At 55.6% G+C, this 60,948-nt stretch overlaps 2 protein-coding genes and 1 long non-coding RNA gene across 16 annotated transcripts; all 3 read right to left on the bottom strand.

Annotated features, from left to right (window-relative positions):
• Positions 1 to 932: 932 nt before the first annotated feature.
• On the bottom strand, positions 933 to 23,375 carry CBS (cystathionine beta-synthase). Of its 9 annotated transcripts, none has more exons than XM_027041517.2 (18): positions 23,217 to 23,368; positions 21,506 to 21,687; positions 18,774 to 18,990; positions 16,645 to 16,751; positions 15,572 to 15,706; positions 15,143 to 15,222; positions 14,926 to 15,060; positions 14,330 to 14,399; positions 13,033 to 13,124; positions 12,145 to 12,270; positions 11,441 to 11,525; positions 9,970 to 10,075; positions 8,356 to 8,433; positions 8,058 to 8,192; positions 7,440 to 7,548; positions 3,544 to 3,628; positions 3,105 to 3,146; positions 939 to 1,809 (listed from the first exon to the last, which is right to left on the bottom strand). In XM_027041517.2, exons 2-18 carry the CDS (start codon positions 21,669 to 21,671, stop codon positions 1,652 to 1,654), a joined length of 1,926 nt encoding a protein of 641 aa, XP_026897318.1. In that variant the 5' UTR covers positions 21,672 to 21,687; positions 23,217 to 23,368; the 3' UTR covers positions 939 to 1,651. The 9 variants fall into 9 exon arrangements, 8 of the variants coding, with proteins under 8 accessions (XP_053076482.1, XP_026897317.1, XP_026897318.1 ...); XM_027041518.2 differs by having other exon boundaries at positions 21,549 to 21,687; XM_053220503.1 differs by lacking the exon at positions 23,217 to 23,368 and adding an exon at positions 22,174 to 22,667.
• Positions 23,376 to 24,888: 1,513 nt separating this feature from the next.
• Positions 24,889 to 29,604, bottom strand: LOC128315092 (uncharacterized). The gene is made up of 3 exons (XR_008297498.1): positions 28,534 to 29,604; positions 27,026 to 27,263; positions 24,889 to 26,943 (listed from the first exon to the last, which is right to left on the bottom strand). It is a non-coding gene; the product is annotated as an uncharacterized LOC128315092 (long non-coding RNA).
• An 8,337-nt stretch (positions 29,605 to 37,941) lies between these two features.
• U2AF1 (U2 small nuclear RNA auxiliary factor 1) lies at positions 37,942 to 50,891 on the bottom strand. 6 transcript variants are annotated; one of them, XM_027041509.2, is made up of 9 exons: positions 50,000 to 50,325; positions 47,256 to 47,343; positions 44,340 to 44,406; positions 43,439 to 43,505; positions 40,031 to 40,080; positions 39,852 to 39,950; positions 39,219 to 39,352; positions 39,033 to 39,125; positions 37,942 to 38,228 (listed from the first exon to the last, which is right to left on the bottom strand). In XM_027041509.2, the coding sequence occupies exons 5-9, from the start codon at positions 40,058 to 40,060 to the stop codon at positions 38,081 to 38,083; spliced, it is 504 nt and encodes a 167-aa protein (XP_026897310.1). In that variant the 5' UTR covers positions 40,061 to 40,080; positions 43,439 to 43,505; positions 44,340 to 44,406; positions 47,256 to 47,343; positions 50,000 to 50,325; the 3' UTR covers positions 37,942 to 38,080. The 6 variants fall into 6 exon arrangements, with proteins under 6 accessions (XP_026897310.1, XP_026897307.1, XP_026897305.1 ...); XM_027041506.2 differs by lacking the exons at positions 43,439 to 43,505; positions 50,000 to 50,325 and adding an exon at positions 50,735 to 50,891; XM_027041504.2 differs by lacking the exons at positions 44,340 to 44,406; positions 50,000 to 50,325 and adding an exon at positions 50,735 to 50,891 and having other exon boundaries at positions 43,439 to 43,526.
• Positions 50,892 to 60,948: the final 10,057 nt, after the last annotated feature.

Raw genomic sequence — 60,948 nt, 5'->3', positions numbered from 1 at the left:
TTATGTGCCACCAAAGGTACAAGAAAAGAAAAAAAAAAAAGATAAACTTCATCAAAACTTAAAATATGCACTAAAAGTCATTAGCAAGAAAGGGAAAAGATACTCCACAGAATGGGAAAAAAATCACGTATCTGATAAGGATCTAGAAAATATGAAGAACTCCTACAACTGGACAACAGAAGACAACCCAATTTAAAAATGGGCGAAGAACTTGGATCGGCGTTTCTCCAAACAAGACACACAAATGACCAAAAAGCACATAGAAAGATGCTCAACATCACTGTCATCAGGGAAATGCAAATCAAAACCACTTCCTCCCACCATGATCATGAAGCAAAACAGAACCCCCCCCCCCTCCCCGCCCCAGAGAAAAACTGTGGACAAGGACCTGGAGAAACCGGAGTCTCTGTGCACAGCTGGTGGGAATGTGAAACGGCACAACCACTGTGGGACAGTTTAGGGGCTCCTCAGAGAATGAAACAGAATGACCACATGACCCAGCAATTTCACTCATGTGCATATAACCCAAAGAATTAAAAACGGGCCTTTAAACAAACTACTTGGACACACATGTTCATGGCAGCACAATTCCTAACAGCTAAGAAGTGGAAACAACCCAAACGTCCATCAGCTGTCGAAAGGACACACAAAACGTGATCCGTGCACACGACGGGGTGTTATTTGGTCATAAATAGGGATGATGTACTGACAGCTGCTACAGCGTGGGTGAACTTCAGATGCTGAGTGAAACAAGCCACAGACGGACGAGAGGCCAGATTGTAGGATTCTGTTTATATGGCGCATCCCAACAGACAAACCCAGGGGGTGGATGTGGGGGGGGTGGGGGTGCGAAGTGCATGGGACTTGGCCACACGAGGCGGTGGCTGCACGACACTGAGAACATACACTTTTTAAGTTTTTTTTTTTAATGTTATTTTTGAGAGAGCACAAGCAGGGGAGGGGCAGAGAGAGAGAGGGAGACAGAATCCGAAGCAGGCTCCGGGCTCCGAGCCGTCAGCCCAGAGCCCGACGCGGGGCTCGAACCCACGAACCGCGAGATCGTGACCTGAGCCGAAGTCGGACACTCAACCGACGGAGCCACCCAGGCGCCCCAAAAACTTACACTTTTAAATCGTTCATTTAAGGTTATGTGAATTTCACCTCAATTAAGAAACCCCCAAACACTGAAGTCACTGTAACCAGCCCCGGTACCCAGGAGACAGCACCTCCGTGTGAGGGCTCCAAACAGGCCCATCCTTCCCTGGCCGCCTTTCTGCTGCTCCCCATCGTAGGCCCTTCTCCAGAAGAGCACTTTCCTCCGCTTTTATCCACCCTGCTCTGGTCATTTGCCACGAGGGCTCACCCACCTGGCTGTATCCTGTTTGATAAGATTTCCTTGCTGAGCCGTTTTAGAAGAAAGGGAAAGAAACGCACATCTACTCCAATAAACCGTAAGCGGATTCACCGAGGCGGCCAGGTGTTAGTAAAAGGGAAGCTAGCGTCCACGCTGGCCCCGGGCTAAGCATCCCACACCCGCTGCTTGCTACCCGCTCCTGACGACAGCGCCCAGCGTCAGGCAGTTACAAATCACGCGTGTGGGTTCTGTGTTTACAAAAGGTAGAGCGCGGACCCCGGCGAGGCGAGGGCGTGGTCAGAGCTGTACCGTGGCCCCCGCAGGTCTGGGCTCCGAGGTGCTTCCTGACTTGGTCTTCCGGTCGCGCTCCCGAGCGGCCACGAAGTTCAGCAAGTCGATGGCAGTGACGACCCCGAACACCGTCTGCCTCTGACTGGACTTGCCGTTGCTGTGGTCTGCGGAGGAACAAGACAGCAGGTGTAAAGGGGTCTCCGCGCGGAGTCCGTGAGAGGCGGCCGCGCCCCGGAGGCCCTGCCCTGGAGCCGCCCGAGGTCCACGCAGGCCCAACACCACGTGCGGTCTCCTGACACGAGACGCCTGGGCGAAGCTGGCTTCTCCGCCCCGTGTCTGCCCGGCCGGACGCCTCAGGTTTCACTAAGCAAGCAATCCGAGCGTCCCCCTGGGCGCCCGATGCTTGAGTTTGGCAAGAAGTTCCAACATCTCCCACACCCGTGAACTACACCCCCGGCCTGTCTTCAAACCCCTGCCTTTCTCTCAGGCCTAAATGAACACCAGCCCCTTCCCACCGCGCTGTGCAAAGCGCAGAGAGGGTTTTTGAGACGGTTAATTTTATGTGTCCGCTTGACGAAGTCACGGGGTGCCCAGATATTTAGTCAGACGTTACTCTGGGTGTCTGTGAGTGAGATGTGATATTTGAGCACGGGGAGGAGAGAGAGGATCCTCCCTAATGTGGTGGGCCTCACCTAATCAGCCAAAGGCCCGAAGAGAACAAAAAGGCTGACTCTCTGAGTGAGAGAACATCGTTCCTGTCTTTGGACTCAGACTGAAACACTGGCTCTTGGGTCCTGAGCCTGCCCCTTCACCCTGCAGGGGACCCACTGGCCTGGTCACCCGGCCTGGTCACCCGGTTGGTCAGCCAACTCTTTATACCACAGCTCTTTCCCCACATCCACATATCCTGGTGACGCTTTCCCCCGAGAACCGTGACGGACGCACACAGGGCCAGGCCCCCCCTTTCCCAGCACCACACCTATGGCTGGCTGTCCCTCGTGCCTTTGAGGGCAGAGGTCCCGGCGAGTGGGGGGGCGGGGACCCAGCTGGCATGCTCGGAGAACCTCGGGAGAGGAAGAGGTACCGGGACGGACAGACGGCCGCACACCTCCGCAGGGGACGGCGGCCTCTAGCGGCCTCTCCAGTCTGCCCTGCAGACCCTCCAGGAGAAACCCGTCCAGAGCCCGGCGTGCAGGCTTTCTGGAGAAAGGGCCACGGGGTCTCTGCCATGACCGCTCGCCTCTGCCAGCACCGCAGGAGGCGGCCGGGGGAAATGCTGCCAGGCGGACTCTGAACTTGGGACTCTGGCCTTTTTCTGGTAGAAGTTCAAATGTGAGTCAACAGCCTAGGAGGAAGAACTCTCCCACTCGAGCCAGGACCCCAGACGCCCTCCTCCGCCCTCGGAGGCTCCGACTGTGACCACAGAGCCATTTCCGGCGGGGGGGCGGGGCGTACATACCTGAGGGCCCCCCCACCACGCCCGTCAAGGCCAGGTCCCGCGCTGTGGAGCCAAGGACGGGACGGGCGTTAGAGTCGGGGCACACCGGGCCCCAAGACCAGCCCCCGCCGGGAGGGTGGGCACTCTGGGCCCCTCCGATCCTCCTCACTTCTCCAGCCCTCATCCCCGCCCAGGACCGGACACATCCCCCGGCCCGTGGGGACCCGCCAAAGAGGCCCAGAAGGGGCTTTGTGCGCGGCAGTTCAAAAGCCCTGTGGCCTCTCTGGCAGGGCCCACAGAAGGCTCCCTCCGAGATCCACAGTCACAGGCTGGTGGGGGCTGGAGGTCAGCACCCCCTCCCCCCCTACCCCCCCCCCCCCCCCGACACCCTCTGAGGGACGAGGGCCTCATTGCCCCGCGGAGCTCCCGGCCCAGCCCGGCCCACAGCAGGCCCACTCACACTGGATCTGCTCGTGGACCACCAGGGCGAAGTGGTCCATTTCCAGGATGTGCGACAGCTTGCCCAGCGGGTCCGTCAGCCGGATCTGGAAGAGGACGTGCGGTCGGTCAGCGCTCCCAGGACAGTCCCGCCAGGCCTCAAGCTGGCGGAGCCTGAGGGCCACTGCCTGCCAGGCCTGACAGTGAAAGGAGCAAAGCAAAGGCTGGGCATCGCTCCAGAACATTCTCCTCTAGTCTTTTGCCGATTCAGAAACCGAATGCAGGACGCAGAGGGCGACACAGTGCACATAAGACGCTTAGATGAACCATGAGTCCTTAGACACAGGACAGAGCCATTTAGAAAGGCTTCCCACACTCTGACCCCAACTCTGACATTCTGGAAGACGCAAAACTAATGAGAAGCTCAGGGAGGGGTGCCGGGGTGGCTGAGTCCATTAAGCCTCCAACTTTGGCTTTCGGCTCAGGTCATGATCTCACAGTTCATGAGTCCGAGCCCCGCGTCGGGCTCTGTGCCGACAGCTCGGAGCCTGGAGCCTGCTTCGGATTCTGTCTCCCTCTCTCTCTGCCCCTCGCCCGCTCACACTATGTCTCTCTCAAAGGTAAACATTAAAAAAAAAAAAAGAAAACTCAGGGAGATACAGAGGGAGAGGGGTTTACACACAGTACCGGTCTGTGGGATACTGGAACAGCTACATTTGCCACAACCCCGGGGCCCGTGGAAGGCACAGACAGACCCCCTATGAGAAAACTAGCACTTATCGGTCACCTGCCCCAACAAACACCAGTGCAAGACGTGCTAACAATGGCGAGCTGTGTGGAGAAGGCAGACGGGGGTGCTCGCCCCACACCACCCGCTCAAGACAAACTGTGAGAACTTACAGTAAAAACAGGGTCCACCTTCTGAGGATCGACACCCGTGCCTCACAAGAAGTGTGCTCCCACCAGGTGGGAAAGGGAGTGTGGGAGACACAAAATGGACAGAAGACCCAGGAGGGAAAATCAGGATGGGGGCGCTGGAGGAGCGGTCGTGATTGGGGACCCTGGCCCTTGTGCGGCAGCAAGGCTGGCCCCCGGTGGCCCCCCGGCCACCAGGCCTGTCGCCCCGCTCAGTCCGTGGCTCGCCGCCCGCCGACCCGGCGCCCAGGTGTTCCCTTGCCCCCAACATCGCCAACGCCCGGCTCGGATCTCAGCCAAGACCGGAGATGGGCTTCGGGCACACCCCCAACACCCTCTTGGCTGACCACCTGGAACCCGGAAGTCACGGTGACCACACGTCCAGAGGGAAGAGGTCTGCTGTCAGCAAGAGGCCTAAAGGGCTCCTCTCTTTGTATCCATGTTCTTTGGGAAATCAGCGGAGGATGCTGTTCAATGAGTTCAGCCTCCCTGGCCCTCAGGGGGCTGTTACCCTCATGCCTAGCACTCCCCAAGAACAGACCCCCGTCCCCGCCCTGGGAACGCAAGTTTGCGGTAAACGCAGGTGACGTCTCTACAAGTTGAACTCATCTGAGGCCATACTTCCATTTGAAAGATCTTCCTAGTTTTAAATGACCCGCAGGGAGAGGCGAACACGGTGAGGTGGGGCATTCGGAGAATGGAGTGAGCCTAGCCCCCAGCCCCCGCCGGCATGTACACGGGCTGGGGCTCTACCTCAGGACCTCCTTCCCACCTACTCACACCGCAAGGTTCTCAGCTTAGTTACAGATGGGGCGTCAGCAGCCCAGCCGCGGGGGTCACCTGGTGTAAGCCACGGCACTCGGCCATCTCTTTACGCTCCCGGGAAAGTCTACCCCGGAGAGCCCTCTGTCCCCCCCGGCCTCCACTGCCATCAGCGCCCCGGGAGGGGTCACAGGGGCTGGCTGACCCTCTCTGGGGACACGGTGAGGGGAGTGTCCATCAGACGTGAGCTGGACGAGCCCTGGTCAGCCACACCGGAACCTAGCCCGGCGCCCTTCCTATTTGGACTCTGGTACTGGGGGCGGTTCCGTGGGAAAAGACCAGCGCTCACGGCTCAGGAGACCAGGGGAAGAGCCTCTGGGGGTGGGTCCGGGGGGGTCCAGCACGTCCACACCGGGCGCCAGTGCACGATGAAGTGTTCACAGCAGCGCCGGTCCACGGAAGCCAGCTTCCGCCAAACGCTTTCTGTAGGCCACGCACTGGATGTGGTCAAAAGACCACGGGGGTCACGAAGAACCAGGTGGTAAGGGAGCCACAGCGCACCCAGGTGGCCAGGCCCCCACGGGGCAGCAGGAAGGGCCAGCACCCGGCAGGGCGGCTGTGCCCAGATGTCGGGTCCCACCCAGGCTGTCTACTGCGGCCCCTGCGTTCTCAAGACAGGATCTGGAACGCGGAGGCTTGGAGCCCCTGCTGAAGGAAGACACCTGCCTCCCCCCACACCCGCCCCTGGGAACGCAGGGCAGAGGGGAGCAGGTGCACGGCGGCCCCCGACGCGGTCGGCTCCTCCGGCCCCGCCCGGCAGCTCAGCGGCGGGAACTGAAGTCCCTGCGCTGAGACCCAGAGGGGACCCGGCCGAGGGCCTGGCCGCACTCTGGGGGCGGAGGTGTGGCTGCAGGTGTGACGTGGCCTCTCAGGGAGGGAACAAGATACAGACTCGGGCGCCAGGCGGCGGCCACCGACTCTGCCAGCTTGAAGACAGACCCACGGAGCGGAGCCCCCACCGGAGAGAAGGCTCCCCCGACCAGGCCAGCTCGTGGAAGGCCCCGGCGCGGGCCAGCGGCACTCGGGGCGGGAAGGGACCAGCGTGCACGGCCCCGGGGGATGGGTCTCACCACACTACACTGTGGAAAAGGCACACGAGTGGCACACGCTGTGTGCACGGGTCTGCAGAGCACATATCGCCTGCAGCAACGAGAGGGGCGTCGGCAGGGGCGGGGGAAGCCTTCGGGGTAAGGGATACGTGCGCTCGTGACCATGGGGACAGCTTCGTGGGTGCGTATTCATGTCAGAACCATCGAATGGGCTAGGTTGGACACGACCCCGTGTGGCAGTTACGCCTCGGTAGAGGGAACAGCTGAGAAACCGGCGGGAAGGGTGCCCACGCTCGGCCCGGCTGGCCAGCCCTTTGCACGTGACACCGGGCTCAGTGACACCTCACGGAGCTTCCGCACAAGAAACACGCTCGTGCGCTCAGTGCTCCGGGGTGTGACAGGGCCTGGGGCACAGAGGGTGAGCGCATCGCGCGGGGGCGGTGGGGGCACCAGCTGCGGGAAGTGTCGAGGTTGGAGGAAGGACAGGGGACGAGGAGGAGGGGGTGACAGTCCAGGCCGGGCAGTGGCTCCCAGAGGGCCTAGCGGAAGGGGCCCTGCAGGGCCCGTGAGACAGGTGATGGCCGAAAGTGGAAGGAACACGGATTCTGGGGCCATGTCAGCTGCGTGGTGGGAAATTCCTCCCCGGCTCTAGACTCAGCCCCTCAAATCCAACACGGCCAGCGGCCGCCTTCTCTCACCAAGCGCAGGACAAGCTGGTGGGGAGTCGGCGCCAGGGACCAGGGAGAGGGGACGCCCGACCGCACCACCTTGGGGCCTCTGCCTGGCCCATCGAGGGGCCGTGATCATGTAAGGACACCCACGGGCCCCAACCAGCCCCGGCAACTCCCCAGAATGTTCTCGGCCTGCCGGGCATTCTTAATGAACGTGCACAGAGAAGGCACAGGCCCAGCGTTGCGGAACGACCGTGCTGGCGGGCGCCCGGCTTGGCTGAGACGGCCTCGGGATGCTGACCCCCAGGTGAGCCCCCACCAGCGAGAGCCGCCTGCAGAACAGGGGCAAAACCTTGGGTTTATGGGCTTGGGCGCAGCAGGGGCCCCGGCACCCTCTCACGGGAGCACTGAGCCCCGCCTTCGAGGGCAGGCCCGGGTCTCGAGCGAAACAGAGCTCGTACCTGTTTGAACTGCTTATAGAGGACTTTTCGAACTTGGTCTGACGGCTGAACCTTCCCAGCGAGCAGGGACGACAGCATGTTCCCCAGGGTCACCATCCCCAGGATCACCCTGGGAAACAGGGGTCAGGGGTCAGTGCAGGCACCCTTCTTCCCTCCCAAGGACAGAACACGCCCACAGCCACCCTCTGCTCAGGCTGTGCTCCGTGGCCAGACGTGGAATCTCTCTGAGAATTCAACCAGGAAGTGCAGTGCCTATGCGTGGGTATAGAGTGACTGACGCCCGGCCCTGGGGGCTGCCTGTCCAGTGCGGGGACACCACAAACCAGCGAGTCTCGGGCGCCTCCATTCTGACCAGCATCGCGGGGAAACAGCTGGCCGCGTCCTTCCAGTGCTGGCCACGAGCCACAGCACGGCCGGTCCTCTCCCGCCGCCCCCCACGCACGTGCCCAGAGTGCAGGGACGTCGCAGGAGGGGCCCTTGGGCCGTAAGAGCTAGCGTGGCGGGTGCGCGTGGACAAGTCGTCTGACGGGCCAACCGCTGCCCCACCCTGTCCAGGAGCTTGGGGCCCTGGCCCTGCGGCTCCGGGCAGAGCCCTGGGTTGGGGTGGCTGACACTGACCCTGACTCGTCGACCACGGGCACCTGGTCGAAGCCCTTCTCGCGGAGGATCTCGATGGTGTGCTCGCAGGTGACCGTGGGCAGCACCGTCAGCGGGGCCGACAGGCTCAGCTCCTGAACTCGCAGGTGCCACCACCTGGGGGGAGGGCGCCGGGCCGGCCACGAACCGGGAGGCAGGAGAGGAGGACAAGTACACTCACTGCAAGGCTCAGCGCAGAGGGATGATGGCCGGCCAGGTGTGGGACGGAGCACAGGGGCCTGGACTTGGGAGCACGGTCTCCGCTCAGAGACACCCTTACCACGGCTTTGTCACGGTGAAGTCCTCCTCCTTCAGGAAGCCCTTCTGCATCATCCATTTGTCACTCAGGAATTTGGACCTATGGGCATCAAGAAGCCACTGGGGCCCGGTCGGTCCTGAGAGAGCCCAGCACCACTCGCGGGACACCGTGGCTCCAGCTGAGACCCCGAGCGGCCGGTGGGGACTGCAGGGTGAGGCCGGGGAGCCGGGCCTCGGAGACCCCAGCAGGGAGTGCCGTGGGGGCACCTGGTCGACCCGCGAGCCTGGCCTGCGTCTGCGGGGGGCGCAGAGCACAGCGTCCGTCCCGGAGCCCAAGCCGGCAAGCCCGCTCCCGGCTCCGGGGCGGCCTCCCGGCCGAGGAACAGAGGGAGCGCCTCCCTCCCAGGGGCTGAGGACACTGGCCCCGGCTCGAGGCTGCCTGCCTGGGACCCACCCCAACCTGCCACCCGGTGACCAAGACACGCGGGAGGACACGCTCGGTCCTTCGCATGACCGGTTCCGTCTACCGCTCACAGCTACCCCATCTCTCTGCCCCCCAACACCTGCCCCGTCTCCCTCCCGTTCACCCCACCTCCCGCATACCCCCACCCTGTCCCCCGCCCCCCACTGGCCCTGTCTTTCCCCCCTCCCCCACCCCATCTCTCCCCCCACCACACCACCCTCTCTGCCCCCTGCGGACCTGCCCTCTCACCTGCACCCCTGCTCCATGTCTCCCTCACCCACCCGCCACGTCTCCCACGGACCCGCCCTGCTTCTCACACCCTCCAGCGTGCACACGCTCACATGCCCACACAGCAGGCCTGTCGAGCTCACGGGGAGAGGGGCATCCTGACTGGGGCAGGCGGGCAGCCCAGCTCAGGGCAACTTGGCGGTGGGAATCCTTGTGAACCCCCGCGCCCCTGGGAAGCCAACTCGGGGCACCCCTAGCACCCAGGCTATGGAGGGAATCGTGAGGGTTTGGCGGGCGGGGGCCAGGGGGGTCCTCAGCTCCCCGTCCCCCAGAGGCCTGCTGCAGAACAGCCTGGTGCACAGGCAGAGCCGTAGGCCCAGGGGCCACCGGCTGGACCTATAGCCCTCAGAGCTGGGCCACAACACACACGAACGCCCAGTGCCATCGGGCCGGAAGGGGCCATGGGGGGGCCAGACACTTCCCAGAAGGTCCTGAAGGGCGGTCTGAGCCCAGCCAGGGATCTCCTCAGTCAGAGGGTGGAGGCCGCAAGGGGGCGAGTGGGGGAGGGCAGCTCACAGGAGACACGTGGGAGGGGCGACGGGGGCAGGAGGGGCTGAAGTGGGCAAGGAACCTCCTCCAGGGGCGCTCTGCCAGACGCACCGGCCGCCATGAAGGTGCGCGGACTCATAAGCGTGTCTAGAGGACCCCAAGACGGGGACCAGACAGGCTGAGACACAATGGGGAGCCCGATGGGGAGCCCGGGGCCAGGCGCAGGCAGAGCTCACAGGGGTCCCGCAGACCCCCACCCTCCCTCCTCCTTGCTGTCTGATCTCCAGGGCGGCCGTCAGCGAGAGCCCCCGGGGCGTGCGGGGCTCAGAAGGACAGAGAGATGCGGGCAGGGGACTCTGAAGGACAGAGACGTGGGCGGGGGAGGGCGCGTCTTACATGTAGTTGCGCACCGAGTCCGGCAGAATCACCACGCAGCGCTGGCCCTCCTGCAGCTCCTGGGCAGCCTTCACGGCCACCGACATGGCGCTGCCGGCGCTGCCACCTGCGGGGGGACGGGGGGGGGGGGTGGGGGGGCGGCGTGAGCACCTGCGTGCGAGCCGGGGGAGCCACCCGCAGGGCCTGGCTCTGGGGGGAGGACCCTGCTTCTCACTGCACCCGCACCGCTCTGGCAGCACGGAGCTCCACGTCCGCCCAGGCTTCGTCACCAAACCCTCCCGGAGGAAGCACAGACACCCCACAGCGAGCCGCGTGTCCTCTCGGCCGTCAGTCCCTGGGGGTCTAAATCCAGTGCTTCCCTCGGGGGCCTTGGGGCTCCGAGCGGAGACAGCTGGTGGGGAACATGGTCCCATCTCCTTCTGACCCTGGAGGCCCATGTCACACATGCCCCCCAGCCTCTCCAGGGCATTCCCGGCACCCTGTGCCAGCCCCAGACCCCAGGTGAGGGCTGGACTTGGCTGAAAACAAGTGTCCACAGGGCGCCTGGGTGGCTCAGTCAGTTAAGCGTGTCTGACTTCGGCTCAGGTCATGATCTCGCAGTCCATGAGTTTGAGCCCCATGTCGGGCTGTGTGCTGACAGCTCGGGGCCTGGAGCCTGCTTCTGATTCTGTGTCTCCCTCTCTCTCTGCCCCTCCCCTGCTCATGCTCTGTCTGTCTAGCACTCAAAAATAAATGAACATTTGGGGCGCCTGGGTGGCTCAGTCGGTTGAGCGTCCAACTTCAGCTCAGGTCACGATCTCACAGTCCGTGAGTTCGAGCCCCGCATCGGGCTCTGGGCTGACGGCTCGGAGCCTGAAGCCTGTTTCGGATTCTGTGTCTCCCTCTCTCTCTGACCCTCCCCCATTCATGCTCTGTCTCTCTCTGTCTCAAAAATAAATAAACGTTAAAAAAAATTTTTTTTTAAATAAATATTAAAGAAGAAAAAAGCAAAAAAAAAACAAGCGCCCTAAAAGCTTTGGCCTCACCCCCAAACCACTGACGGCATCGCCGGGACGCCTCTCAAGGTGGGGCCGGCAGGAGGCAGACGCCCACTCGTACCCGGACCCCGCTGCCCACTTCGCCGGGAGCGCAGAGATGGCGGCTGGTTTCTTCCTCTGTTGAGCTACAGGGGGGTTGCTACGTCCCCAGGCCCCTCACAGCTCACACTCCTTCCCTTCTCGGATCTGCGGGCCACGCCTGTCCTCAGCGAGACAAAGCCTAAGGACCCCAGGGGCCCAGGAACACAGACCCAGAGCTCCAGCCATGTTCTGGAAGGGCACCTCTGCTGTGAGCATGACGGCCCTGCCGAGGGGCAGACGGACGGACGGCACCTGACAGGCGCGGCCCGCGGCTTCAGAACGAGGGTGTCTTTTACACGTGGCCTGGAGGTGGGCAGGGGGCAAGTGCACCCCAGAGCCCGTCCGGCACTCACCGCACAGCAGCCCCTCCTGTGCAATCAGCATCCGGGCAAAGGCAAAGGCCTCCTCATCGTTGCTCTTGAACCACTTGTCCACCACCTGCAGACAGCACCCACACGGAAAGCTCTGGAGGGGCCCGGGCCCTTCTGTGATGGGGGTGTGGCCACAGCCCGTGCCTGCAACCTCACAGGTGCGCCAGAGGCCATGACCCTCATCGGAACGTGGCCCGGCCCCACATCTGCAACCGGATTCTCAGGGCTAGAACCCTAGAACTTTCTACCTCTCCTGGTCCAACACATTCTGCCCCTGGCATCGAAACTGTCCGCCAGCCTCCGCCGCACAGCTCTGTCCCCACAGGTCCACCCTAGACAACCCCCCCCCCCCCCAACAGAATTACCCTCTAGGGTCCCGAAAGAGAGCCCTGTCTGGCTGGGGTCCTTATCGTTCACTTTGCTTCCCTGCCCTCAGCACCTGCGCCCTCTCCCTCTGCGGGGGCCGGGCCCGTGCCCACGGCCGTCTCAGCGTCTCCGCCCACCAGGGCCCTGGCACACACTTGATACGGTGCCACCTGTTATCTACCCTTGATGGCGAGGCCACGCTTTCCCCTCCTGCTCATGCAGCCCCCACTATTCCGCGGCCCCTCCGTCGGAAAACAGGTCAAGGGCGTTCGTACCCAGAGGGCTGGAACCGTGCCTGGGAGTGCCCTGGCCCTGCCTACCGTCCGGTCCAGCACCGTGGGGATGAAGTCGTAGCCGATCCCTTCCACCTCGTAGACTGTCTGCTCCGACTGGTTCAGCTCCTCGGGCTCTGCGAGGATGGAACCCTCGGGATCCACCCCGATGATCTAGAGGGGGCAGCATGAGGGCCCGAGTTGGGCAACAGTCTCATCTGGCCGTGCCTGACTTTTTACGGGGGTGGCCAATCCCACCCTAGCAAGCACCCGGTGAAGACCTGCCCTGGGGTGTGGCCATGTCCCCAGGCCTCAGGCCCCAAGTGCTGGGGACATTACAAGGTACACATTCACCTGGGGTACTCCAAGGGGACAGCATGTGGCCGGGGGGGACAAGGTAGCTTCCCAGGGGAGAACCAGGTGAGCAGGGCGCCCCAGGAAAGCCCTGACTGCCCCTGTGGGGGCAGCCGGAGCCTTTGGGGATGGATGGCAGAGAAATGGCCAGAAGGAGGAAAGTGCTCGGGACCCCCAGCTGGAAGTTTCTACAAGCCCCTCCCCGGGTCCCCGCTTAACTCCAAATCCAGATGTCCCCCCCTGCCAAGCACAGCACATGCGGGACATGACCCTAAGAGCTTAGAGCTTCTGGAACGATCCTTGGAGGCCATCCAAGTCGACTGTCCCACCCCCAGAGCAGTGGGGCGCCTAGGTCATGGGTCACTCCCAAGAAGAGGCAGACACACAAGGTACAAGACAAGCTGTAAGCAGAAATGTCAGGACGGGGAACTTGCAGCTCTAAAGCAGAGGCCACCCTGGGGACCCAGGGCCCAGAAGCTCGATGGTCACGCTCCGACCGCAGATGGGGCCGCAGGTGAGAGAGGCGCGCACGTCTGGGCCCACCCGCCTCCGACGCCCGTCTGCAGCCCCTGGCTCACTCACTTTGCACCCTGGGCATTTCTCCTTCAGCTTCCTGGCGACGCCCGTGATGGTGCCACCCGTGCCCGCCGAAGCCACCAACATGTCCAACTTCCCTGATGGGAGAAGCTGTGTCAGGGGGCCACCCTCCGGCCACAGCTCAGCCGGCTCGCCACGCTCAGCAGTAAGTAAAGACGCAACCAAAACGCAGGCCGGTTCTCAAGAAGTTCAGAGAGAAGCTGTTGTCACATTTCGACAGCCTCTCGTGACAGTTCTAGAGCTTTAAAGAAGCATCCGCAGCCACAGCGAGCCAGTGGGCTCTGTTTAGTCTTTGCTGGATGACACGTGGCCACTGCAGCCCCCATCTGGTGCGAAGCCGTGAAGGGCGTCTGGACGCACTGCCAGGACCCGCCACACGGTGGCTGCCGCAGGGACGGGGCCCGGGGAGGCCCTTTGCCGTGCCCCTCTTACAGTGTCAGGCTTCAGGTAGGAATAAGTGAACTGAATTATAAAGGAAATAAATAAATCCCTCAGGCTCGGCCCGAAAGTCACTGGGCTCTCCGCCTGCCGCGTGGCCGGCCCAGGCATCCTGCAGACAAGTCGGTGCGGACACCCGTGCCGAGGCAGAGGGCTGTTTTTGCCAAAGGACAGAGTTCTCACATGTAAAACCCGGGTGAGCACACCCTTGGACCCTTGCCGCCTGGCTCCTAGGCCTGGAACGAGGGCTGGTGTGGGCTGGTGCCAGCACCAGGTTCCAAGCGGCGAGGCCCATCGCCCGGCACCTTCTCCCTGAAACCTCTTAGGGAAACACCCCTCCCCCACCACCACCATGGACTTGGCTCTCAACGTGTGCAAAGGCTCCAGGGACACTCATGTCCGTACAGGAAGTAAACCAACCCCCGGCACCACCATCCGGCTCAGGAGACGAGAAAAGCCAAGTGTTGGATTCAGCGCTCAGATCGGGGCCTGATGCCAAGGGCTTTCGACGGCATGGAGCCCAGGGAGGGCTCCAGCACCAACCAGCCTGGCACACTTTCATTCCCCGCACGCAGGAGTAGGTCTGGAAGGACCTACTGCTGGGCGCAGGAGCAGAACCACGTGATACGTTTGGTGTTCCAGGCGACGCACAGGCAAAGCCCGAAAAAGGACACCCCTCTGGGGAAATGCGCTGGAAAGCACTTCACGGAGAGGGGACGCTTGGGCTGGGTTTTGAAGGACGGACAGGAGTTTACCGAGGAGAGGGTAAGTGACCCGTGCGCTCCCAGGCAAGCAGGGATTGATGCAGCGAAGGCGGATGGGGGGGCAGGACGCAAGGACTCACCGTCACACTGCTGCAGGATCTCCTCGGCGGTGGTGTCGTAGTGAGCGAGGGGGTTGCTGGCGTTGCGGTACTGTGTGGAGAGACGGCGGAGGGGCTGAGTGGGGTCAGGAAGGCCGAATGGGCAACAGCCCCGGGGCGTCAGGCCGATGGCTCAGGCGAGCCGGAGCGGATCCCGGCAGATCAAGCCAGTGGCTGGCGGCACGGGCGGTTTTAGGAAGCTCGACCAGCACAAGACGTTGACTCGAGCCCTCCGGGAGGTGCGGTTTCTGAACTCACCCAGAGGGGAGACGGGGGAGGCCGAGAGCCCCGGTGAAAAGGTTTTCGTGTGTTTTACACCTGTACAACAGCTTCTGGGTGCACCGCCAAAACCGTTCCGGCCCAGGCGCTGAGCACAGCCCTCCAGAGGCGGCCCGGGAGGCGAGGGGGGGGGCCAAAGGCTCAGCGGACCTGGCCGCCACCTGCCAGAGAGCCGGGCAGGCCGGCGACCGCGCGCCAGCCGCCTCTGCAGCCCCCGACCCCGACGGACGCCCCCCAGGGCGCCCCCAATGTGGGTCCACACCCCCGAGCGCACGCTCGCCCCCAGACCCCGGCCTCACCTGGTCCAGGATGTGAGAATTGGGGATCTCGTTCCGTAGCCTCCAGGCCACCCCCACGTGGGACTCCGGGGAGTCAAATCTGGCCATGGTGGGCGTCCTCACAATCTCGGCCCCCAGGGCCCGCAACACATCCACCTATGGAGGAGCACGGAGGCCCGCGTCTACCCCCGGGCCCGGTGCACGGGGCCGGGCCCCTCGGGACAACCCCTGCCCCCACCTTCTCCGTGCTCATCTTCTCCGGCATCACGATGACGCAGCGGTAACCCTTCACGGCGGCAGCCAGGGCCAGCCCGATCCCTGGGGACAGTGCACGGGGTGAGAGGGGGCCCCGGCGCCCCACAGACCCCGCTCTGGGTGCCCATGGCCAGGAAGGCCCAGGGAGAGGGCACTCAGATACCAAAAAGGCCTGAGGTCACCCCCTTCTGTCTCGAATGAGGGAGTCGGGGCAGAGAACGCCCGAGGTAGAAACGCAAAGGGGATGTACCCCCTGAGAAGCAACGCAGGCAGGAAAACGTGGAACCCGGCGCCCCCGGGTTCCCCTGGGCACCGCCCTCCAAATGCACGCATTACGTGCTGCCCAAGCGAGTCGAGGGAGGAGGCCGGCCGGACAGGCCAGGGGACCCTCCCGGCCCGTCCTGGGACCCACCTGTGTTCCCAGACGTCGGCTCAATGATGGTGTCTCCGGGCTTCAGGGTCCCGGCCCGCTCGGCATCCTCAATCATGCGCAGGCTGATACGGTCCTTCACGCTCCCGCCCGCGTTGAAGAACTCACACTTGGCCACTGGGAGCCAAGGACGAATCAGGACAGGAAGAGGCTCCCCCCCGCCCCCTGGCTGATCCCCACGACCTCCTATTATGCGACACGCCCAGAACATGGGGACCGTAAACCACCTCCCTCTGTTCTCGCCCCCACCTGCGCCCGGAGCAGCGTGCTCGCCCACCGGGAAACTCCCCCCTGCTAGCCACCTGCTGTCCAGCCCGAGTGGCAACTCCGAGCGAAGGAGAGAAGTGAGGAGCCCCCTGCTGGGTGGGTGGGCCAGGAAAAGCCCCCCTTGGGGCAGCACGGGCCCAAGAGCCGGATACACAGCAGGGGGCCGGTGTGAGGCAGGGCGGCCCGCCCCGTCCAACTGGGGCCTGCCCAGCGCTCCACGCCTGCCTCCCATCAGCCTGCTCACGGGGAGAGGCCCTCGCCCAGCGACACGGGGCTCTGCGTGCGGGTGGCCCCCCTGCTCACCGAGGACAAGGCCGGACGTGGCTCCCCCGATTCCCACCGCCTCATAACGGACGGTCTATCCCCACAGAACCAGCTGAACACAGAGACAACCGCTTCCTGCCCAGCCCACACCCGAGACCCCGCATCACAAAGACGGACCCCGTTGTGACGTCTCCTCCTCCTCAGGTCTGGGGAAGGTCAAGCTCCTTCCTGGTTGGGTCCTGCCTTCCACATTGGCCCAGAACACGCTCCCCGGGTCTCCACACTCTGTCTCCTCATTCGGGCCCTGACCAGAGCGGCCGGCTGTGCCCCGCCACCCCGGCACGTCCCCCTACCGTGCTTTCTTTCTGCTATTACCCGATGGGGTCCCGGACATTCATTAGCCGGCTCACTCCCTGGCCCCTCTTGCCCCCCAGAGGGCCCCAGGGGTCTATGCCCACAACCCTAGGCCCACCGAGCTGCTGCTGGGGCAGGCGCGGGACAGAGGGAGGCGGCCAGGTACTCACAGAGCTCGCACTTGAGGCCAAATTTCTTTCCGATCTTATTGATTCTCACCATGGGGGTGTCCCCGATTTTCTTCAGGATGTCGGGCAAGATTTGGGGGGATTTGGTCCTGAAACAGGGAAGTCCACGATCACTCAGACTTGGCAGACCAGCACGCTGTTTTACATAAACCAAGAAACAAATCCAAGAACTGGCTTGGGTGAGGGATCCGAGTGGTTAATTACACAAACCTACTCGCAGGGTAAAAGGCCACAGGCACATTCCTGCTCACGTGTGCACACATGACACGTGAGGACACCGGTGGGTGAGCTGATGGCAGAAACCCCGTCTGTGGTGTAGCTAACGGTAAGCCGCATCAAGGTCGTTTCCTGGGCAACAGGGGCCGGGGTCAGAGGGCAGTTTGGGGAAGGGACATGAGACCCCTCTGTATTATTTCTGCAACTTTTTATGTTAAATTATTTCCAAGTATAGAGGCGCCTGGGTGGCTCAGTCAGTTAAGCGTCTGACTTGGACTCAGGTCATGATCTCACGGTTCGTGGGTTCGAGCCCCACGTCGGGCTCTGTGCTGACAGCTTGGAGCCTGGAGCCTGCTTGGGATTCTGTGTCTCCCTCTCTCTCTGCCCTACCCTGCTTGTTCTCTCTCTCAAAAACGAGTGAATGTTAAAAAAAAATTACTTCCAAGTACGGAAGCTGGAGTAGACAACACGACTTCAACAACAGCTCCTGCCTGGTGCATCCGTTCAGAAAATCTTTTCTGCGGACCTTCACTTCCTTCCATCTCTCGGCACCCGACCCCTGGGATTCCTTGTCCTTTTCTTTTTCCTTGATGAAAAAAGGAAAAAAGCTTTTCCCTGATGAAAAAAGCTCCTCCAGAGCTGAGCCCCCTCAGGCTGCCTGGCTGTCCACCAGGGATGGAAAGCGGCCACAAGGGGTGCACCGGCCACCGGGCATCACTCAGAAAATGTCAGGCACGGGTGACTGAAGCACCCTACTCGAAACAAAACAAAGACCTTGGGGAGTCACCGGTGCCCCTGGGGTCAAGGTCACCATGAACTCCCAGGTGGACGTCCAGGCTCAGTGTGGGATTCCTCATCACCGACCGGCTGTCTCCCTTCGCATTCTAGAGACTGGCTTCCTCTCCCCGTTCTCCGACCTGGTGACAGGTGACAGTCGGGTGCAGACAGCCCGATGGTGTGTCAGCCACGACACAGGCGGTTCCCTCCTCACCTTCAGGGCCCGATGCCAACTGCATACCTTCTTCCTGTCTGTGCCAAGTATGTGCTCACCAAACACCCGCCCGGGGGTGTGCAGCACAGACCTGGGTTTAGCTTCCTACGCCCTTGGATTTCTAATTTACATTCCGTGGTTCCCAAACTTTAGCGAGCCCTCTGCTCCAGGAACCCGGCAAGACCAAATTCCTGGCCTCAGGCCCAGCGGACCCAGCTCCCCAGGGGGGCCGGAGGCTGCAGTCCACCCTGGGGGCCCAAACAGGCCTCCGCTGGAACAAGCTGGAATCCAGCCTCCAACAGCAGCCTTCCAAGGAGCGGAAGGGACGCCCCCAGCCAGGCCAGGGGCAGCTCACAGCAGGCAGGGCGAAGGGAGAGCTTGGCGGGGGGTAAAAGCCCCAGGCCTTCCGCGTGACGGGCTCAGGGGCCCGCAGGAACCTGGTCCCTCGTGGCTGCCCCAGCCTCACACAGGCCTTTTTCCGCCCACTGCTCGGCTGGGTTTTGGCAGTGAGGGCTCATCGCCTCCTGAGCTCTCGGTGCTCAGACACATTTAATGCTTGTGGATTCTGGAGTTGTAAGTTTTTCATTTCTGCCAGCCCCAGTGAGGCCTGCACCTCCCTACCACCCCTGAGTTCTGATTTTAAATCCCATAATCAGGGGTGTCTGGGTGGCTCAGCCGGTTAAGCGTCCGACTCTTGATTGCGGCTCAGGTCATGATCTCGTGGTTTGTGGGATCAAGCCCCGCATCGGACTCCAGGCTGACAGCAAGAAGCCTGCTTGGGATTCTCTCCGTCCTCTCTCCCTGCCCCTTTCTCCCTCTCCCCAGCTTGTACACATGCTCTCTCTCCTAAAATAATAATAATCATCATCATCATAATAATAATAAATCATAAACCGGCACTCACAAGACAGTGTGGTGATGAGGGGAGTCAGTGACCGGCCTGCCCAGCTGCCAGGAACACTTGCTTGGGGCATCGGGACGGATCCACAGGCGCTCCTTGGCTTCCTTGTCCCCCGGAGGTCCCTTCTCCAGGCTCCCTTTCCCTAGGTGTGCCCCTGAGAGGTGGGGGCACCCTGCAGACCCCGTTTCTGCTTGGGGTGTCTCGGAAGGCATGCTGGGATCTGGCAAAGGGAGGGGGAGAGACTTGGTTCAGGCCATTTCTAAACACCTGCCGAGGAGTCTGCTTTGCTGCTGGGGACCTGGGCAATCCTGCTCACAGGGTCCCTCTGCAGGGGCGGGGCGGGGCAGGGCAGGGGGCGGGGCGTCCACACATTCAAAAAGCACAAGGGCAAGCACAAAAATGTCGGGGCCAGCTGCTGTGGCCACGGTGTGGCGGTTCCTCAAAAGGTTAAACAGAACCACCACGGGAGCCAGCATGGCGCTCCTAGGCATATATCCAAAGAGCTGGAGACATCTGTGCACCACGTTCACAGCCACACGACTCACAAGAGGCAAAACGTGGAAACACACCAGACACCTGTCACAGATGCGGGATACACAAAACGTGGCACAGCCATACGACGGAATATTACTTGGCCGTAAAAAAGTAATAAAGTTTTCAAATTTTCTCAATACGTGAGCATGTACAAAAAAAAAAAGTTCCCACGCGGAGGTGACGGGTATGTTGTTTATCTGACAGTGGGGAATCTTTGCACAACGTAGACGTGAAATGAAAACAGAAAGCTGTAAAAAGGGCTTCTGTTGTGAGTATCACACATAAGGACAACTCCATTAAAAACAAAAACAAAAACGGGGCCCCTGGGGGGCTCCGTCGGTTAAGTGTCCGACTGGGGCTCAGGTCATGATCTCGTGGTTTGTGGGTTTGAGCCCCGCGTCGGGCTCTGGGCTGATAGCTCGGAGCCTGGAGCCTGCTTCCGATTCTGTGTCTCCCTCTCTCTCTGCCCCTCCCCTGCTCATGCTCTGTCTCTACTTCTCAATAATAAATAAACGTTAAAAATTTTTTTTTATATAAAAATTTTTGACAAATACAACACAGTGTCGTAAATGGATTTTCTCTCCCTTACGATTTTCCTAACACACTTTTCTCCAGCTTATTGTGAAAGTACAGCATAAATACATGCTATATACAAAACAAGTGTTAACTGACCATTTATTTACGTTATCAGTAAGGCTTCCGGGCAATAGTGAGCTATTAAATTTGGGGGGAGTCAAAAGTGACATATGGATTTTTGACTGCGTGGGGTCGGCACCCCTAACCCCCACACTGCTCGAGGGTCGACTATATATATGGCTTTTGTTACCTCAAAGTTGTTTTGAAAAGACTATGTTTATATGATGGATATCAGAAACGGAGATAATGATGTATTTACCCTAAAAAAAAAGGAATGATGTTTTGATACATGCTACGAGGTGAGGGGGCCTCGGACACACTGCGCTTTGTGAACAAACCACATGAAGGGAAAACCCCGTATGGCTACACCTGCGGGAAAGAGGAGCCTACGATCCGCAGATTCACAGAGGAAACTCATCAGGTAGGACAGAGGTTATGAGGCGTCGCTGGTGAATGGGGAGGAGTTTTGGTTTGACCTGATGAACGTTTTGCATACAGATCCTGGTGATGGTTGCACAACCTGTGAATGTACTTAATGCTACGGAATTGTGCCCTTGTGAGTGCATAGAACCATAAAGAGGATGTCACAAAAACCTTATCATGAATTTAAGCACCTCGGTGGCTCAGTGGGTTACGTATCCGACTTGGGCTCAGGTCATGATCACGCAGTTTGTGAGTTCGAGCCTCGGGCTCTGTGCTGACAATGTGGAGCCTGCTTGGGATTCTCTCTCTCTCTCTCTCTCTCTCTCTCTCTCTCTCTGCCCCTCCCCTGCTTGTGCTCACTCTCGCTCTCAAAATAAATAAATGAACTTAAAAATTAAAAAGTTTAAAAAAATAAATAAAAATCACACATAACCTTAAAACAGATAAGACAAGTTGACGGAAGGAAGGACAGACGGACGGACGGGGACCAGCTCAATCAGAGGTGAGCCCTCACTGGGCTGTACGCCTGCCTCGCCCCTTTGGGGTGACAACCAACAGGCACCACCCTCAACTTCGGAAAGACTGGGACTGAACTCAGCCTGTCTTCTGCCCCCTTCTCCCATCTCCACAGCGACCGGGACGACAGAGCCCGGCTCCAACACGGCCACCCCTCCACAGACTGACGACCGACAAGTGCCCACAAGAGACAGTACAATTGCACAAACGAGGCATATCCTCCAAGGAATCCCGGAAGAGCTCAAGGGGGTTAGGGGAAACTGAGGGAACCTGAGTTCAGCAGAGACTTCAGTTAACAGCTGCGTTCACTAACGGTAACAAAGACCTGCTAATGCAACAGGCTCGGCTACTCAGGGAAAGTGTTAGGAAGCAGGCATACGGAACTCGTCTTCCTAATTTTTCCTAAAACTAAAACAGTTCTTAAAAAAAAAGGGGGGGGGTGCTCTGGGGCACCTGAGTGGCTCGGTCAGTTGAGCGTCTGACTGATTTCGGTCTAGGTCATAATCCCAGGGTCGTGGGATCGAGCCCACAGATATCTGTGCTCCCCAAGACCTTCGTGAGGCAGTTTTGCTGTGAAAAGGCGAGTGGCCGAGCAGACTGGGCCGAAGGTGTAAAGGGCTCCTCACATGGAGGTGTAAATCCAGAGTTTCGGGGCGTTCCCTTGCTGACCTTCTCCTCCAGGGCACGCAGTATCAGGCTGGTTATCAGCAAAGGCAGAGGCAGCCCCAGCTGGGTCCATTTCCCCCAGTGCAGGTGGCCCGATGCAGCCCAGTGCCCAGCGGCTGGCCACATTCGCCCAGGCCGGAGCCTGCGAACAGGGAGTTAGAAACCTGGGGACACTCTGCAAGTCACATCCTTTGGAAATTCACCAGGCCGGTGGGGCTGGCCCCTTTCCAGAGAAGCCAGCCTCCCAGCTGTCCCGCCCAAAGGCCTTAGAGCGGTGGTTGTTTCAAGCCTTGGGATCACCGGCTTCTTTTGGAAGCTTCAGGTCTTCCCTGAGGCCACTGGAGGATGCCCCCCTCCCCTTCTCTAACTTTAGGAACCCCCCCACCCCGCCCCCGGCCCTAAGGAGACCAGCACCTTTTCTCGCTCAGGCGATAATTCTTCCACCGTGCAAGAACCGCCCCCCCTGCCCGGGTCACAGACCCTCCTCCCCATCGGAGGCAGGCAGCCCCGCAGCGCTCTGGCCGGGCAGGCACGCCGCCCGCCGCAGGACCGGCCAGAATCGCTAACCGTTCGCGGAAGCGGCCTCTAAGGACGCGGGCAGCCCCGCGCCTCCTTCTCTGCGACTTGCCTAGCCTGGCATAGCCTCCGGCGAGGTAAGGAGCCGCTGGGTACAAAGATCGAAGCCGACCGAGTCTCCGCGGACCCCAAAAGCACTGGGCCAGGCGCTCGCTTGGCAACCGGTCCGAACCCGCGGGTTCCCACTCGCGAGACTCAGCTCGCGCCCCGCGGGCCAAGCACGTGCGTCCCGGGCAGGCGGGCTCACCTGGCGCCGCTCTGCCGGTTCCCGCTCCACCTGAAACCCCATCTTAAAGCGCAAGACCCTCCTGGGGTCACGACGCCCCCAAGGGCATCGTGCACCCTGCAGACACACGCCCCAGCTGGCCCCAGTGTGGGGGGCGGGGATGGTCAGGGTCAAGGGTGCGAATGGTAGTAAACTCCTGTTTTAAAGTGTGAGTTTTCAGGTGGCATATCGAGATTCAACAGTAGATTTGGAGGCTGGCCGGGAGGCGCAGTTCGGGACAAACACCCCCAAGTAATCCTGGCGAAGCTAAAACTTTTGCGTTCCCGCCCCTCCACCCCCCCCCCCCCCCGCCGCACCCCTCAGCTCAACCATCCGCTTCCCCTGGGGTCCGGGGAAGTGGGGGTCGCCGGGCATCCGAGTATGTGCCCAGGGCACGACCCCCCTGTGCTCTGCGCCCCTCCCCCCACGGGCACCCACCTCACGTGCCGTCCACGCAACTACATGAATATTTACTCCCACCTCATATAGTTGACGGAAAAGAGCAATCTGCGAAACAGCCGTTTCCCCTCCAAAATACAGCGAAAAATCAACGATCGCACCCCGGCTCCCGCCCCCCCACCCCCTCCGCTCCACAGCCGCGGGGGTTGCGGGGGGAGGCCCGGGGCCACGTGGGCGCCGAATCCCCGGCCTCAAAACCTTCTGGACGCGCGGGGGGCGCGGGACGCCGGCCCTGCTCCGCCGCGCGCAGGTGCAGATGATGCAACTCCGGCGGAGGGGTGGGGGCGACCCGGGGCCCGCCGGAGGCGGTCGACCACAGCCCGACCCCGCCGCCCAGGGGTGGGGCGGTTCCCGGCCCGGCGGGCGCTCACCTGGACGGAGACGCGGGAAAGAGCGGCAGGCTGCGCGCGTCCGGGCGCCGCGACCTGCGACCCCGACAGCTGCTACTCGGAGCCGCAACCCTGGAGCTGCGGGGCCTGCGGGACCCGGCGGCCGACAGTGCGCGCAGGCGATTGGCCGAGAGGCGGGGGCGGGGGGCCGGCGCCCGGCCAATCCCGAGTGCCGCCCGCCGCCGCGCTTGTCCCCGCCCCCATCCCACCCGTCCCCACCTCCGTGCTCGCTGCCCTGGCGCGGGCTGGAGACGCCCTCCTCCCGCGCTGCCCCTCCCCCACCCTCCACCCTCTACCCTCCACCCTCCGCCCCCCACCCCCGCGCTAGCTGTCTTGGCTTGGGCTGGGGACTCCGGACCTCCCGCGCTGCCCCTCCCCCACCCTCCACCCTCCACCCCCGCGTTAGCTGCCCGGGCGCGCGCGGGCTGGGGACCCCGGACCTGCCGCGCTGCCCCTCCCCCATCCCACCCAACTCCACCCCCCACCCCGACCCGGCGTGCGCGGGCTGGGGACCCCGCACCTCCCGTGCTGCCCGCCCCCCATCCTCGCCACCCTCACCTCCACTCACCGCCCAACTCCTCGCTCACTGCCTGGCTTCAGGTCAGGTCCTCCCCCCCCCCCTCCCCCCCCCCCCCCCGCACCCCGCACTGCCCCGCCCGGATCCCGCCCACCCGAACTCCCCCACCCCCACTCCCCACCCAACTCCGTCCAACTCCCCGGCCTCAGGTCTGGGTTCCCGTGTCCCCCAACTCCTGGCCCCCACTGCCCTACCGCGCGGCCCGGGACCAGCTCCCACTCCCCTTTGATGCATCCGCTGGCCCTCTGCCCTCCTCTCCCCCTGCCCCCCAAGGTCCCCCCACCAGGATCGCGGACTCCAGGGGTGCGGAAGCTCTGTGCTTGATGTCCGGATTCTGTTTTACTTGGTTAACTGCTAGCCCTGCGGGAGTGTAGTGAATATTTGTTGATGACTTGTACAGTGTGCCCTCTGGAGCGGGGAAGGGCTTGTAGGACCGTGAGGATGACCCTCCACAAATATCCCACCTGCCAGCCTTCCCCCACCCCCACCTCCGTGCCAGCCCTGGTCCCCACCGCCTCAGGTCAGGGGACCTAGCATGCACCCAGTACCCTGGCTCTGGGTTCCCCACGGCGGGGTTTCCCGGGATTTACTTCCTGCCCCCCATTGTGCAGGTGCCCCCTAGACACAGCTCACCTTCCCAGACCCCCTCTGCGGAGCCTGGCCACGGCTCCCACAAGACTGGGAAAGAACCACAGCTCGCCCGAGACCTGACACTCGGCCAGAAGTCACAAAAGCCGCTTAGAAACACAGGTGTTGCACAGGCCACTCCCCCCACTCCCCAAATCCAGGAGCTGGAGGCTGCTGGCCAGCAGGGCACCCTGGGGCCACCGGGAGGGCCACAGCCATCAGTATTTCAAACTTGCGTGCTCCTGGCTTTTAAAGAGCCTAGAGGACCCTGGGGCAGACCCTTGTGCTTCTCCCCGCCTGTAGTGACTGTGACTGACAGGTCGCAACCGTGTTACCAGGTGTGGACAGATGTGGAACCATCAGTGGCTCTGCCCAGCACCTTGCGGGTTCGCTTCATCCAGCAATGATTTGGCCGTCCCCGGCCACAGGCGGGCCTTTGTGCCAGGCTCTGGAAAAAACCGGAAACTCCAATAGGGCCTCTGTCCCTGGAGGGTTTCTATTCTAGGGGAGGGGGCTCAACGAGACATCATTTTGTGATAGGATTTCCACTAGTGAGAACAAATGTGAAGACGGATAAAGACGGGAACAGGAGCTAGCATTAGGTCAGGGGGTCGAGTCTCTCTGGACAGGTGACATTTGACCTGAGGAGCCACATCTTATTCTCAAGGAGGAATGTTCTGGGCTGAAAACAACCACTGCAAATGCCTGGGGCAGGAACAAGTCAGGGGTGAGAAAAACTGGAGGAAAGGGCAGTGGCCAGAGCGAGGGACAGGAGTGGCCAGAGGGGGGAAGGGGAGGCGGAGTCCCAGGGCTTGCAGGCCGGCCAGGACGGAACTTTCTGCTGCAACTTACTGCCTCGTGCTGCAGGGCCCTCGGAAGGTTTCAAACTAGGGAGTTTTTGATCATGCTCTGAATTATTTTATCTTGGCATAATTTCTGACTGTCATAAAAGTGCCAAGAATAGAAGAATTCCCAGATACTCACCCAGATTCCCAAACATTCAACTTTTATTAACGCCTGCAATCTGTAACTATGATCTTATTTGGAAATAGCCTCTCTGAGTATATAACCAACTTAAGAGGTTGTACTGGGTAAGGAGAAGGGGCCGTGCTAAATCCAATATGACCCGTGTCCTTGTAAGAAGAGACAAATTTGGGCACATTCACAGACAGAAGGCTCTGTGAAGACAGAGGCAGAGATTAAAGTCATTCTGGCACAAGATGAGGGACCGCGCAGCCCCCAGGAGCTGGAGGCCGCAGGAAGGACCCTCCCCCAGAGCCTGCAGAGAGAGCGTGGGCTTTCGGGCACCTTGATTTCAGACTTCTAGCCTCCAGGAGTGAGAGACAAGAAATTTGTGTTGTTTTAAGCCATCTGAGTTTGTGGTAATTTGCTATGAGGTCCAAGTACTAAAAATTTTGGGGGGTGGGCCTCTGGGTGGCTCAGTCGGTTGAGCGTCCGACTTCAGCTCAGGTCATGATCTTGCATTTCGTGGGTTCGAGCCCCGCGACGGGCTCTGTGCTGACAGATTGGAGCCTGGAGCCTGCTTTGGATTCTATGTCTCCCTCTCTCTGCCCCTTCCCTGCTCATTCTCTCTCTTTCTCTCTCTCAAAGAATAAACATTAAAAAGAGTTAATTAAAAACATTTTTTTAAATTTTAACATAATTTTAGACTGTCAGAAAAGTGGCAAGAATATTCCCAGATGCCCTTCATTCAGATTTTCAAAATTTTAACTTTTTTTAAAAAAATTTATTTTTAAATAATCTCTACACCCAACATGGGGCTTGAACTCACGACCCCAAGATTAAGAGTTGGTTGAGAGTCTGGCTTGATTTTGGCTCAGGTCATGATCTCATGGTTCGTGAGGTGGAGCCCTACATCGGGCTCTGCGCTGACGGCAGGGAGTCTGCTTGGGATTCTCTCTCTTCCTCTCTCTCTGCCCCTCCCCCGCCAATAAATAAACTTAACTAAAAAAAAAAAAAAAAAAGAGTTGCCCGCTCTACCAACTGAGCCAGTCGGGTGCCCCCAAATATTAAACTTTTATTGTATTTTCTTCATACTTCTGTCTCTGTCCCTGTCTCTCTCTAATATGAATCTAAGTCTGTGCCACTTATCTATCATCTAACTGTCTGGTTTTTCTGAATGGTTACGATTAAGCTGCAGACAGTTTCCCGTTACCCCTGGCGACTTCAGTGTCTATTTCTGAAAAACAAAGAACTGTTTTCCATAACCATAGTACAACTGCCAAAATCAAGACGTTAAGCTAAAACTGCTTTAAAAAAATTGTCTTTTTAGAATGTTGAGTGTTTTTTTTAAATGTTTATTTTTGAGAGAGAGAGTGCAGGCAGGGGAGGGGCGGGGGGGGGGGGGACAGAGGATCGGAAGCAGGAAGCAGGCTCTGTGCTGACAGCAGTAAGCCTGAGGTGGGGCCTGAACTCACGAACCACAAGATCATGACCTGAGCCGAAGTTGGATGCTCAACCGACGACTGAACCACCCAGGCACCCCTAAAAAAATTAAGTCTTTAAAAAACAACCAAACCAACCAACCAACCAAAAACCACAAAACAAAAACCAAAAAAAACCTTACCATTGATACAAATCCATGACCTGATCAACAGACCTCACTCGGTTTGCCTGTCACAGCAAAATCCCGGACCTCGCCGCACCCAGTGGCCGTGCCCTAGAGCCATTTGTGGGACTGAGACGTGGGTGTCTTTGAAGTGTGCAGGCCAGACGTTTTATAGAATGTCCCTGGTTCGGGAGACGTTGTTTCCTCAGGATTGGCCCCAGTGGGGGTTGGGGGGGGTGCCTCCTGCTGGAAGGCGCTGGAGTGACAAGAGCGAGTGATGTGAGTGACATGACTGACGGAGTGGGTGCCTGCGTGTCCCATCTGGCCACATGCACTTCGCATTCTCCACTCTAAACGAATGGTTTTTCCCCTTCACAGCTAGTAAGAATCCCTGCGGAGATACTTTGGAAACACCCGGTAAACTTCTCAAACCCGCACTCTCCGATTTAAGCTTCCCTGCATAGTCTGCCTGAATCGGTTTCTATGAAAATGGTTGCCAAGGGGCAATTCTAACCCCTGACTCTTCCTGCATCTGTCGTGTGGCATTCCACTACGGCATATCATGTGCCTGTTCATGTATTTGTTCCAGTTTGGATTCACGGACCCTATTTTTTTTTTAAGCGTCCATTCTACCACGGAAAGCGCACAGCCAATCGTTTTTAGTACCCAAGCACTAATATTTGGCGTTCAGAGCCGTACAGCCGCCCCCCCCCACAATTCAGTTTTCACATTTGTGTCACTCCAGAGAGACCCTGTGCCCCTCCCTGGCTGCCGCTCCCCTGGCACCCGCCTGGCAGCCCCAGGTTGAGCCACCGACTGGGTGGCTACTGAGGTAGGAAATGGTGGTGGACTCGGGAAGCCTCGCCTTGTCACACAAAGCTATTCGTCTTTCACTATCATTGCTTTGATGCTGAAATGGCCCCAGATCAGGAATCAAGCTGGACCCTGTGTCTTTTCGTCGTTTCCCCGTTGTGCCTTTCATCGCCTCTATTTTCTGTCCCACGAGGCGTTTCGGGCCCATGATGAGTCTTCGCCCCAGCCCTGGGATGGGACATTTCTCCAGGGGCTCCTTTTGCAGGCTGAACAGTACCCTCCCCAAATTCTTCTGCTGAGGTCCCAACCCCCGTACCTAAGAACGTAACTGTGTTTGCAGGTAGTCTTTAACAAGGTGACGAAGCAAAAATGAGGCCATTAGGGGGCCCAACCTTTGGTCAGGCTCCTCTGGGCCTCCTCTCCACTAGCCCCCCGCCCCCTGGCTTGGGCCTGCCTAGGCAGGTTTTAGCAGGAATCTGCTAAGTCAGTTTATAGACAGACACCTCCCCTCCCCGCAGGTAATCACTCCCCCCGCGTGCAAGTCCTTGGTCTGCCTCCAGCAAGCATCTCCCCAAGCCCTGATGCCCCAGCACTGACACCCCCTGTTCCCTGGCTGTCAGCCCCCAGCCGTCCTTGTATTTGCAACCGGGCCCAACTCTCTCCTTACTGAAATATGCCCACTGCAAGAGTCTGGAAGGAACAGTCCTCCTTACCAGGGCGTCTGGCTGGCTCAGTCGGTAGAGAGACTCTTGATCTTGGGGTCTGGCGAGTGGGAGTTCAAGCCCCATGTTCGGCATAGAGATTACTGAATATTAAAAACAAGAAACCTTTCTTCCCATTTGATCCAGTGTCAGAGAAATCGTTTCCTTTAAGAAGGGGGCCCTGGCTCAAACCACACGCATTTACGTCTCATAGTTCTGGAGGCCGGAGGCCCAAGATAAGGCCCAGGCCTGGTGGGAGATCTTTTCCTGCCCCCCGCACATGGTGGGGGGCGGGTAGGGAACACGCTGTTTTGTGTCTCTTCTTCTGAGGGCACGCGTCCCGTCACCTCCTAATACCCTCGCGGTGGGGTTCAACATACACGGTTTTTGGGGGACAGGGGTGGGGGGGAAACACGAACATTCAGTCTATGGCAGGCCTGAACCCAATCCGACTGGTGTCCTTCTAAGAAGCGGGAGAGACAAAGGGCTGCGCTCACACGGGGAGAAGGCGGCGTCTGCACGCCCAGGAGACAGGCTCCGGAGGAACCAGCCCTGCCCACACCCTTGACCTCAGACTTCCAGAATGGGAGAGAATAGGTGTCCGCGGAGGGGGCGTTCGCCGCGGAAGCTCCCGGGTCCCGCAGGGCCAGGAGACATCAGAAGGGTTCGCAGCTCAGGAAGAGGCAGGTGACGGCCCGCCAGGGAAGGTGTGAGCACTTCCGGGAGATTCAGGACGGAAGGGGCGGGGACTTCTAGGCACCTGCCGGGCGGCGGGGAGAAAATGTCCCGCCAGGATGACAAAGCAAAGGGCAGCGGCAGAAGCGGCGTCTCCCTCTCCCCACCCCCAGTTCCAGGTCTCAGAGCCAAATGTGAGTTTGTTTATGGTGTGCATCTCCACAATGTGGATAATACCCTGCACTTCTTTGCCTTGAGTCATGAACTTCAGATGATACCTGTTTAATTTCATTTTTGACAGTACTTTCTTTTTTCAAATTTTGTAATCATTTTGTAATTCAGCGCTGATTGTACAAGATGGTCCAAAAGGCTTAAATTTACAGCTCGATTTGGTCATGTGAACTGCCTTCGACACGCGTGAGCTAACATGTGCACCGGGGCTGACATGCATTTTGGAAGAGCTCACACAGAAGCAGCCGCTTTTTCAATAAACTTGGCCAGGGGCGCCTGGGTGGCTCAGTCGGTTGAGCATCCGACTTTGGCTTAGGTCATGATCTCACACTCCGTGAGTTCGAGCCCTGCATCAGGCTCTGTGCTGACAGCTCAGAGCCTGGAGCCTGCTTCAGATTCTGTGTCTCCCTCTCTTTCTCTGCCTCTCCCCTGTCTCAAAAATAAATAAAAATATTTTTAAAAATTAAAAAAAAATAAACTTGGCCAGTTTCACATGTCTTGGGCAGTCCGCCTCCGCCATAGCCGCGTGAGGTTAGGGTACGGTATCTAAACGATTAAAATAAATGCTATGTATTGTTCCAGTAACTTTTTATTTGTAAGTTTTATTGACACAATTCAAATACTGTGTCATCACCCATTGAAAACGTACGGTTTGGTGACTTTTGGTACATTCACAGAGCTGCTGTCACCAGTCGATTCTAGATCATTCATATCACCACAGGCAGAAGCCCTTATTGGTCACTTGTGCATCTTCCTTGGAGAAATGTCTATTGGCATCCTTTGCCCCCCTTTTTTTTAATTAAAAAATTTTTTTAAACGTTTATTATTAGAGCATGAGTAGGGGAGGGGCAGAGAGAGGGGAGACAGAATCTGAAGCAGGCTCCAGGCTCTGAGCTGCCAGCACAGAGCCTGACGGGGGGCTTGAACTTACGAACCATGAGATCCTGACCTGAGCTGAAGTCGGACACTTAACCGACTGAGCCACCCAGGCACCCCATCCTTTGCCCCCTTTTAAACTGGGTTGTCTTTTGTTGTTAAGAGTTCTTTACATATTCTGGGGCCCTTGTCAGGGTTTGCAAATATTTCCTCCCATTAAGTGGGGTGTCTTTTCACTTTCTTGATAGTGTGCTGTTTTGATAAGCTGCAATTTATACACACGTGTTTTTTCTTTTGTTGCTCGTGCTTTTGGTGTCATATGTGAGACACCATGGTCAGATTCCAGTCATTAAGATCTTCCCTAAGTTGTCTTTGGAGTTTCATGATTTTTTTTTTTTTTACAAATCAGCCATTTATTCATTTATTTACTTATTCTAAAGTTTATTTATTTATTTAGAGAGTGCGTGTGTGCCCAAGCAGGGTAGGGGCAGAGCAAGAAGGAAGAGAGAAAATCTGAAGCAGGCTCTGTGCTGTCAGCACAGAGCCTGATGTGGGGCTCGAATTCATGAACCGTGAAATCATGACCTGAGCCAAAGTCAGACGTTCAACTGAGGAGCCACCCAGGCACTCCAGAAATCAGCCATTTTTTTTTAAGTTTATTTATTTTGAGAGAGAGAGAGAGAAGGGGAGGGTCAGAGAGAGACGGAGAAAGAGATCCCAAGCAGGCCTCCACGCTGCCTGATGTGGGGCTTGAACTCAGCAACTGTGAGATCCTGACCTGAGCTGAAACCAAGAGTTGGACACTCAACCGACTGAGCCACCCAGGGGCCCCCATGATTTTAATTCTTATATTTAGGTTTCTGATCCATTTTGAGTTAATATTTTGTAGACGGCATGGACTAAGAATCCAACTTCTTTCTCCTTTTGCATGTAGATAACCAGTGGTCCCAACACCATTTGTTGAAAAGACTGTTCTTTTCCCGTTGACTAGTCTTGGTGCCCTTATCAAAATCAACTGACCAGAGAAGTAAGGGTTTCCTTCTGGGCCCTCAATTCTGTTCCATCGATCTTCAATGTCTCCCCTTGTGCCAGCACCACACCATTTTTACTACTGTAACTAAGTTTTGAAATCAAGAAGCACAAGTCTTCCAACTTCATTCTTTGAGATTTTCTTGGCTGATATTTAGAGGCCGTTAAAATTCCCTTTGAGTTTTAGGCTCAGCTTTTCTATTTCTGCAAAAAGGCTGTTGGGACTGTGATAGGGATTACAGGGAATCTGCAGCTGCCATGGGGGCGTATTGCCATCTTAACAACGTTAAATATTCCAATCTGTGAACACAGGATGAGACTGTTTGGGTCTTGTTTAGTTCCTTTTGGCAAAGTTTTGTCATTTTCGGTACACGGGTCTTGTAGTCCCTTGATTAAATTTATCCTTTCATTCCTTTTGATGTGGGGAGTAAGTCTTCTGGTCCATGAACATGGGATGCCTATTTAGGTCTACCTTACTTCTTGCCACAAGGTTCTGTCACGTTCAGCGTCTCAGTTTTACACTCGCTGTTTTTCACACCACCTGTCAGCTCTTCACTTTGTAACGCAGACCCAGTTGGGTTCCTAGGGGCCCACGTACTTGTCTTTCTCTCCACTCACCCGCGTTCCACCTTCGGTAACTGGCAGCATTGCAACCAACGATGACTGTTACGGAGCACCTACAGAGCACGTGCCGGGCACTGTTTGAGAACTTTGCCTGAATCAACAAACGGAATCCTCACAATTTAATCGTCACCTCACAGAGGAGAAAAGTGAGGCACAGAGAGGCCGAGTGACCTACCCAACATCTACCTCCAGTGGCGAGCAGAGCCAGGATTTGGACTTGCATCTCTGCTGCTTTTCCCCAATGAACTTGTTGCCTGCCGCCCCACCCCCACCCCCCCCCCCCCCCCCCCCCGCCCATGTGACGGCAATCAACCTGACCTTGGGATGTGTCAGGCTGGACCACGTGAAATTGCTGATGTTTGATCTTATTTGACCTATAAACAATGGCAATTTCATGTGATTTGAAAAAAAAAAAAAAAGACATGGGATTTGAAACAGGTGCCTGAGTATTTGTCCCCCAGGTGTGGGTGGAGCTGTTCCGAGCCTCATGTGCTCCCCAAGGAAGGTCCGGCTGTGAGGGAGCCAAGTATACCCGGACGTGCCTGGAATCTTCTGAGCAAAAGAATGCAGTCCGTCCTGGGACGGGGCCCGGTTCTGGGGACGAGAGCTCTATGTGCTGTAACGTTAACTCCCAAGGGGACGAACGGTGGGTCCCCTCCCCGAGAGCCACCTTGCACTGCCCAGGAGGCGTCCAGCCTGTCGGAACCCACCACGAGGGTCGGGCAACTGGGCTGCCGGATCCCGGGCCACGTGGATTCACAGCGGCTCTATTTTCGGGCTCAGCCTGCTGCTCCTAGGCTGCACGGGAAGGCAGCCCCCCGGTGGGCCCGGGGGCTCTTTGGCTGAGAAGCTTCCATTGTGTAAGACGTAGTGGAGGAAGAGACTTTGAGCTCCAGTGTCTGAACTTTGAGGGGGAAGGTGATTCGGCTCCGGATGATTCCTCTCTGGGGGATCTGATGTAGGAGGAGAGTTGTATTTTCCTGGTTCCAGCAGTTTTAGGTCCTGGCTTTGTTCTCACTTGTCTCTGGCACTTCCTCCAGGAAGAGAAGACCCCTGGACAGGGGTCTGGGTGTCATGTGACACTGTGTGTCTGTGTGTGTGTGTGTGTGTGTGTGGCCTCAGCCTTGCCTGCAGGGTGGCCCTGGAGGCCAGTACTGCACGGGGCTTGCCTGTTCAAAACCCTCTTGGGGCAGAAGCCACCTGTCTGTGGAACCAAGAGGAGCCCCGGGAGCAGTGGATGAGACGAGGGCAGCCCGGATGAGGGCTGATCCCTCCCCAGACCACTTTGGGCCACCAACGGCTCCTACTCGGTGGGCTGAGAGGGAACACAGAGGAACACCGGGAGGAGGAGTGACATTCCTTAAAAGCCAGTATCTCGTCTCCCCGGGGAAGTAACACCCACCCCGGGGATGCCGCCGCACCTGCCCCTGTGCTCACTGTGCCCTCCCTCTGCTGGGAGAAGCGTGGCGGTGTCTGAACGCTGGGTGACGGGCTGACCCTGACCTGTTGGTACTTGCCCCGCACACAACACGGATCCGTCTCAAAGGTGCAAACTTGGGGACCTCTTTTCCCTCCTTGCCAGCCTGGCAGAAGGCGGCCATCCTGGAGATTGGGTGTCCTGGGACTGTGCCGAGGTCACACCATGGCGGGAGATGGTGTTACAGGTTCTCTGGGCCTGAAAACCCAAACCCGTGTCCTCTAGGCAGCTTTATCAGATAGACTTGATGGTGAGTGGAGGGCGAGTCGAGAGGTCAGGGTCGTGTTTCAGCAGCACAGCCTACAGCCTACGGGACCCTGGAGCATCCATGGGGGCACCCGCCCCCGCTGTTCCCACCGCCCTCCTTCCTCCTCCTGCTCTCCCAGCCAGTAAAGTGGGCGGAGGTACCCCCACTTTATTCCTTTCTCGCCGCGGTGACACCTGAAGCTGCAAATTCCAAGTCGGCTGTGTCCCAAACACACGGAACGCTGCACACGAGCCGAGCAGGGGCAGGACAAGTTACACAGAAAGATTCCGTCCATGGGGCACCTGTGGGCTCAGTCAGCTAAGGGTCCGACTTGGGCTCAGGTCATGATCTCGCGGTCCGTGAGTTCGGGCCCCGCGTCGGGCTCTGCGCTGACAGCTCGGAGCCTGGAGCCTGCTTCCGATTCTGTGTCTCCCTCTCTCTCTGCCCCTCCCCCGTTCATGCTCTGTCTCTGTCTCTCTCTCAAAAATAAACATTAAAAAAAAAAATAAAGATTCCATTTACGAAAAATTTTAAAACTGGCAAAACAGCAATGTTTGATGAAGCTTACGGAGATCGTAACGACAAAACAACCGAGAGCGGGTTTCCTCTAGGAAGAGAAGAGCTTTGTGCGTGAGGGCCCATGGGGGACAGGGGGCTGGCGGGGAGCTCACTTGGGTGGCACTTGCTCCTTGTTTTTGGCACTTTGCTGTACGCACCCTGCGGCCCATCCACGAGAAACATGACAAGAAAAAAAAAGAAAAAGAAGTTGCACCAGATCCGGTCACTGGGGCATCAGACACTTGGGCGTTCTGGGGGCAGCGGTGTCCTTCACGGCCAACTCAAGGCTGCCGCCTCGCTCTCTGCCCGATGCGAACCCACGCGGGGCGGAGGCCAGAGGAGCCTGGTCACACCTGACTCCACAGCCCATCCGTCGTTCCCAGTTGTGAAAAGCACCCACCACTCCCACTGGGCCAGCCTGGCCCATTTACCTCCCGCCCAGAGCGGCCTCCCCAGTGCCAGGCACCCATCCCGGTTTGCTCACGTTGGCCCGCACACCCAGGTGGTGCTGGCCAAGCCCGTGGCTGCCAAACCCCAGGCCCGAGCAAACACGAGAAACAAGGCCCCGGGGGACTTGTCCAGAGGTGAGCTTATCCAAGGGCCGTCCTTTCCGGAGACTGGAGTGTGGCCAAGTCCACACGTCAGGGACGCAGATTTTAAGGCATATGCGGTTAAAGTACCTGGGGCCTCACGACAGTCTCGGCTTCTCTGCGTGTTTAAAATTTTCCATAATAAAAAATGAAAATGCCCGGGGCGCCTGGGTGGCTCAGTCAGTTGAGCGTCCGACTTCAGCTCAGGTCATGATCTCGCGGTCCGTGAGTTCGAGCCCCCGCGTCGGGCTCTGAGCTGATGGCTCAGAGCCTGGAGCCTGCTTCGGATTCTGTGTCTCCCTCTCTCTCTGCCCCTCCCCCGTTCATGCTCTGTCTCTGTCTCAAAAAAAAAAAAAGAAAGAAAATGCCCTCTTGTGAAATGACGGTACAAGCCCCGCCTGGCAGATCAGCAGTGGAGACCGCAGATCGGGTTTGTTTCTTGGGGGGGAGCCACACGTGCGGGGGGCCCCGGACCCGAGGAAGCCTCACCAGGGTCAGCCGCGTGCCAAGCGACAGCCTGGCACCACCCAGGCGAGAGGCTGTCCACTGCAAAGGCTCTAGAAACCAACTTGAATACCATTGTTGTGTGCTGTAAATCGAGACTTTTTCCAATTTTTAGAACTCACTCGGGAGTTTTAGCCCCTTTTTGTAAGGAATCCCGAACTGAAAGGTGAGAAAGGGACAATTAATCACTCAGTTTGGACGCTGCCTCAGTTACCACGTTACCCATCATTTCTCCAATAAGAGCTCGTTCAAAAGAAGTGAACTCTCGGGGCGCCTGGGTGGCTCAGTCGATCAAGCGTCCGACTTTGGCTCAGGTCACGGTCTCACAGTTGGTGAGTTCGAGGCCTGCGTCGGGCTCTGCCGTGCCGAGCCTGCTTGAGATTCTCTGCCCCTCCCCTACTCTCTCTCTCTCAAATAAACTTAAAACAAAACAAAAACCAAAGAATTGTGTGAAAACGAAAAGTGAACCATCACCAGTTACCAGGCACGGCTGCCCCCAGCTGCCAATGTCAGAAATGTTTACAGTGATTTTTATCTACTGTAACACGGGTGCACAGTCACCTCGTCTGTTAGGCCCACTGTGTCAAAACAGCAAGCAGACCCCAGGACCATCAGCTGCCGAGTTAGGGGTGTGGACACCTTTCGTGAGACCTTATCTCACCTACATTCTTGCTTCCCGTCTGGCTTCAATCTGAAGATCCGGCATCGACCGTTGAGGACAAGAAACATCTCCGTGATGCTGTGCTGGGCCCGGGCTCATCACAAATCACAAGGGATTCAATGACTCTTCCCACGTAAACCTCCACGGACCCGCGGTCTCCCACGGGGAGACTGCTCAGGCCTCTGTGCCGGGCTGTCCCCGGCCCACCGCGGCCCCAGCACACCCGAACCGGCGGGTTCGGGACCAGAAGCCCCCCATGTCCCTCCACTGCAGACCAGTCTCAGGCACGGAGGACGGACAGGTACAGGCTTCCCGGTCACCGTCAGTTCAGCTTTCTCACGTCAGTGGCAACACTGAAAGGCTCCTTTGGTGGGATTTTCCTGTATGTTTTTAATAGACACTTTCACAGGAAAAGGGAATTCTAATCTCAGTTAAGAACTATAAAGTAGGGGCACGTTGGTGGCTCGGTTAACCATCAGACTCTTGATTTCGGCTCAGGTCCTGAAATCACACGTCATGAGATCAAGCCCTGCGTCAGGCTCCGTGCTGACAGCCAGGAGCCTGCTTGGGATTTTCTCTCCCTCTCTCTGTCCCTCCCCACTCATGTGGTGTCTGACATTTAAGAAACACAAAGTAAAAAATTTTCACATTCAGATACAGTGGAAATTACTCCACAATCTTCACAAACTGACCAAATTTGGACAGAGTAACTATAGTGCTGGTACTGATGCCTGGAAGTATGGAGAATGAGAGAACTTACACAAAACTTCCCGGATTGCCGACTCAAAACCACCATGAATTCATCCCAAATCATCTGCTCACTACCATGCAAAAAATAGGAAAACTCACACCAAACCTAAACAAGACTAGGGATTAATCATTAAAATCACTATTAAAAATTTGATCACAAAAAAAGTGGCTTTCGTGAAAAAGGAAAACAAAACAAAAAAGCCCACGCTGGTCAACTATTTCCTTCCGATACTTGTGCGCCGTCACGGTGGCAAGATGTCTCCTCCTAGGCCAAGGGCAGGGCTGAGACGGTCCCTCGCTCCCCGAACTGCCACTCCCAGCAACTGGAGACCAAGCAGGCGGACGGACCAGCACGCGGACCGAGCAGGTGGACACGTGCACGCCGCCCATCCCGCCCTCCCTGCCAGGTTCTCAGCCCAGTGCGCGGGCGCCCAGGGGTGGCGACAGTCACTGAGAAGCAAGCTGTGGTGCGCCAGAGAGGCGACCTCCTCGGAGGACACAGCGTGGGTGGACCCAGACCGAGCGGATGGCGCTCAACGTTACATGCAGCATGCGGGCGGCCGGCTGGCACCGTGACTACAGTTCGGGGACAGTGACATGGGCGCAGCCCCGCACCAGAGGGCATCTCTGCCCAAGCCACTCTGGCAGGCTGGTGACGAGCCGGTGGCCGGGGTGGAACACAGGAACGGGGCCGGCAGCTCTTGTGCAGCTCCGGGCACATCCACGTGTAGGCCCCATTTCGGGACAGGCCCTGTGCTTCCGGACAGCACGGAGGCTCTTTGAACGAGACTAGAAGATTCCTGGGTGAGAGAAACGGGACACGGACGGGGCCACTGGCGGCACCGGATTGAAAGCCCTCTCTCCTACGGACGCCGGCACGGCCACCGTCCCGTCCAAGTGTCACTCACCGACCCTGCGGGAAGTCCAGGGCGCGGACCCCGGGTTCCCCGCAGCAGGGTCTCCAGCAGCCTCGGCGGAGAAACGCCACATTACTCGCTCGCACGTCGGCCACTGGGAACGGGCACGACCGTTGCTCGCGTGAATTTTCTTTCCCCTAACGGACGGGGCGCTTCATCTCACATCCTACGAGTTTAACACTGTGGTTCTGTCTATTACCCAAGACCCTCCCCCCCAAAACGGACGGCGTGTGCTGCAAAGGAGGAGACCGAGGCGGCCCGCAAGAAAGGACTACACCGAGTACTGTATCACTACAAATTTTATTCAGAAACCCATCTTTGTGTTTTTTTGTTGTTTTTTAAAAAAAATTCCCGTTATGAACTGGTTTGGTCAATCAACTACAACACTGCCTAGCAGACATACGGTAAAAACGGCGTGGCTCAGAATCGCCCCGATCTTTCACGGTCTCTCGACCGCCTCCTGTCACGCTCCCGTCCCCCACCGCCGCCGCCGCCGCCACCGCCGCCGCCACGACCGCGGTCTCTAGACCGAGAGCGACGCTCCCGAGACCGGGACCTCGATCTATGCCTGCAACCAAGGAAAAGAAACAAAGCTGTGGCAACCAAAGCAAAGCACACAACAAAGCCCCCACACGGGCGGACGCTTCTGGGCGGACCCCGCGGAACGGATGGCACGATCAAGGAAGACCGTCGCGCCCGCCACACCGCACGCCCCGTGTAGACACGCCCCGTGTCAGGGAAACGGGCACAACGTCCTCCGTGTCCCGTGCTTCCAGAGCGCCGGCTCAGGGCCTTGGGGACGGTCTCCTGCCGCGGCGGCCCAGACACGCACCGCCCTCCTCCTGTGCCCATGCTTCTTGTTGACAGTGAGACGGAATCACTAACGTCTGCACCTCCGGGCACGTGTTTACCAGGAGACGAGTGAGAACCCCCCGGGTCAGAACTCCATCCAAGCAGGGAAAGGCGACGGTCTCCCGACGCCTTGGGTTTCTCTCTGTGCTGGGACAGCACGGTCTGCACTCAGAACACCAGGAGCGGGCCAGGCCGTGCTCCCCCTTCTGCCCGTGGCCGCAAGCAAACCAAAGAAACCTGCCCAAACCCACGGACACCCGCAGTACGTAAAGGAAGTCACTCCACCTGCGGGCAAAAGACGCTGCGCACACGAACCCAATTTCGAGGGTTCCCCACTCACCCGTTCCCTCACTTCGGGACTGTGCGGGCGGGACATCCTTTTAAGGGCACGTTCTCAGACCTTAAGACACACACTACGTCCTCAACGGTGACCTTCACACCCGGGCCGAGCTCTCCTCGGGAAACGCTTCGCGAGAACGGACGGCGCCGCCAGCGGCAGCCAGCCCGCCGCAGTACTCACTTCTTGCGCCGGCGCCCGTACAGCTCCCGCCGCAGCTCTCTGGAGATGGGCTTCAGGTGCATGAAGTTGCAGAAGCCGCCCCGCGTGCACTCCCTGCGGGGGAGACAGAGGCCAACATGCCGCGGGCCGCCCCCCACCCCACGCCCCCGCCCTCCCGGCCCCCGTCGCGGGCCCCCCGTCACCTACCCCATCTCGTACTGGCGGCAGCACGCCTCTCTGAAGTCGGTCACCGGGGACAGCTCGGCGTGGATCGGCTGCCCGTTAAACCAACGGTTGTTCAAGTCGATCACGGCCTTCTCCGCGTCTTCTTCACGGCGAAACTGGAAAGACAGATCAAGAGGGCTTGCTGCCCCCACCTGACGGGAAGGTCTCCGGCTACCGAGCCACGGATACGCGTTCACGTGGCTCAAATGAGGTGGAAGGATGTCTTAGATCACGTTAAACACAGATCGTCCTTTACTTGCAACTGGATCACTTAATTTCGCGATGATCCAAGATCGTACCAACACTGCCTTGGTTTTCAAACTCAGTTGGTTAACATGAGCAAACACAAGGATTTATTTAGACCGGGAAGTTAAAAAAAAGGGGGGGGGGAGGGAACCACAGGTGTAAACCGACTGACTTCTCCTGCGTCTAGACAGCCGTCAGCAGCACCCTCCGAAGATCCCAACCCTGAAGGGCGGGGGCCGCGGCGCCCACAGGCGGCTGCCACGCCTGGGCAAGCCGGCCGCACTCCCGTTCCCGCGAAGATCCCAAGGCAGCAGCCGCCTCCTCCCGCCAGCCGCGAGCGAGCACTCCCGCGGGGCACGCCCTTCCTACCTTGACGTACACGTTCCCGACGAGGTGGTCTCCCAGGTTGTCACAGACGTTCATCTCCTCCACCTCGCCGTACTTCTCCTCCATTTCTGTAAAAACCTCCTGCGGGGAGAGGAGGACGGCGGCTTGAGGGTCCCGACCCACGGGAGACGCACCCCCCCCCCCAAGCGCCAGTCACTCACCTCAAAAAACTCGTCGTAGTGCTCCTGCATCTCCACGTCACTCACCGCGCCTGCGGACGACAGACACCTTGCTGGTTAGAGCGGGAGCCCCGCCCGCAGGGCTCTGCGTTCACCCCAACTGCCACCGTGACACGTTAGTTATCTAGAGGAGCCGCGACAGCTGCGCTCTCCCGGAGCGCGGAGGTGCGGCGTGACAGCCAGTGGTTACAATTTTAAAGTGTGCTGAGGTCTTTAAGTGCCCCCTTATGACCATCTCCATTCTGGCTATGAAAATGACAAGTTTTAATCAGCATCAAAGGGCCACACTTTCAGAAAACGTAAGGAAATCATTTACTCTCAACAAATTTCTAAATGAAAGTCTTCTTCCTTTTACGGTTTAAAATAGCGGCCAAGGAATCACACTGGTATGTTCTTCCTCTTCATTACGTTAAAGTAACAGTAGAAATCAGGATCAAGTGATTAAGGGCTAATGTTCCTGACTAATTTCTTTTACAGAGTATCAGCCACACACTATTACCGAATTCTTTCTGATGCGATTAAAACCCAAATGACCATAAATACTCAGTAGGATAATTACCAAGTTCAATCACAGTACCTCGAATGCCTCTGGATAGAGGGATGGTTACAATGCTTTGTTGAAGAAAGCATTCTTGTTTTATATTCCAGGACTATTTTCAAGTTTATTCTTCATAATTCACATGCACTAAGCGAAATCATGTCCATTGTGTGGGTAGATTTTTCGAATTTACATTCTATCCCCCAAATCATTCTCTCTACAAAATTTTACCATTCAGATTCTAGAATTCTCTTGCCCTAAATCTGAGAAATCACAAAGCGGGCACGTCAATTAAACCAATGTTGCACACAGCTAGATGGGGGCAGCCTACAGAGGCGAGTGGCTTCAAAGCTGGGCCAGTTTAACCTTCAGTCGTCACCTTCCAAGGCCACACTCCTTGGACTGGCGGCCTCACCTGCCACACCCACTGAAGGCCAGGGAGCCGAGGCAACACCTTGGAGCAGTCTCCCAGGGCCCAGGAAAACCTTATCTTTAAGGACAAGCACTTGAGTCTTTTGATTCTGAGAATGGCTTAAATTTTTCTCATTCACGGGGGAGGGGCGAATTCCTGCATTTTAGTTATGTTTGAATTTCAGGAACCCAGCTTGCTTTAGAAGCCCAACGTGAGCAAATGCACCGGGCAACAACTACTCCTCTGGGTGGCTATCATGAATTTAACCTCCTTCCCTGAGTTGAAATCAGGTTGTAAACCACAGAAAAACTAGTCAGGAGAAGAGAAGGCCATTCCAAAGGGCAGATTTTAATGTTTACATTCCCTTCTCCACTTTGGAAAAAAATGAGAAAACGTATTTGCACGCTCTCAGTGCCAGCAGCGTTGAGACTCAGTGCTGGTTAAATTACTGTTAGTCTCTTACTATAGAACAGCATTTATTTTAATAACTCCCGGAAAGTCCGACTGGACAATGCTTGATAACGGGCATACTTTATCTTCTATACTCCGCTTAAAATTTTTCAACCAAATGACTAGAAGAACAGAGATGACCAATTGAGAAACTGGTCACCTGAAGAGTCATCCCCACGACTCAATATGTTTTAACTAATGTGTCCCCGAAATACCAGTTTTCTTACGGAAGCACTCCTGAACTGGGATTTGTACTTCTACACTACACACGGAAGGGTACGCTAACAAGGGTCGTGTCGTGAATCTAGGACCCGGATGAACCTGGCTGGATGAAATGTACTCGGAGGCTCTGCCGCAGGTTCACCAGCTTAAACTGATTTTCTTCCTAAATCGAAGAATCAGAATTTCACCTAATTTGTAGAATGTGGGCCCCATGATGGGAATATCTGGTACAGCTAAACCTTGGGTAGCACACGCAAAACAAGAGTACTGTGGATCGCAGATAAAGACACGAAGCATGCTATGACACTGTTTTGTCAGCGAAGCCCCCCGCCCCCCTCTCCCCCACCCGCAGTCCCCAAGTACAGAGTCAGGGCAAAGAGTGATTAACTGCTGTTACTCAACCGTCAGCTTCCCATCCCTTTCAGCCCAGGGCAGGGTTCTTACAAAAACTAGTAAGTCCATATATAAGCATTTCCCTCCGCCTGCTCACCTGAGTTCTTTAAAAACCAAAGCAAAACCAAGTATTTTGAAACAAGGGCTACCAAGCAAATCCCGCCACCGTCAGATTCAGGGAAACACACGATCTGCTACCGGGTCAGCACAGCACCGGGAAGCACAGCGTGTGGGCAGGAGAGCCTCACGAGCCCCCTCCCCGGGCGCGTGCACTGTGCACCCACAGGCGCGCAGAGGCGAGGCCTCCCCGTCTGGGGCCAGCCCGAGGGGGAGGGGGTGCTGCGGGGCCCGCTCAGCTCTGTGGACCGCCCTGTACACTGAGGGGCCCCGGGCCAGAGGGGGATTTGCCTGATGCCTGTGGCTATGCAGGGGTTACATGTACACAGCGCCCCCTACTGACCCGTAGCTCTAAAACCACCTGGTGAATGAATAGCAAGGCGTCGGGGTCGGACCCCTTGATTTTAACAGGAGTCTAGGATATGTTTCAATTTACCTACGGATGACTGAATTGATTCCACAGCCCAATGGCCAGAAAATATACGCTTTAGCTTTCTGAAATTCCCAGGGGTACTGCTATGTATAGTGTTCTTGAAAAACTACCCCTCAGTAAATACAATGTTCGTGAACTTAACTTTGATGTTTCCCAGTACAGGAAGAAATCGTAATGTCTACAAAATGCCCCGTTCAGACCTATTTCCCCACCAAGCACACCTTTCATCTTCCAAATGTGGTACACTAACTCCTGAGGTTGGAGGCAGCTACGTAAAGTATCTGATTAACGACTGAGTTGGCATGGGGCTGGGGCTGGGGAGGACTCCGGAGTCCGTGCGACTCGGAGGGACCCCACTCGGGAAATACTCTGCGAACCATGCTCTCCACTAAAGCATGATCTCCTGAATGAGAGTTTAAGAAGTCTAGTAAGAAATGAAACCTGAAAAGTAATTTCCAAACAATTTGGGTTCTTTTAGGCAAGAGAAACTCTGATGCTGCTGCTCTCGAGAGGGGAAGGACATAACTGCACGCTTAACTGCGAGTGTGTCCCCCCGAGGACGACGGTCTAGGTAAAGGGAGAGCAGCAGCCCCCAGCTATGGTGCCGGGAGGGCGTCCTTTCCGGTCACTGCTTCTCTTGCGAGGCAGCGGGCAGGAGTTCACGTCTCAGAGGTATCCGTGGGGCCGGGGGGGTGGGGGGACAAAAGCTCTCGACACGTCTAGCGAAAGGCCGTCCTTGACCCTACACGGCAGACCAGGTGGAGTGGACACTGAGCTCTGACACGCAAGCCCAGGGAACCAGGGAAGGAACTTGTATGAACTTACAGCGCAAACCGTCAGCAGACTGGGAAGAGTTTTGAGGGTTACGGTAAATGTTCAAGAGGGCAATGGTCTGAAATACAAAACGCAACAACTTTATATTATGGAAAATTAAATTTAAACACTTCACCGGTTTCCTGTGGCGATCGCTTCGGTCAAGACTCAGTGCTGCAAAAAGAGCAAGTTATTTCCTTTCGAAGCGGAGACGCGTTCTTAGCTGGTGGCTGTCTCGGAGCACCCTAACACTGCGACGTGACAGAGATCCCGTGATATGCTGTTATTGTATTTCTGCTCGCGGAACGTGAAGATTCTCCGTCCCAAAGTTCCAGCCAAGAGTGCGGGCAACCTGGCAGGTTTCTGCCAAAGGGGGCTCAGACGTTCCAGAAGAACGTAACGAACCGAGGAAGCGCGTGCGTGAGCCGACGACAAAAGCCACAGCGGTAGAGAAATACAATAATTACATATCATGAGATCTCCACTTCCTAGAGGAAAAATCGTCATGGTGAAATAAAACCCACACTTATTGGGCAACTTACCTTATTGATTCCTAAATACGCCTAAGCTTTTTAATCTTACAGAAAGAACTTAATAAATGCCGGGGGTTCAGTCACTGTAAAGACCAGTGATTGGCTGGTTAACTTTCAAACGTCACATGGGCAGAACCCCTCCCTCTCGTTAACAAACGTCAACCGAGGGAGGAGGCCTCCCCAGCGGCCTCGCCTAGGCCAGCCTCCTGAACGTGGCTAAGTACCAGGTTCTTGCCGTGGGCGCCAAGGACCTCCATCACCTTGTCCTGTTTGCAACAGCCCTATGTCAGCAGCTCAGAAGCCAACATTATTTGTCTCAATTAAGAGTGGGCTCTTTAACACCATTGTTTTAAAAAAATTTCTCCAACTGTGGGACTTACAGTGTGAGCCGTCAGCCGTCTGTGCACTGTTTTGGGGATTACGATAGATGTTTTGAATCAAGATGGTCTGCGGGGAAAAAAAAATAAAAAGGGGAATTCTACTGGCTGCTGTGCATGTATCAGACAATTGCAAAGAGACAACCTGTTTGCAAATGGCTCAACCTTGTTTGCTTCCCACAAGCCAGACGCCTGTCCTCGGAAGAGCACACCCAAACCATCATATTATGGAAACAGAGTTTGAGCGGTGACGTGGGTCACGTCAGCCAGCAACCAACAAGGAACGATACCGGTTACTTTCAGTAGCCCCACGTTATTAAAGTGCTGGGATGCAAAACACGTAACAGAACGTGAACATCTTCTCATACTTTAAGCCAGCAGACACCAAGGTGTGGAAAAATTCACAGGATCACATTCCCCACACAAAGTTATGATCGTTTTTAAACCAAACGCGTAAGTCAACTGTATGCGGTCCATCAAGCTGTCTGGTCTCCCGGCAAACAGGCGCACCACAGGGGTTTCCTGACTGTCACGGTCACCTAGCACACGTTTAGGTTTGCTCGGTGGGACCTCTGTTTACATAATACAATAGCTTAAACGTTTGTTCTTTTCCGATCCTTCCTTTAAGGGAAAAAAATCCTTTTAGCCCTTGTGCTTTAAACTGGATCAGGCAGACTTGAAACCTTACATTGTACCGTTCTTCTTAAAATCAAGTTGTCTGAAAAAACAAACCATGTTTAAGTTAGTAGGCTAATATATTACATGAATCTTAACGTCCACATCACTGCAAGAAGCTTAAAAAGAAACCCACACTGAGCTTTACAAGCTGAACCAATACACTGCAGGATTCAGAAAAATAAATGTTCAGTCTCAAAACAACATAGGTCCAAAGCAGTTTTGTGAGTGGTTTTACAAACCCGCCAGTTCATGTCTAGCTACACTGAAAGGAAGCAGCTGTGTGGGTGCTTCCAAAGGGCCTGCTGGGGGGAACCCATATGGGAGAAACATCCGATAGCCAGACCACACGTACGAACACACGCAGACCCTCCTCTCAGGGCCTGGTATCTTCCCCAAGCCAGCAGGTCTTGGCCTTGGATAGTTCCCAAAGCTGTCCCGACTCAGTTTCCAACTCTGATAGAAAGCTATACTGAGCCCAAATACTCAACAAGAAATTCATTTTCGGTCTCACTCAGGTCATCTGGCTGGCAGTGGCTGTTTAGTGAAAGAGAATTCAAAGGGGGCAATGCAGTTCCATTAAAATCAGGGGAGGTCAGGATCACCTAAGACCGACCGACCGACCAAGCAAATCGAAACAAGATGCTCAAGTTAACACACACGACCGACCCCACTGAATGTTAATGGAACCGTTGCCTCTTTCTGACGTACGGTGCTCCAATTCACTTCACGTTAACATTCTGAGGTCATCAATGCTTCAGAAAGAAAATAAGCCAAGTGTCCCTGGATAACTTAGAGAATACTCTGTAGCGGGGTAACGTCTCTCAGCCCCACACTTGGTACTTCTATAAGTAACCCTCTAAAATAAAAAAACTCAGTGGACACTTAAGACGTTTGGTTATTGCCCAATCTATGACCACTGGCTTAGTTGAGGAGATTTAGTTCATCTAAATGCAGTAGGGGGCCTTCACTTTCGAGTGTCCCCTTCTCTGTAAAGACAGTTTGCCTACTATTCTTCTTTTCTGATCTAATAAACTTCTGCCTGCTGGTCAAAAAGCAAAACAAAAAAACCCAAACAAACCAACCACCCCCCCCCCAAACTGCAGTAAACAGAATATTTAAAACAAGTTCTCCAATATTCTGAAATTCGAAAAAGAGACATGTTTGTAAGTTATTAAGACAGATTCTTGTTAAACTGACCATGCTGTATCAGTGGAATAATGGGTGAGAGGAAGCCATCACCTCCCTTCTAAAAACACATTAAATTATGGGGTTTTCTACAGGCTCAAATTAGAAAATACTAACGACTCTTACAGCCATTGGCTGATTTTCCTAAATACTTAGAGGATGCTTACTCAGACTTTGTGGTCAGTTCGAAGGACCTCAAAAGCCCTCGGTCCGGAAAGACTACAGTTTCTCAAATTCCACATGTTCAGATAAACACGGTGGACGTTTTCTGTTCCTACTACAGGTGCTTTCTCCCTTTAATTCATCACTGATCACTTGTAGGGTGCAAACCCTTGCCTGTTCCTCAGTGAAAACAAAACAACTCCAAAAATCATAATTTCTGACTGATCTGAACTCATGGCGGACCTAAGCCCAAGGTAACAGGTGCCCCTTAACTAACTGAACAGACTGGCTACAAATAGCTGAAGGTAAACACCCATCTTCTAACGCAAGTTTCACTTTTTAATGTGTCTATGACATAGTGTCATGGCTAACCCCGGGGCCAGGGGTCTAACAGAGGGGGCACACTCAGGACTCCTGGAGAACCCTGAGCACATGCGGCAAGACGGGCCTGCTGAGAATTGTGCCAGTGCATCCTGTAGGTGGCTCTGGCCATCTCCGCTGCCTGGAGGGAGCAAAGAGCAGAAAACCCACTTTGCATCTACCGGTGCCGGGAAACAAGCTGACTCCAAGCTGGCATGGCTGCCCCTTCTGGACCCGTGTCTATTACAGGGGCAGAGAGGGGGGTGAGGCAGCAAACATCACTCACTCTTTGTACAAAGCTTCTCTAACGGTAAGAGGAGGGACCTGTGCTCGTAGACCTCCCACTGGGGGTGGTTCACCTGCCTCACTCTCATTGAAACAAAAGAACACACTCAGTTATGAACACAGAGAATGAAACTACTGGAGGAAAAAAACTCTACGTGATACACGGAGATTATTAACTGCCTCTGTAAAGTATATAAAGTTCTGATAATTTACATGAAAACAGAAAAAAGAAAGAAGAAACAAACAAACCTGGCTAAAGGTCGGTTTATTGTGCAACCGAGAGCATCTGTCTCCATGACGACATGCTCCAATTTTGAAATAAAATGAACAGTTGACTCTGTAAGGGAAAACAAAAGCAGATTATTTTGCTGGGCAGATCAGACAAATGGAACCACATCAACACCGCGACATATGCTACCACACTACTTTTCTTCTGCATCACAAGAACACAGCCGTGTGGTTTTCTTTGGTAGCAGGTACCCTCCCCTTCCTGGTAGTACTTCAGGACTACTAAGCTTCAACTTGCCGCCCGACAAACATGCCCCTCTTTCAAGGAAGAGAGCTTCAGTTCCACCCAGGGTCCCCCGCATCCAAATCCACTCCACTTCCCGTTATGTTCTCTGCTCTCCTGTTTTTTCTTAAATGGAGTATCTAGTTTAAAACTAATTTTAACTTAAAACATATCTGTTTCTTAGTGTTCCGCGATGAAATTCTCTCCTGAGGACACCAATATAGCACAGTGAGAGTTAAGATCTGACTCTGCCACTAGCTACCTGGGCCTGGGCAAGTTACCCCACCTCTCCTGGTCCCAGGAGCCACCTGTAAAATGAGGAAAATGCCAAGCTGGCATTGTTCCAAGAGTCAGATACCGTGCGTGCGTGCTTCATACACAGTGCTCCTTAAGCACAATCGTTGTCTAAGCAAAACAGAAAACAAAGTCCATGCTCTTTTGTCCACGACACCAGACCACCATGACATTTCCAAACACAGGTCTGAAGTAAGGCAGTCTCCTGGTTTCGATGCACCGAAAACAAGCTCTTGGGGAACTCACCTGTCTGTTCCCACATAAGGCCACCTTCTGTCCCTATGGCAAAGTCCTCCCTTAACTACTGTTCAAATAGTTGATGATCCAGTTTGATCCGGATCAAATCAAACTAGCAATCCAGCCATCGTGACAGCAATGTCAGGTGGCTTAGATTTGTGATGAAGTATGAAATCTTACTTGATGGGCCCCATTCAGATTTAGACCTGCAGAGGTGGGAGGGTTACCCTGTCGATTCAATTTTTTTTTGGCAAGTTCAGACAGCCAATCCAGAGTTAGAATCAAAGGGCTTCAACAAAATTTGATAGTTCGCAAAGATCGACTGGCCACCGGCAGTTCAGGTAGCAATACGAATGGTAACGTCTGAATTTATCGGGGGAGGAAAATGATCACTACACATTATTTGCAAATTTATCTTACAGGCCTCACTTTACATGATCTAACTTGAATATACGACTTCCATCTTCAGAAAGTCACCCAAATGAAGAGCTCGTTTCAAGAATGCCTCAGGATGCGTAAAACCCCTGCCCAAACATTACCCAACTATTCTATATAACGAAAATAATCTTTGTTCTCGTACCTTCAGAGATGGCTTTCATTTCATACCACTCAATTAGAGTTTAGTACTAATCAGTCAAAACTTTCCTAGTGATCAACTTTTAGTGATCTACTTAAACTACTGAAATAATAAGAAGACAAAAAGTGTGATTTACTATCACAGAAAAGATATTAGAAGACTAACCTTTGCTTGGATTTAGAAAACGTCCAAAACTTCAAATGTACAACTAGCTAAAGTTTTTTAATTGGCACACACCTACATTTCACTTCTAGCTTGAGGGAAAAAAAAAAAGTTAGCAGGAATCATCGTCTTCATTTTTTAGGAGTTGATATGGTCTCCTGGAAACTAAAACCCCACAAGTCTGCCTGAAATGAGCATATGAGTAACCTAGATCAAATAATCAAGTTTCCTGAATTAAAGCCATGCACACCTTTTATGATGCAGCTCTCAAAGGCTGAAATGTGGCTATTTATAGCAGGAATATAAAAACTTATTGGAATAAACTTCTAAACTAAAAGTTTTGTAGAGTACAATGGAAACCCCACCCAATACAGCTTTATACAAGAATAAGGAATAAAAACTTCATGGAACAGAAGTCATGGCCCACATTTCTAAGCTTGAGAATGAAACTGACGATGCGTTTTCCTGGCCTACACTCGGAGAAGGCTGTTTCCAGTGAAGCTGGCCCATTCATTTGGGATCGTGTTTACAGGAAAAGTTCCCCAAGGTGTCTCCTCTGTGAGCCCAAAGCATTCAGGCAGCCTGCCTCTTCCACAGCACTTAAGAAATTTCAGAGCCTTTACTGTAATTTTACCCTTTACATGACAAGCAACCCCTTCCCCTCAAGTTCCCTGGCAACAAGATCCAAATTTTATTCATCTTTGAGTCAACAGATACAGATTTTAGGGTTGACACTCAAAGAAATGTTTCCGGAGTGACAATGACTGATGATTGTCTTACAGTTTTGCTATTAAAAAATATAACCCCCTCTTCTAAACAACACATTTTACAAGATGGACCTCATCCTGGAAAACAGAAACGATTTAAACAGTGTTTGAGGGGCGCCTGGCTGGCTGAGTCAGTGGAGCGTTGGACTCTGGATCTTGGGGTTGTGAGTCTGAGCCCCACGTTGGGTGTAGAGATTACTTAAAAACAAAATCTTTAAAAAAAAAATAATAAATACAGTGTTTGCAAAAGTGGTATTAAAACATTATCTATGCCAAACTCGGATTTATCATTAAGAATGCAGACTAACATAAGCCTCGTACAGGCCAAAAGAATCCTAACATGGTAACTACTTATCCAAAAAGTAGATTAAGCCAGAGCTCAATCTTTAGGTTCTCAACGTAAGAATTATCCTCCTAAATGAAAGGCATTTCCCTTTAGTCTCACCTTCAGTCAATGCACTGGGAATGAAAACGTCCCAAGGTGGCATTCGAAATCAAAATTAAATTTTTTTGCTTTTAACGTAACAACTGGGCAGGGAAGGCATGCAACTGTGAAAAGGGGGGTGGGGGACCCCACGTTTTTTATATTGGAATTACATCTTCGAGTACGTTAAAATCAGGTTACGCTGCCGTTTATGATAACCCAGTTCGTCGTAACAGTTCTTCGAACCCAACGTCCTCACGACCCGCCCGATCGGTCGCTTAAACACGCCGAGAGGCTTTTTAAGTGGGTACAACCCCAACACTCGGGACCCGAAGTTATCTAACGATTTAATACGGGCGGGCTTTATGCTACTTGCCCGACACCACATTAAAGGCTGAAGTAGAGGAAATAGGCTAAAACGTTGACAACTTCAGCACAACTCAAGACGGCTCCAAGAGGCGGGGGGCGCGGGGTCCGGGTCGCCAACAGACGGGACGGCCCGCGGGCCGCCCAGCAGCCCCAGGAGAGGGAGGCCGCGCCACCCGAGCGGAAGCCCGCCGCCCGCCGGGGCGCCCATCGCCCGCCCCAGCGCCCACGAGGCGGCGGCGCGCGGCTCCGGAGGCCGGAAGGGCCGCCGCGCCCCTCCCCCCGCCTGCCCGCCCGGGCCTCCAGCCGCCGCCTGCGCCCCGCCGCCGCGCCCGCGCGCGCCCCGCCGGCCTTCCCGGCCCGGAGCCCCGGCGGGCGCCTCTCACTCACTTGTCTTTCTCGGTGCCGAAGATGGAGGCCAAGTACTCCGCCATTTCCCACCCGCCGCCGCCGCCGCCACTGCTGCCGACGCCGCCGACCCTGCCCGACGCCCGCGGGAGACGTCACCCGGACGCGACGACGCTCGCCCCGCCCCTACGGCGTGGCGGCGCTGCCCAATCGGGCGAGCCGTTGCCGGCGCGTGGGCGGGGCTTGGCGCGAGGGAGGCACCGCCCCCTCGGCCCCGGGAGCCCGCGCGCCGCCGCGCCGGCGCCCCCTGATGGTGCCAGCGGTCCTCGCGCGGTGGGCCCCGCGTCCTCTTTGCCGGGGAGCCCGCGCTCTTCGCTGCCGCCCCCCTTCCCCGTCCGAGGCCCGTCGCCCCTACCCCTCGCTCTCCTCGCGCTCGGCCCCTCGGCCCCCCGGCCCCGGGAAGCCGAGCGCGCTGGCGGCGGCCGGAGAGGAGGCCGCGGGGCCGGGGCCGGGGCGTGCCTGACCGCGTGGGCGGGTTCCGCTGAGCCCGGGAAGTGCAGGCGCGCTCCCTGCCCGCACTTTGCCCTCGGTGACGACCCCTCCTCTCCCGCCCTCGCTGGCCGGGATGGAGCTGGAGGGGCGCCGCGCTGGGGCCTGGCCCGGGGAGAGCCGGGCGGGTGCGCAGAGGACCGGGCGCCCGTGGGAGTGCGGTGGGGTGGGGGACGAGAGCTCGCGGAAGTCCTGGAGACCGCGGAGGGATGCGGCACCAGGCAACGCGGGGACGGGGGCCCAGCCTCACTGTCCCCGAGCGCCAGGCCTCAGACCTAGGGACGCTGGGTCCCTCCCGCGGAGCCAGACGTTTCCAGATTTGTTAGTTCATTCTTTTCTAATACAAGAAGATGCGTATGTGTATTTGTGGTCCCTCCTTCCATATCCACGCTTTTCTCCACCTTGTCTTTTTTCACTAACCAACCATCCTGGGAGATCGCTCAGTAGGAACACGTGGGCATAGTCCTCACTGCTTTTGCAGCTGCTGGGAGCTCCGCTGTGTGGATGGTGACTCGCTCTATCAACCTGTTGACAATGGACTTGTGGGTTGTTTGCAGGCTCTGTCTTTTGCTAGCGAAGGCCTGCCACAAAGAACCTCCTGCATGCGCCTTTTGTATCTGGGGCAAATGCACTGTTTGGCAATCTCAGAGCTTTCATATATTTTTTTCTTTTTTAGCGCTTATTTATTTTATTTTATTTTTTAAACTTGGTCTTTTTTTTTTTTTTAACATTTATTTATTTTTGAGACAGAGAGAGACACAGCATGAATGGGGGAGGGTCAGAGAGAGACAGAACCCGAAACAGGCTCCAGGCTCTGAGCTGTCAGCACAGAGCCCGATATGGGGCTCGAATCCAGGAACCTGAGCGGGAGGTGGATGGTTAACTGACTGAGCCACCCGAAGGCCCCAGAGCTTACGTAATTAAACAGATGAAGTAATACAAATTTTGTTCCCAGATGGGGACTGTGCAAAAATGAGGTAACTGTGGCAGAAATGCTTAACGTTTTGGGGGTCTCCCGCGTGTTCAAATTTGAGAAGAACACATTTGAGAGTGGGGTGCATGTGAAGATACGAGAACCAGATGCTTGTGTACCCCAAATGCAGTTGCACGGAGCCCTGGGTTTCCTTTGCGTACAGTTTGAGAACTGCTGTTTAGGTGGTCCGTTGAGGATTGATTATTTATTTATTTATTTATTTATTATTTTCAAGTATTTATTTTTGAGAGAGAGACAGCCCGAGGGGCAGAGAGAGGGAGACAGAAGATCCGAAGCGGGTTCCTCGCTGACAGCAGAGAGCCTGATGCAAGGTTCAAGTTTACAAATGGTGAGACTATGACCTGAGCCGAAGTCACATGCTTAACCCACTGAGCCACCCAGGTGCCCCCATTGAGGATTTTAAACAGGAGAGCTATGAACATATTTGTACTTTAGAAAGGTCACTCTGCCGTACAGATGACGGTGTTTCCTATCATTGCTGCAGCAAACCATTGCAAAGTAAATGGCTTCACACGCCAGCTTACTATCTCACACAATTCTGTGGTTCAAAAGTCCGGTGGCCCCGGCAAGGCTGAAATCCAGGGGTCCGCCAGGTGGGCTTTATGGAGACTCCAGGAAAGAGTGGTTTGCAGGCTCATTCAGGGTGTTGGTAGGATTCAGGTCCAAGCGGTCTTAGGGTGAGTTTCCTCTTTCCTAGCTTGCTGTCTGTCAGATTCCAGACACTGCCTGTGTTCCTTGCCTCCTGGCGCCCTTCAGGGACAGCCGTTTGAGTCTCTCTCATGCTTTGATCTCTCCTCCTCTGCCTCTAGCCAGAGAAATCTCTGCTTTTAAGGGCTCCAGGTACTAGGCCGGGCCCAGCTGGATGATCCAGGATACTTCCCCTAGTTGCGGGTCTGCGGCCTTAATTACATCAACAGTTTCTTAACTTACTCTTTAGGGGATGAGACTCTTGGAGTGACATTAGAATCCTGCCTGGATTTGAGGGTAATAAGACCAGAGCTGAAGTTAGAGGGGCTGTTGTGTTGGTGAGAAATGAGGAGCCTGAACTGGGGCTGGGGTGGCAGGTCTAGTGGTCAGAGTCCCAGGCTGCAAGATACGGCCGCGGCTGTAATGGACTGAGCTGTGTCCCTCTGAAACTCATATATTGAAGGCTTGACCCCCAGCCGCTCAGACTGTGACTGTATTCGGTGATGGGGCCTTTAAAGAGGTGATAAGGTAAAATGAGGCCATTAGGGTGGGCCCTGATCCATTTTGACTGGTGTCCTTCGAAGAATTTGGGACAGGGATGCCTGGGTGGCTCAGTCGGTTAAGCATCCGACTTCGGCTCAGGTCATGATCTCTTGGTTCGTGAGTTTGAGCCCAGATCGGGCTCTCTGCTGTCAGCACAGAGCCTGCTTCAGAGCCTCCGTCTCTCTCTCTCTGCCCCTCCCCTGCTTGCTCTCTCTCTCTCAAAAAAAAAAAAAAAAAGTTGGGACAGAGAGGCACACACAGGTATGACCTTTTGAGGACACAGGGGAAGACCCCATCCACAGTCCCAGGAGAGAGGCCTCAGGAGCAACAATCCCTGCCTTTAGCTTGACCTTGACTCCGGCACTGAGAAAGAATAAATGTGTGTTGTTCAAGCCATATGTTTATGTGTTCAAAAGGGATTTTAAGAGGAAATTGGATAATTCGTCACACTGCTGGGAGTTCTGGGGAGTCCCGCTTTGAGAGCAGACCGCTGCACTGGTCTGGGGAGGAGCCCACTGGCCCTGCTGTGGCTACACTATGGTCCTCCCTCCTCCTATCCCCCTGTGACACCAGAGCTCCATGTGGCTGCACACGGCTGCTTGCTTGAGCGGGGTCTCAACACCTGTGCCTCTGTGTGTTCCTGGCCAGGTGGTTTGTGGGTCAACACACTCATGGCTGGCTCCTTGACTGGCCAAAGGAAGAGTCGGTGCCTATTAAGGCACAAAATGGCTGAGGAGAAACAGATCTGGGGGTAGTTCTGGGCTCTGGGAGATTGCGTTATTCCATCACAGCTTTTCCCTCCTTTCCTGCCTGCCCGTGGTGCCCCACAGGCAGTACATGTTACGACCCATCCACTGCTTTGGGATGTGAGCAGGTGAAAGAAGTCCCTTCTAGAAGAGCAGGCCCCATCGCTTCTCGGCCTTTTGGCTAAGATCAAGTGTAGAAAAGCAGGTCCCAGGTGTCTGCTCCCCTGCAGTCCTGGGCCTGAGTGAAAAGCACAGGGAGTTAGGCCAACCAGACCTGCAGCTGAATCAGCCTCCCCAGCTGCCCTGCCGACAAGGAGCCAAAGAAGAAGAGACTCGTTTCTGTAAGTCGCTGAGGTTATTTAACATCACCGTAGTGCTGCTGACTAATCCAGCAGGAGGGTGAAGGGCCGGGCAGATGTTCAGGTAGAAATGATCAGCAACCACCTGTATACATCAGTAACCTGTTCTGCGAGACAGAATGTTCTGTGATGAAGGAAATGCTTGACATTGGTGCTGTCCACTGTTGTGACTGCCACTGGCCACATGTGAGCACTTGACCTGCATCTGGGAGGATTGAGGTGCTGAATTTTAAATCTTATTAAAAAAAATTTTTTTTTAATGTTTCATTACTTTTGAGAGACAGAGCATGAGTGGGGAAGGAGCAGAGAGAGAGGGAGACACAGAATCGGAAGCAGGCTCCCGGCTCTGAGCTGTCAGCGCAGAGCCCGACGCGGGGCTCGAACTCATGAACCGTGAGATCGTGACCTGAGATGAAGTCAGGGCTTAACGGACTGAGCTACCCAGGTGCCCCAAAATTTTATTTAATTTTAATTAATTAAGTTTAAACGTAAGTACCCATATACGGCTAATGGCTGCTATATTGGAGAGTATAGGTATATACACATCTAAAGTTCAGGAGAGAGGCCCAGGTAGAGTGACATAATTTGGGATTCATTTATATGTATAGAGTTAACATATACAAATATATGTGGAACCCTGGAACATATATACAGAATTTTAGTATATGTGTGTTTTCCTGGGGGTAAATAACCCATGATTTTGTCAGATTCCCAAAGGGGTCTCTAGCCTCCAAAGTTAAGAGAAACTCTAGCCGGGGGCTCCCGGGTAGCTCAGTCAGTTGGGCATCTGACTCTTGATTTTGGCTCAGGTCATGGTCTTGGGGTTCGTGGATTTGAGTTCCACATTGGGCTCTGCATTGACGACACAGAGCCTGCTTGGGATTCTCGGTCTCCTCCTAGCTCTCTGCCCCTCCCCCGCTTGTGCTCATGCTCGTGCTCTCCCTCTCTCAAAAATAAACTTTTTTGAAAAAGAGAGAGAAACTCTAGGCCCTTGAGAATCCTGGATGTTGCCTGGTGGTTAAGAATCCCAAGTATTGAGAGCAGGTCAAGGGCCAGAGCTCCAAGGGACAGCAGTGTCTGGGTGGGGGTAGCAGCAGGACCCCTTAGGGGAGCCTGGGAAGTGACATCTGGTGGAAGAGAGTCAGAGTCGGGAAGCCAGGAGACCAGATGATCTCAAAAGCAGCTGTCACAGCAGAGGGCAACAAGAGGTGGCCGAGAAGGGGCTGTGCAGCAGGACTATGGGTGGTCTTGGCTGGGAGGGGACTGTATGCTGAACACCAGTGTTTGGATGAATTCACCTGCTCATTTGGTGACAGAACATTCCCTACCTGGGAAGGAGCTGGATCAGCAAACCAGAAACCTCTCTTAGGAAGAACAGGGACTCAGAGGTGAGGCCAGATAAGTGACAAGACAGATGCCAGTTCAGCAGGTGCTATCTTATCCAGAGGGTGCAGCTGCAGGGCATGGCCCAGGGAGGATGACTCTGAAGAGCTCGAAGCTGGAAAGAAGGTGTCAGCTGTGGAGCCTCTGGGAGAAGTGGTAGAAGTAAAGGGTGAAGTCTGAACTGAAATACAAGGCTCCATGACAAGGAATTAATGTGGTTACCAGAACGTGGGCCACCAACATCATTCCTCCATCTATTCCCCCCTCATCCATCCATCCATCCATCCATCCATCCATCCACCCATCCATCCAATCATCTACCTATCTGTCCATCCATCCATCCATCCATCCATCCATGTACCCACCCATCCATCCATTCACCCACCCATCTACCCATCCATCCAAATATCCTTCATCTAACCATCTATCCATTCAACCATCTGTCCATCCACCCATCCATCCATCTGTCCATCACTCATCCATCCATCCATCCACCCATTAATCATCCACCCATCCATCCATCATCTATCCATCTAACCATATATCTATCTGTCCATTCATCACTCATCCACTCATCCATCCATCCATCATCCACCCACCCATCCAACAATCCATCCGTTCATCCACCCATCTATCCATGACCCATCCATCCATCTATCCACCCATCCAAATATCCTTACATCTAATCCTCCACCCATCCATCCATCCAACCATCAGCTCATCCATCCAACCATCCATCCATCTGTCCATCCATCCAAATATCCTTCATTCAACTATCCATCCATCCATCCATCCAACCATCCAACCATCCATTCATCCACCCATCTGTTCATCCATTGTCTGATATTTTGGGGCATGTCTGATATGCCAGTTACTGAGGCATGTACACAGACATAGTCGAGAAGACAGATCTCCACTTAGAAGTCTGCCAAACACCTTAAGCTCAACATGTTTCCAAATGATCTCATTTTCTCCTCTGCCCACCTCCAGACCTTCATCTTCTCCAGCCTTTAGTGACTGTTAGTCGTCCACACCATAAGTCTGCATGGGTGGTCCTTGGTTTTCTGTCTCTCTTACTGTCCTATCCATTCTAATTCCTTGACTTCTCTCAACTGTATTGGCTCCTCTTGGTCAGACCTCAGTGCACCTGGGTCACCACAATGGTACAAATGCTGTTCTCGTCCGCTCAGGCTGCTGTGGCGGAAGAACACAGACGGGATGGCTTATGAATGACAGACATGTATGTCTCACAGTTCTGGAGGCTGGAAGTCCGAGGACAAGGCACCAGCAGATTTGGTGTCCAGTTGTCATGAGCACGGTACGAAGGCACACACATGAACGAGGTGTGTCTTTCCCAACGGCGGCTTGATTCGGTCAGAAAGCAACGTTGACATAACTGTAAAGCAGATTCAGGATTCTAAACTCAATGACCCTCCACTAAGCATTTAACACGGCTTCTTACACCTCGCACAAAGCAAAACACAAGACGAGCCACACAACAGACAAGATACGACAAGGGGTAGGACGTTCACCAACCGAACGCAAAGTCTGTGGGTGCGAGGTTGAGATAAGACCTCGGTCAGTTCCGGGTCAGCCCTCGGTGCTCACTGTTTATTATGTCCAAGCAGCGGAGGGTTTCTGTTCCTGTTGGAGATGAAGCGGACAGAGGCTTTGGCGGCAGCTGCCTTTCTGAGGTGGTCAGACACAGAGGGGTCACCTCTGCCCTCCCTTTTTAAAGGGATGTCATCAGCCTTGGGCCCCTGCAGATCTCCCCTGCTCCTGCTGGTGATCAGTTCCGGGGTGTCTCCAGCCGGTGCTGGTCTGGGTGATGCCTGGTCTTAGCTCAGCACCGTTGGCTGCTGTGTCACTGATGACGAAAGTCACTGCTTGGCATGAGTGCCTCCGTCCTGCTCTCTACACTGGCCACAGCTCACTTCCTTGTTCACAGACGGCATCTTCTCACTGTGTCCTCACAGTCGGGAAGGGGCGAGGGTGCTCCCTGGGGCCTCCTTCATCAGGGCACGGACCCCAGTCCCTAGTCGTCAGGGCCTCGGCACCTCCCAGAGGCCCCGCCTCCGACTACCATCGCCGCTGGGGGGCGGTTTCCACATGCGAACTTCAGGGGGGCACATTCGGACCATAGCGGTCCACTCCTGGCCCCCCAGATTCATGTCCTTCTCGCATGAGAACTACATTCACTCCATCCCAACAGCCGAGCGTTAACTCATTCCAGCAGCTACTCCGAAGTCTGATCTAAATCTCATCCGAGTCAGGGGTGGGGGAGACCCCAGCTGCGTTTATCCGAGGCGGATTCCTCTCCGGCTGTGGGCCTGTCCCGCCAGCAATGGTGGGGCACCGGACGGGCACTCCCACTCCGAAGGGGAGCAACCGGAAGAAGGAAGGGGTGACAGGGCTGAGGAGGTCCAAACTAAGCAAGAAACAGAGTTTGAGGCTTGAGAAGAATCCTCTGGCTGGATCCTCGGTCCTCCAGGACTGCTGGAGCTGGGTCCTGAGCCAAGCTTTGCTAGGCAGGGGTTCGTTCCCTAAGGCTCTGGGCGGCCCTGCCCTCCGGGCTTTGCGTGGCCCCACCCTGGTATGACTCTGGGCCAGTGCCCTGCCCCCAAGGTGGCTCTTAGGAGGGAGCCATGGTTACTGAGCTACAGCTCTTCCCGGAGGCCCAGTCCTTTGAAATCTAGGTAGAGGCACACATGCCCCCCAGCACAGGAGCCACACCTGGGCACCACCGGAGTGGGGAGGGGGGCGGGGGGTGGGTGAGAGGTAGCGATGTATCGGCTGGCCCTGCAGGGGCTGTTCTGCCTCTGTGAAAGTCTCCCTGCTGGAGGTGTGCACCCTGGGCCGGAGATGGGAATAGTCCCCAGGCGGCCTTCCGTGTCCTTCTCCCTCATCTTGGAGATTAGCTTCTAATCTCTTTATCAACGGTCACCAGAACGCATCCTTCGGGTTCTCGTTTTGCAATATACATAGGCTGGGGGTTTCCAAATCTTAAAGTTCTGCTTTCTTTCCGATTAGCAATCCTGTCTTTCAGTTATTTGTCTCTTCTCTTTCACAATAAGCCCTCCGAGTAAACTTAAGTAAACTTAAATAAGTAAACTTAAAAAATTAGCTTCAGCCAAATATCCAGTTTTATGGCTTAAGCCCCACCCTCCACCAAACACTAGAACATAATCCAGCTCAGTTCTGTCTCTTTTTAAAAAAAAATTTAATTATTCTTTTAATGTGTATTTACTTTTGAGAGAGAGAGAGAGAGAGAGAGAGAGAGAGAGAAAGAGAGAGAGAGAGAGCACTAGCAGGGAGGGGCAGAGAGAGAAGAGAGGGAGACACAGAATCCGAAGCAGGCTCCAGGCTCTGAGCTGTCACCACAGAGCCCGATGCGGGGCTTGAACTCATGAACCGTGAGATCATGATCTGAGTCGGAGTCCGAGGCTTAACCGACTGAGTCACCCAGGCGCCCCCCAGCTCAGAGTCTTTATAGCACGGATCACCTTTCCTCCAGTTTCCAGTAACGTGGTCCTCATTTTCACCTGAGGCGTGGCCAGGTCGGCCGTCACCACCCGCATTTCCACCAACATGGTGCCCAGGATCACCCTCTCCAGCTCTCCTCCTTCCTCTGAGTTGTTGCCAGAATCACCCTCAGTGGTCTTCACGGTGATGAAAGATTTTCCAGATGGGCCTCAAAGCTCTTCCAGCCTCTGCCCATCACCCAGTTCCAATGTTGCTTCCACGTTTGTAGGTTTCTGCTACAGCAGCACCCCGTCCTGGTGCCAGTGTTCTGTCTCAGCCAGGCTGCTGCAACTAAGATCCCGTTGACCGGGTGGTTTCTAAACAATAGAAATTTATTTCTCACGAGCGTCGCGGCTGGAAGTCCAAGGTCAAGATGGCGGCAGGTCAACGTCTGGTGAGGGCCCTCTTGTGGTTGGCAGCCGGCCACCTGCTCCCTGTGTCCTCGGGAGGGGAAGGGCGGGGTCTGTTTGGGGTCCCTTTCAAAGGGCACCAAACCCATCATGGAGGCTCCACCCTCATGACCTAATCTAATCACCCTCCAAAGACCTCACCTCCAAATACCATCATATTGGGGGGGAGGGGGCGGTAGCATTTAACAACCCGGGTGGGGGATTGTAAACATTCAGTCTATAGCACTGGGTGGTGAGCTTCCCTGGACTCGGTTTCCATGTATTAATGGGACCAGTAGCACCCGCCATGGAGACTGGTGCAGAGCTTGGCACTTACCCGTAGGTGCTTCCGGAACAGTAGCTACTTTACTGCTGAACTGTGCTCGGATTGTATGTTCCTGACTCTCCTCCTACACTTTGGGAAGACCCTGTTCTACCTTTTCCTTGATTCTGTGGTACACCAGACTGTAGTCTTATATTTTTTTAATGTTTATTTTTGGGGGGGGGAGGGGCAGAGAGGGAGAGGGAGACACAGAATCCGAAGCAGGCTCCAGGCTCTGAGCTGTCGGCACAAAAGCCCGATGCGGGGCTTGAACCCATGAACCACGAGATCATGACCTGAGCCGAAGACGTATGCTTAACTGACTGAGCCCCCCAGGTGCCCCTAGAACAGACCATAGTCTCATTTGCAATTCTGAAATACAGAAAGCTCTGAAAACAGAACGTTGTGGGTTTCTTTTTGGTTTTTTCCTTCCGTAAGTTTGATGCCCAAATTCAACCTGGTGCAAAAGCTGGCCTGACCTGGGGCGGGTAACATCCCAGCGCTCCCAGTGACTCTACTCTGCGGGTCACTGACACTGTGCGTGTTTTAAATTCTAAAACATGTTTTCCCATCGGTGACTTTGGGTTCAATCGCACTAGGAATGGCTTAAAGAGAGTGAAAGGTAAGCCAGTGCTTGCTGTAGGAGGGACTCGGAAAATGTTGTCCTTGTCAATAGCGGAACTGTGGAGGCTGCTTTTCGGCAACAGCCTTGAGCAACGGAAGCCTAAACAAGGTAGGAGGCCCACAGTGACTGGCCCAGCA

Source organism: Acinonyx jubatus, chromosome C2 (assembly GCF_027475565.1).
Source record: "Acinonyx jubatus isolate Ajub_Pintada_27869175 chromosome C2, VMU_Ajub_asm_v1.0, whole genome shotgun sequence".
NCBI classification, from domain to species: Eukaryota; Metazoa; Chordata; class Mammalia; order Carnivora; family Felidae; genus Acinonyx; species Acinonyx jubatus.
This window is presented reverse-complemented; position numbering and strand designations above follow the sequence as displayed.

Bases quoted from the DNA above. Each gene is read 5' to 3' on its own strand.
- CBS (XM_027041517.2), bottom strand. From the start codon at position 21,671: ATGTGGCCAGCCGCTGGGCACTGGGCTGCATCGGGCCACCTGCACTGG. The intron at 18,991-21,505 runs GTGAGGAGCCCT...TCCCTTTGCCAG, and splicing joins CTCTGGATTTACACCTCCAT to ATCCCAGCATGCCTTCCGAG. The intron at 10,076-11,440 runs GTGAGTGCCGGA...GTCCCCCCGCAG, and splicing joins ACAGGAGGGGCTGCTGTGCG to GTGGCAGCGCCGGCAGCGCC.
- U2AF1 (XM_027041504.2), bottom strand. From the start codon at position 50,778: ATGGCGGAGTACTTGGCCTCCATCTTCGGCACCGAGAAAGACAA. The intron at 39,951-40,030 runs GTGAGTGACTGG...CTCTCCCCGCAG, and splicing joins ACTACGACGAGTTTTTTGAG to GAGGTTTTTACAGAAATGGA. The intron at 38,229-39,032 runs GTGAGTACTGCG...CCTTGGTTGCAG, and splicing joins TACGGGCGCCGGCGCAAGAA to GCATAGATCGAGGTCCCGGT.